The 71,669-nt window shown below is 46.4% G+C and overlaps 1 protein-coding gene across 3 annotated transcripts; it reads left to right on the forward strand.

The window, feature by feature from the left end:
* Positions 1–14,764: 14,764 nt before the first annotated feature.
* Positions 14,765–51,593, forward strand: LOC123455506 (golgin subfamily A member 2-like). Of its 3 annotated transcripts, XM_045136286.1 has the most exons (19): positions 14,765–14,860; positions 18,803–18,992; positions 19,688–19,850; positions 24,707–24,795; positions 25,181–25,354; positions 28,496–28,983; positions 33,117–33,282; positions 35,579–35,677; positions 39,110–39,186; positions 41,131–41,266; positions 44,925–45,029; positions 45,787–45,842; positions 46,335–46,446; positions 48,692–48,961; positions 49,035–49,280; positions 49,385–49,487; positions 49,587–49,693; positions 49,731–49,878; positions 51,197–51,593. In XM_045136286.1, exons 12-19 carry the CDS (start codon positions 45,838–45,840, stop codon positions 51,241–51,243), a joined length of 1,038 nt encoding a protein of 345 aa, XP_044992221.1. In that variant the 5' UTR covers positions 14,765–14,860; positions 18,803–18,992; positions 19,688–19,850; positions 24,707–24,795; positions 25,181–25,354; positions 28,496–28,983; positions 33,117–33,282; positions 35,579–35,677; positions 39,110–39,186; positions 41,131–41,266; positions 44,925–45,029; positions 45,787–45,837; the 3' UTR covers positions 51,244–51,593. The 3 variants fall into 3 exon arrangements, with proteins under 3 accessions (XP_044992221.1, XP_044992226.1, XP_044992229.1); XM_045136291.1 differs by lacking the exons at positions 28,496–28,983; positions 35,579–35,677; XM_045136294.1 differs by lacking the exons at positions 14,765–14,860; positions 18,803–18,992; positions 19,688–19,850; ... (5 more) ...; positions 39,110–39,186; positions 41,131–41,266 and having other exon boundaries at positions 44,799–45,029.
* The last annotated feature ends 20,076 nt before the right edge of the window (positions 51,594–71,669 follow it).

Here is a 71,669-nt window from a genome sequence, read left to right on the forward strand (position 1 = left end):
ATTACAAAGATTTTGCACCGCAAAGGACACAGTGAAAAAAGCAAAGAGGCAACCTACAGAATGGGAAAACATCTTTGCCAGCTATATATCTGATAGAGGATTCATTTCTAGGATATACAAAGAACTCAAAAAGTTAAATAATAAGGAATCAAAAAAGCCAATCAAAAAATGGTCTATGGAGCTAAATAGAGAGTTCTCAAAGGAAGAAATAAGAATGGCATATGAGCATCTAAAGAAATGTTCTACGTCACTAGTCCTCAGGGAAATGCAGATTAAAACTACATTGAGATTCCATCTCACTCCTGTCAGATTGGCCACCATCATGAAAACAAATGATCATAAATGTTGGCAGGGATGTGGAAAAAAAGGAACCCTTCTGCACTGCTGGTGGGAATGCAATCTGGTCCAGCCATTGTGGAAAACAGTGTGGAGGTTCCTAAAACAGCTAGAGATTGATCTACCATATGACCCAGCTATAGCACTCCTAGGCATATATCCAAAGGACTCATCTGATTTCCTTAGAAGTACGTGCTCAACCATGTTTACTGCTGCTCAATTTATAATAGCTGGGAAATGGAACCAGCCTAGATGTCCCTCAACAGATGAGTGGATAATGAAGATGTGGCACATTTATACAATGGAGTTCTACTCAGCAGTAAAGAAAAATGAAGTTATGAAATTTGCAGAAAAATGGATGGACCTGGAAAGTATTATACTAAGTGAGGTAACCCAGGCCCAGAAAGTCAAGCACCACATGTTCTCTCTCATATGTGGATCCTAGCTACAGATGACTGGGCTTCTGCGTGAGAATGAAAATACTTAGTAGCAGAGGCCAGTAAGGTAAAAAGGAGACATAAAGGGTAGAGAAAGGAAGGGAGGAGGATACTTAATAGGTTGATATTGTATATATGTAATTACAATGATTGTAATGGGGAGGTAATATGATGGAGAATGGAATTTCAAATGACAAAGTGTGGGGGGGGAGGGAGGGAATTACCATGGGATATATTTTATAATCATGGAAAATGTTAATAAAAATTTAAAAAGAAAAAATAAATGAAGAAATTTAAAAAAAGGACCAAATTTTAAGGTAATTCAGAAGAAGTAATCCTCAAAGAGGGATTCCAAAAAAAAAAAAAAACAAAAACTGAACCTACTTTCAATACCATCACCATAAGGATAAAAAGGGGAAAATGGTACGTGTTCAAAGTTTTAGATAAAACATACATCTTTACCAAAGCAGAAAAATCACAGAGAATGATCTATATCTAGCAAAGCCAAGCCATTTTAAGTGAAAACACCACAGTATAATATACAGAAATAATGCATTTCACTGCATAAAGACATGTAAAATATTTGCAACAAATATGATGGCAGTTATTATGGAAATTGTTTTTAAAAAATTAAAAAGGTTAATATAATATAAAAATAAGAAAAACACTAAGAACAAATGTTCTCAGGAAATACATTAAACATTTGAAGAATCATCTGTTTTATAATGACAAAATACATTATAAATACAGTGAAAAACTTAAAAAAATCCAGAAAAACAGCCAAGATTTATTATAATTAGAGTATCTAGTGTTGATAAATGAGTGTTGATAAAAAATATTTCTTATATTTTATGGAGGTTCGACTCCATAAAACAAGTGACTTATACTTGATCATATCCTTGGTAAATTACTGCTTATTTATAAATATAGCCACAGAAAATAAAGACAAATATATGCATTTGTCTGGATAAGGCCCTGCTCAGTCTCCACCAGGGTTCACTCCTTCTCCACCTACTGAGGTCCAAAGAGGACATAAGTCAGCAGAGGACACACAGCGCCCCGTAATCCACAATGGGTGGTCTTCTCAGTCATGTGACAGTGAGATGGGGGCAGTCAGAGAATGGCACAGCTGGTGGTGCAGCACCCTGCTTCAGGGATGGACACCTGTGCGATGTGCCACGGGATGACAGTGTGTCTAAGGTGTGACCAACCAACATCTCAGCTCAAATAGTGTGTGACTGTCATACCTGCCCTTTGGTGGACTCAGTTCCCACTCCTCCCAGGCTGGATGCTGGATGCCGTGTCTCTGCAGCTCAGCTAAGGGCTAGGGATGAGCATGGCACTCCTAGGATAAAGTTCAACAGTCTTAGGGTCCCTCAGAGCCCCCTAGCACACACCCACACCCTCCCATCTCCCAGCCGCTAACCACTAATGGGGAGTCAGGCCTCTCTTCTGGCTGCACAGCGCAAGCACCTCTACCACTACTGTGCAGGACGCCTAGACTTAACAGCCCTCAGTTCAACCACGGAGACAGAGAGCCAGAAACCCAAGACAGCCCAAGTTCCATTCCGCAGCCTCCACGTAAAAATGTTGGGTGTGGACACACATTGATAACTCCAGTACTGTGAGGCACAGGCATAATGAGAGACGGCCTTACAGAAACACAGATGAGCAATGAAGGCCACACAACGTTCTCCTCTTTCCTTTCTAAACATGAGAAAGGACCATGCACACCCGCACAAACACATACATGTGCTACATCTCACACACATTTGCACACAGCTACACACAAAGCAAGCTAAGCCTCACACATGCTGTATTTCGATTCTGTAGTGATTTCTTAATGAAAATACTTTATGCATATATATATATATATACATATTTATATACATATATACAAATATATATGTTTTTATTATTAATTATTTGAGTCAGAGAGAGGGAGAGATAGAGAGAGAATAAGTACGCCAGGACTTCTAGCCCTGCAATCAACTACAAATGCATGTGTGACATTGTGGATCCAGCTTATGTGGGATTTGTAGAATCGTGCCTTAGGCTTTGCAGGCAACCACATTAAAAAGAAAGCCACTCACCAGCTTCCAATCTGTACTGTTTTTCAAATGCCTATATTTGACTAAATATATCAATTTGAGGCTAGGAGTAAAGACAGAATGAATATTAAGGAAATAAAAATTGTGTGGTTTTCTTAGCTTTTTTCAAAAGACGTTTTCTGAAGTTGGAAATTACACTCCTTAAGTATACAGATATACTCTGCTCTATCCATAACAATCTGTAAAATAGCAATAAAATATATAAAACTACAAAAATGCTTTTAAGAATAATTTGATTTATTTATTTGCAAGGAGAGAGAGGAGAGAAAGAGAGAGGGAGAGAATAGAAATGCCAGGGATTCCAGCCACTGCAAAAGAACTCCAGACATGCATCACTGTGGCTTTACGTGTGTACTGGGGAATCAAAACTGGATTCTTAAGCGTACGTTTGACCTTACGCACTTGTGTCTCCTTGGGCATGTGGGTTATGTGGGATCTGAGGAGTCAAACATGGGTACTTAGGCTATACAGGCAAGTGCCTTAACCTCTAGGCCATCTCTCCAGCCCTCAAATAACTTTTATTTTGTAAGTCTGAGAGGGTTATGTGAGCCCAGAAGACTTCACATTCTGTTAGGATGCGAACAATGATCTTGATCATCTCTGTTTAAGACCACAGACCCTCAGGGTAACATTCCCACAAGATCTCCAGGCAGTATGTGGACAGTTTGAGGTGCAAAAGGAATCCAAGATACCAGAGTGAATTGGCAGCAGGTATGAAGAATTACTAGCCCTAACACCTGTGACTTCAAAAACTGACCTAAGGGCTGGAGAGATGGCTTAGTGGTGAGGCGCTTGCCTGTGAAGCACAAGAACTCATGTTTGAATCTCCAGGTCCCACGTAGTGAAGACACAGTGTCGCACAAAGGGTGCATGCGTCTGGACCTCCTTTGCACTGGCTGAAGACCCCATGCTCCCATCTTGCTCTTTCTGGCTCTCTCTCCCTCTGTCTTGCTCTCAAAATAAATGAATAACAACTGACCTGAGCTAGCTAGCCAAGGTAAGGAGGAAGAGATGCCACTTGGCAGATTACATTTCACTTCCAATCTACACAGACTAAAATCCAAAGGCACTGCCAAGTGCTTCCTCGCTGTCTCAGCAAAGGAGGAGACTGTGTGACAACAAAGAGCCCAGGGCACAGGAATGTGGGCTCCACAGTCAGCAGAGTGCTTTGCAAGTAACTGATACTCAATTCGTGTCAGGTGATCATGCCAATGAAATCTCCACCATGTTGGCCCATGTAGAGAATCTAAAGATACGTGTGTTCTTGACATCAAAATCCTGAAATCCAACTATGTAAAATATGACTTCTTTCCTGACAGGAAGCAAGTTAAGGATACCTGACTGCTGTTATGGACCAAATTTTACAGTGATTATGTAGAAACACCTTACAGAGTAAGTTGAATGCTTCCATTTGAAACACAGAAAACCATGCTCAGACGCCATTATTTACTTATGAACACAGCCCAAGAAGCCAGAACCAAACAATCCAGGCCGGCAAAGCCCAGCTCTTCAAAGAATAATGCCAAACATTCAACCACCTTAAAGTGCTACAGGAGGAGATGGACACTAGGGTCCTCTTGTGCCAATAATTATTGCAGGTCTCCAGGCAAAAGTCTGTGGGGCAAATCGTCCACCTGCAAGGCTGGAGATATAGTGATGGACGCAGCAGGACATGAACCAGATTCCTGGGCTTTCAGTTGGTTTGGTTGGTCGCTTATCAGAAACCTTTTGAGTCTGGGAATTTGCTAATAAAGACGTTTCCCTTCCTTGATCCCTAAAATGACTACAGAATGGTCCCCTTGGATATTAAGGGGAGTGCATGCAGAATGACAGCAGGAAAGGACAGACAAAGCTCTGATTTCCTTCCGTGAGCCCAGCAGAGACTCTGGCCCTAGCAGACAACTTATCTGGGTGTCCCCACTTCGTGGTCAGCGCTGAGGGTGGACAGCAACCGCTATGGGTGCCCTGCGTTTCTAGAGGCCTGCGTGGGCTCCACAGAACCCTGAGACCGAGAAGAGAGTCTGTGGCTTTAAGAAACTCCCAGTGATGAGGTGTTGAGGGCCTCTGCAGCTTTGGCCCCCAACACCTCATCACTGAAGCAGACCAAAAATGAACCCAACATGGCTCAGAGAAATGTTGCGGAAGAAGGGGCGGAAAGAACGTCACAGCCACATGTTGGGTCATGATATGCAGAGACATTTATCATACCAATAACTGTGGGCTAACTCCACAATGCACGAGCCATATACTCAACAAGGAGGGGCCAATGGGGAGGGGGTAGGTCACGGATGCCCATAATAATGGTACCAAGCTGCCTGTATTTGCTGAATACAAAACTAATAAAAAAAATAAATAAATAAGAAGAAACTCCCAGTGGAGGATGCACAGGGGGGTCAAGGTCAGCATCCTCCCCCTCCTTCCCTTCCTTCCCCCTTCTCCTCCCTCTCTTACTCACACCGTCTCACGTGGCCCCCGGCCGGCAGAAGGCGTCAGGCTTCTGAGGCGTCCGACTCCTCCGGCGGCAGCAGGTTCGAGGCCCGGGTCCAGAGTCGCCGCGGTTCCCCCCGCGAGCCCGGCCCGAGAGGACGCAGCGCCGCGCCGCCGCGCACCTGGCCGCAGCCCGCGAGCCCCGCGCCCGTCCCCCCGCCCCACCTGCGCTCGCCTCGCCCGTTGGCCGCCCACGCCGCCCCGCCCCGGACTCACCTCCAGCCCGCGTGCGGAGGGACTCGGCGCCCCCTAGCGGAGCGGCGCGCGCCCGCCCAGGGCTGCCGGGGAAGGCTGCGGGGCGCGCGGGCGGGGCAGCTGCTGGGGGACCGCCTGGGGGCGCCTGGGCCGCGGGCACTGCGGGGACACATGGCGGCTCTTTCCGGGCACCTCTGCCTATCCTGGTCTCCAGCCCCGGGGCCAATTACGTTCATTCTCCCAGGCATATCTTTTCCACTCTGCTCCTGTCACTTCCAAAGTCAGCCTTGCGCCCTGAGCTCTGTGGCTTCATTTGTCCCTAGCACCTCCGTGCGCATTCCGCTCCTTTTCACAGTCTAAGATGCTAAAAGTTAAATATCTCCAAGTGCAGGCATTTCTTCGTTTTGGGTGGTTCTCCGACCTACACTTAGATACTGGAATAGAGCCCATCTCTAAGCGTAAAACAAGTATTTGTCAAAAGCATTCGATCATGCCAAGGTTAAGGAATCCCCAATATTTGTTCACTTGTTCTTCTACCCAGTGATGTCAATAAAATGCATTCACCTGATTGACTTTAGCCAAACTTGAACACCTCCTGTGTTGTTGTGCTGCCCATTCAGCATTTTTTTTCAACTAGAGGTATTGTTGATGCACAGTAAGTTACACATGTTTGACGTACAATGAAACAATCACTGTAATCAACATAATGATCATATCTACCATTCCCCAAACTTTTCTCATGCCTATCCTGGACCTTAGCACAATAATTGCTCTCCTGCTACTACACAGATTTCTCACTTTTGTTAGGGTTTTATATACTATATGCATTGTCTTTTTGTAGGGGAGGGTCATTTTACTCTGCATAACTCCATTGAGATTCATCTGTGTTGTTGCAAATGGTAATAGTGCATATCTTTCCTGTGGAGAAGTATTTCATTGTGTGGCTGTGCCAAGTCTGCCATCAAGACTGCTCCCAACTATTAAAACTAGAGGAAAGAAAATGAATATCCACGCACAGACTACACAAGAGTGTTTAGAGCAACATTGCTTGCAAGATGACCCAGAAGACGTCAGCAGGTAAGTGATCATTAATCATGACATACACTGAACATCTCTGTTAGATGACAACACTACGGAATGCTGACACCAGAGGTGCTGAAGAAGCACTTGATTCAGAGAGAAGCCGCAGAACTAAGGAGCTTTCAGTGTTCAAAGTAACTCTGACCACCTACTCACAAGTGTTTTCTCTTCCAGCTAGAAGTTATGCCTGTCTAGTGAAACTAATACCCTTGGGCTGTCTTAGAAATCTGAGACTTCTCTGCCATAATGTTTAACTGAACCTTTGGAATTTTCTTGATGACAACTAGAAGAAACTGCTGGCATACTACTTCAGTGCAAGGGTTTCCTGTTGTGTTTTTGATGGCCAGATTATAAATGTTTACATAAAATAATAGCATTTAAGTTCCTCTCTTTTTCTTTTTTAATTAATTAGTTTTGGATTCAGCTAATACAGTCAGTTTGGTACCATTATTAGGTTCATCCGTGACCTACGCTTTCCCCTTGGCCCACCCTTGTTGAGATATATGGGTCATGCATTGAGGACTTAGTCCACAGTTATGGTAAGATAAATGTTTCTGCATATCATGACCCAACATGTAGCTCTGATATTCCTTCCGCCCCCTCTTCCGCAAAATTTCCCTGAGCCATGTTGGGTTCATTTTTGATCTGCTTCAGTGATGAGGTGTTGGGCCCTCTGGGTCTTTGGCTCTCTGATTTGGTAAGAGTTGATTTTTCTCTGTGTTGATCTCCTTCCCCCTTGTGCTGGTATCTGGTTCACCAGGAAAACAGCACCCTTTCTTATTTTGCCAATTTTTCTTCATTTCAGCCAGGGCCCTTTTGAGGTATGATGGGGTGGTTCTCTCCTCAGGATCTACATGTATCTGAAAAAGAGAAGCAGATTCTCCAATGGAGAGTAAGTTAGCACCAGGAAAAATGAGATAACCCTTACTTTTTAATAGAGAATTTAATAGGTGTAGGCCCTTTTGTAGCCCACAATTGATGGTAGCTTGATAATGGAGAGTGAGCTGAGGTTTGGATATGGTTCTGACTTGTTTCCCATCTCTAGTTATGGGTCCCGTACCACTGTGGGGATCAGTTAGCCAAATCAAAAGCAGTTAGTTCCCCATCATGGCTGTGTGCCACAATTGAACTTGTGTGGGCATCACAACAGGTTATATGCTGCTAAGTAGGTTAGACCATGAGTTGCTTGGACAGATATTGGTCATTTACCCCTGGTTGCCCATGTAGCACCTTCTGGCATAGACACACTGACTGTCTGTAGACTGACTCTCTTCTAACTTCCAGCCATGCCATTCAATTCTATGTGTCAACCACATAAGGTGTCTTCAGCAGTAGGGTCTTGCCACCAACCTTTGATGGGTCATCATGTACTTGGACAGAATTGTATCTTTCTTTTAGGAAACCTTGTAGGTCTCTCTGATCAAAAGCTCATTGTGGATTCACATGCTGGTACTGAGAGTTACAGGTCAGTGCCCACTAAGAAAAGAAGGAAAAAGATAACTAATATAAAAGAGTTAGAGAGAAGTGGGGAGGAGGGAGGGAGAGGAAGAGAGAGAGAGAGGGAAGGAAGCTGTAGAGAAGATTAAGGTTAGTCTTCATCATACCCTCTCCAGTGTCTTGTGGTTCAGGTGTTCCCTCTAAGGGCCTAGTGAAGGTGCAGCCATTTGGTCTGCCTTTTAGGAAGTAGAATTTATGGTACCATTGCCGTTTGGGTCTAGATTTGTGTTTCCCGCCCCTCCGTTGCTCCCTACACCTCGCCACCCATCCTATTGTCTAGTCCACGTGATGCTTGCTGGGTATGTAAGGTATCTTGGTTCGATTCAAGTTAGGTACTGTAGCTGTAGTCAGCTTTTTCAGGAGGCTCCATATTGCTTTCCAAAGTGGTTGTACCATCTTACATTCCCACCAACAGTGGATGAGTGTCATAGTTCTCCACATCCTTGCCAGCATTTATGTTCATTTGATTTTTGATGTTTGCTATCCTAATTGGGGTAAGGTGGAATCTCATAGTTGTTTGGAGTTGCATTTCCCTGATGAATAGGGATGATGAACATTTTCTTAATGTGTGTTTGAGATTTATATTTCTTCCTCGGCAAACTGCCTGTTTAGCTCTTTGCCCGATTTTGTGAGTGGGATGTTTGACTTCTTACTGTTTAGATTTTTGAGGTCTTTGTAGATTCTAGAGATTAGGCCTCTGTCAGTTGGATAACCCACAAATATTTTCTCCCATTCTGTGGGTAATCTATTGGCTTTGCTTATTGTATGCTTATCTGTAAAGAAGATCTTCAGCTTCATGTGATCCCATTGTTTGAGTGGCTCTTTAAGATCATGAGCTACTGGGGTTTTGTTCAGGAAGACTTTTTCCATTCCTATATCATGGAACATACTTCCTAAATTTTCTTCCAGTAGTATTCTAGTTTCTGGTCTTATATTGAGGTCTTTAATCCATCTGGGGTTGAGTGTAGTGCATGGAAAAATGTGTGGATCAAGTTTTGGTTTCCTGCATATGGTTATCCAGCTTGTCCAGCACTATTTGTTGAAGATGCTGTCTTTTTTCCAGCCTATATTGTCTGGGCCTTTGTCGAATATCAAGTAGCTATGGTTGTTCGACCCAATGTCTGGGTTCTAAAGTATATTCCATTAGTCTATACTCTTGTTTTATGCTAGTACCATGCTGTTTTTATTACTATGGCTTTGTAATATAGCTTTAAATCAGGTATGGTGAAGCCTCCAGAGGTATAACTTTTGCTGAGGATATGTTTGGATATGCGAGGCCTAATTCCTTTCCATACGAAATTTGAGATCATGTTTACTATCTCTGAAGAACACTGTAGGGATTTAAACTGGAATTGCATAAATCTGTATATTGCTTTTGGTAGGATTGCCATCTTCACAATGTTAATTCTGCCTATCCAGGAGCATGGGAGGTCTTTCCATTTTTTCACATAGTCCTCAATTTCTTTTTTGAGTGTTTTTTTTTTTTATGTTTTTTGTTGTATAGATCTTTCATTTCCTTGGTTAACATTTTTCCAAGGTATTTTTTGTTGTTGTTGCTATTGAAAATAGGACTATATCCTTTTTTTCTTTCTCTGTATCTTTGTCATTTGAATGTAGAAAGCCTACTGATTTTTGTGCATTGATTTGTATACTTTGCTATAAGAGTTAATCACCTTCAGGAGTTTTGAGATGGAGTCGCTCTGGTCTCTTACGTATACAATCATGATTGTGGAGGAATCTGGAAGAGTCTGGGCTCTAGGCCAGAGAAGTAGGGCTGGATGAATGGTTCTGGTGGGAGCTCAGAAGTCCAGGGTGCTGATAGAAATGCAGACCGTGGGCCTAGGGAGTTGTCACAGTGGATAAAATGTTTGCCCCATAAGTATAAGGACCAGACTTCAGATTTCCAGTGTCCACGCAAGTGCCAGGAGGACAGTCTGCCTGTAATCTCAGCAGTCTGGAGGCAGAGACTGGTGTCTGGGGAAGCTGACTTGCTGAATTAGTCCAGCTGGTAAGCTCTGGGCTTAAGTGACATATTCTGCCTTAGTAAATAATGTGGAGAATTATCAAAACAACTGACTGGTCAACATCGGGCCTCTACATGTACACGTACACCCCACAAAAGGTCACTCACAGGTATATGAACATGCATACCATACACACACAGCACACCACACACACACATACACAAAAGGAAAGGAAGTGTAAAGGCTGTGTTCATGAGGTTTCAGATGGGAATATGACACTGATCAAGAATTAGACCAGAAGGCTGGAGTGATGGCTTAGTAGTTAAGCACTTCCTTATGAAGACTAACGGCCCCGGTTTGAGGCTCAATTCCGCAGTACCCTCGTAAGCCAGATGCACAAGGTGATGCTTGCATCTGGAGTTCATAAGCGGTGGCTGGAGCCCTGATGCTCCCTTTCTCTCCCCCCTACTCCCCTTTCTCTCTCTCTCTCTCTCTCTCTCTCTCTCTCTATCTCTATCTCTATCTCTATCTCTATCTCTATCTCTATCTCTATCTCTATCTCTCTCTCTGTGTTGCTCTCAAATAAGTAAAAATAAACAACATTTTAAAAAGAATTAGACCAGAGACCATTCATGTTTCATTATACGAAAAATAAATAAACTAGCATATTTTAAAAAAAAGTCTACGTGTGTTCTTAAATGTTGTGGGAGGTTGGGCTTACAGTTAAACACTAATTAAAATAGGATGGCATTCAGGCTGTGGCGTAGTTGTTACTGGGCCTTTTTAGCCAGCTTGACGGTGACGATTGAGAACAGTTAATTATGCTACCCAACCCTAACACCATTAATTACTGGAAGGGCTAGGGTTCTCCATGAACTAACTCCGTGGAGGTCCTTGTAGCTCTTCCTCCTGAGAGCACCGTGGAGAGAGCCACAGCACTTGTGCTTGAGGATGGAGACTGATGGCGTCCAAGCCAAGAACTATTTAAAAATTTATTAATTTTCTTTCAAAGTAGTACTTCATAACCACATGTTTAAGAAGTATAGTATGAGGGCTACAGAGATGGCTCCGAGGTTAGGGCGCTTGCCTGCGAAGCCTATGGACCCAGGTTTGATGCCCCAGAACCCATGTTGCAGTCCGGTTCGCATTGCTGGTAGAAATCACCCAACCAAGAGTAGCTTCTGGGAAAAAGATTTATTTTGGTTTACATGCTCGAGGGGAAGCTCCGCAATGGCAGGGAAAAATGATGGCATGAACAGAGGGTGGACATCACCCCCTGGCCAACGTAAGATGGACCACAGCAACAGGAGGGTGTGCCAAAACCTGACATGGGGAAACTGCCTATAAAGCCCATAAGCCCACCCCCAACAATACACTCCCTCCCGGAGGCATTAATTCCCAAATATCCATCAGCTGGGAACCTAGAATTCAGAACACCTAAGTTTATGGGGACAACCTGAATCAAATCACCACATTTCGACCATCCAGCTAGGCTTCTCACAGTCCTGGAAAACTTCATTATGGCCAGCAGCTCTCCTTGGCAGCCATGTCATGGTCCTGGCATCTCCACTGGGTCTCCACTGAAAGCCAGGGTTCATCCTCATGGCCCCATGGGGTCTCTATGCAGGCAACCAGCAAACCTGCTTCACACTGCCCATGGCCATTTCCAAAACATAAGACCATGTTGGAAATTGAATGACCCTCTTTCCAGCATTTCTTATACTCCACGATACCAGGTAGGGTGCCAATTTGTTAATCTAGGGGGGGAATAAAACACACTTTGATGAACAGGACTTCTTGAGCACTTGGGCCCCTTCTAAAGAGCCGACGTTCTTCTTGTTGCCCCAGCGCAGGTCAGCTAGACCAGTCTCAAAGGTTGTAATCTCTGAGTTGCAGCTGAACCGGCAAGAGTTCACCCAAAGATTTTTCTTTCTGTGCCATATGCCTCTGCTCACACCAGTTCATTTCTACGCAAAGCAACCCTGCATAACTTTTCAGGACATGGGCATAAGAGCAAGCTTCTCACACAAACTGCTAGTTCAGTCCAGGCAAAGCTCTTTCACACCCTCATAAGCCAAACCTCACAGTGCATAGTTCTTACTGCATTCAGGTCTTGCAGCTCCGACCAGAATGGTCCATCAAGCTGTACTTACAGCACTGCAAGGCATCTGTTAGGCCAAGGTTTCAACTCCTTCCACTTTCCTCTTGAAAATCAGCTCCAAAAGGCCAAAGCCACATAGTCAGGTGTCTAGCAGCAACCCACTGCTTGGTACCACTTTACTGTTGCAGACTGGTTTGCATTGCTGGTAGAAATCACCCAACCAAGAGCAGCTTCTGGGAAAAAGAGATTTATTTTGGCTTACAGGCTTGAGGGGAAGTTCCACAATGGCAGGGAAAAGCGATGGCCTGAGCAGAGGGTGGACATCACCCGCTGGCCAACGTAAGGTGGACCACAGCAACAGGAGGGTGTGCCAAACACTCACGTGGGGAAACTGGCTATAAAACAAATAAGCCCACCCCCAACAATACACTCCCTGCAGGAAGCATTAATTCCCAAATATCCATCAGCTGGGAACCTAGCATTCAGAACACCTAAGTTTATGGGGGACACCTGAATCAAACCACCACAACCCATGTGAGCCAGATACACATCGTGGCACCAATCCAGTAGGATATCTGATACTTGTCCATGAGCAATGATAAAATCAAGGTAGCGGGCAAACCCATCACCTCAAATAGTTTCCATTTCTTCCATCAAACGCTGTACCCCTGAGCTATGCCTCCTGTTTCCATTTCTCAATTCTGGGAAGATTCAACATTTTCTCTCCTACCTACTACTACTACAGGATATTTTACCTGCAGTCACCCCACTGGGCCATAGACCCTTACACCTCCTCTCTTACTGAATCTTGTTCTCTCCAATCTTAAAATACATTTCCAAGGTGAGGGAGGGAAATGAAGGCCTGAGGTGATGCTGAGGCCCAAGGAAAGTGTCAAGTCCAGCAGCCTGGTCTCATTCCTCTCTTCCCCGTCTTTGATTTCTGGCCCAGCTGCAAACATCAGAGTGAGGCTCAACAGTAAGAACATTGTTGAGTTGGGGGAACAGTGGAAATACTGCCCCAAAACTACATCATACAAATTTCCACATTGGGCCAGAAAACAAAGCCCAGAAACTTGGGGTTGAAAGCCAGAAAACTCTTAATGCTGAGGTTATGATAGTGAGATTTTCTACATGGAATTATTTTCTGTTTTCTATTTTTTGCAATAGAAATGTGGTTAGAACAAAACATCATGCTTGACAGATTAATTCTCTATGTAGTTATACTCATGCATTTTTTTAAGTTTAGTGATTTTCTTATATTATAGACATAACTTAAGAGAAGGAAGGCAGAGCTCTTGCCCAGAGACTAGAGGGGTGCCTGGAGTGGAAACGCCCTCAGGTATTTTGGTCATTGTTTTGGTTTTTGGAGGTAGGGTCTCACTCTAGCCCAGGCTGAGCTGGAATTCACTAGGTAATGTCAGGGTGGCTTCAAACTCAAGGTGATCCTCCTCTCTCTGCCTTCTGAGTGCTGAGATTAAAGACTTGCACCACTGTAAATTTCATGTAAATTTTTTAAAGTGGGGGACAACCAAAGTTACAGATGTTCCAAGACCTAGAACTCAGAAAACTACGCAAACAGTGTATCTGACCTATTAAGCTCAAGTCAGAAATAGCTTGAGTAAAGGAAAGATAACTGAGACTACAAAGCAAGAAATGTATGGACATTTCCTCGTTGAAAACCTCTGCTTTTCGGGTGGAGACATGGCTCAGCCATTTAGGGGCTTGCTAGTAAAACCTAACTACTAGGTTCAATTCCCCAGGACCCATGTAAAGACAGATGCACAAGGTAGCGCGTGCATCTGGAGTCCCTCTGCAGTGGCTGGAGGCCCTGAGGTGCCCGGCCTCTCTCTCTCTCTCCCTCTGCTTGCACATGTATATGTTAAAACCTATGATATTTTCTTCCCCTGACTGTTCATTTCCAGTGCTCAGCCTGGCTCTCAGGTCTCCGGCGGCCTCTCTGACCAGGGAAGGAAGCCCCCACAGCCCCAGGACGTTCACTGTCAACAGGAAGGAGGCGGCTCGGCAGGAGGCCAGGGTTAGGGTCCTTCCTCCCCGGAGCCCCGCTGCTCAGGTGACCCCGTCCCGGGCAGCAGCCGGGCCCCGCCCGTGGCGTTGCCTGGGAACCCGCGGGCGTGGGCGTCCGGGCTCCGGGCTTCCGGGCCGCGCGGGCGCTGGCGGGGCCGCAAGCGGCGGGAGGAGCGCTTTGGGTCTCGGGCGCACGGCGGCTGTGTGGGCAGCGTGCCCGTCGTGGAGCCGCTCCTCTCCTCTCCTCGGCGCCGCTTCCCGGGACCCCGGCCGTGGGGACGGTGCGTGCGGTCCGGTCCCTCGCTCGGCAGCCGCGGACGACCCGAGGAGAGCCGGGGTTCCGCCCGAAGTCCCCGCACGACTCGCGCCCTGGCCGGGGAGAGCCGCCTCCCGCGCAGCTGCGGCTTCACCGCGGCCCCTGCCGACTGCTCCGCGCCGTCCGTCCCGCCGGGTCGTTTCCGGGGCGGCCGCCGGCACGTGCTGCGGCCGGTGCTGTCCGCGCGCCCGGGGCGCTTGGGGACGAGCGGACACCGGGCCTGCGCGCCGCCCCTGGAGCGTGGCCCCGGGCAGCGGCAAAGTGACCCGGTTCCCGGCGGTGAAGTCTGCGGTGGGATCTCTCAGGCTAAGGTAGGCTCCCCCTACTTCGGCCCCCGTTTCTTAGCTCCCTCCCCCCTCTGCCCCGTCTCCAATTTTTCCTTGCGAAGCGGGTTTTCCCGCCCGGAACCTGATGGAATATACATGTGTGTGTATATATATCTATGGCGTTGACAGTACTTTAGTTTAAAAAGTAGTTAGTATTGGGTCTTACAAAGTGTGGGCAGAAAATTAACATCTATTTTGCAAACGTAGAGAACTTCATGTGAAATGTAAGTTACTCAGAAATAGTCAGATTTAACCCCGGGTCTATTTCTCATGCTTCAAGCGGTTCTGACTTTTCTGCTTGAAAACTGGGTTCCATCTGTATGTGTTTTGAAGCCTGCTTTTCCTCCTGGACTTCATGGCCACGTTCCGGGGCTGCACCTGCCTAACTCTTCGCAGCTGTACACGTGGTCTGCTCCTCTCCTATGCGCTGCACAGACCAAAGCGGCCTTAGAAGAAACCCCCAAACCTTCCCCTCTTTTCTGAAGTTCTATAGTGCTCCTTTAAGTAGAATTTTGGTTCCTAACTTGAGCCCTAAGTAATTCTCTCTGTAGAATCTGCAATCCTCAAAGTAGAAAAAAACCCAAAGCAACCAATTTTCTCTCATTCTCCTTCCTTCTCCCTATAAGGAATATATTACTCGTACCATCTGCTGTACGTTATGTTGTTTTTTTTTAAAATTTTTAAAATTTTTATTAGCATTTTCCATGATTATTAAAAAAAAAAAAAATCCCACGGTAATTCCCTCCCTCCCCACGCCCTACACTTTCCCTTTTGAAATTCCATTCTCCATCATATTACCTCCCCATCACAATCATTGTACTTACATATATACAATATCAACCTATTAAGTACCCTCCTCCTTTCCTTTCCCTTCCCTTTATGTCTCCTTTTTAACTTACTGGCCTCTGTTACTAAGTATTTTCCTTCTCACGCAGAAGCCCAATCATCTCTAGCTAGTATCCACATGTGAGAGAGAACATGTGGCGATTGGCTTTCTGGGCCTGGGTTACCTCACTTAGTATAATCCTTTCCAGGTCCATCCATTTTTCTGCAAATTTCATAACTTCATTTTTCTTTACCGCTGAGTAGAACTCCATTGTATAAATGTGCCACATCTTCATTATCCACTCATCAGTTGAGGGACATCTAGGCTGGTTCCATTTCCCAGCTATTATAAATTGAGCAGCAATAAACATGGTTGAGCACATATTTCTAAGGAAATGAGTTGAGTCCTTTGGATATATGCCTAGGAGTGCTGTAACTGGGTCATATGGTACATCAATCTTTAGCTGTTTTAGGAACCTCCACACTGATTTCCACAATGGCTGGATCAGATTGCATTCCCCCCAGCAGTGTAGAAAGGTTCCTCTTTTTCCACATCCCCGCCAACATTTATGATCATTTGTTTTCATGATGGTGGCCAATCTGACAGGAGTGAGATGGAATCTCAATGTAGTTTTAATCTGCATTTCCCTGATGGCTAGTGACGTGGAACATTTTTTTAGATGCTTATATGCCATTCTTATTTCTTCCTTTGAGAATGCTCTATTTAGCTCCATAGCCCATTTTTTGATTGGCTTGTTTGATTCCTTATTATTTAACTTTTTGGGTTCTTTGTATATCCTAGATATTAATCCTCTATCAGATATATAGCTGACGAAGATATTTTTTCCATTCTGTAGGTTGCCTCTTTGCTTTTTTCACTGTGTCCTATGTAGCGCAAAATCTTTGTAATTTCATGAGGTCTCAGTGATTAATCTGTGGTTTTATTGCCTGAGCAATTGGGGTTGTATTTAGAAAGACTTTGCCAAGACCAACATGTTGAAGGGTTTCCCCTACTTGTTCCTCTAGCAGTTTCAGGTCTAATGTTAAGGTCTTTAATCCATTTGGACTTAATTCTTGTGCATGGAGAGAGAGAGAAGAATCTATTTTCATCCTTCTACAGATATATATCCAGTTTTCCCAAAACCATTAGCTGAAGAGGCTGTCTTTTCTCCAATGAGTATTTTGGGCATTTTTATCGAATATCAGGTGGCTATAGCTACTTGGGCTTGCATGTGGGTCCTCTATTCTGTTCCACTGATCTACATGTCTGTTTTTGTGCCAGTACCGGGCTGTTTTTGTTACTATGGCTCTGTAGTATAGGTTAAAATCAGGTATGGTGATACCACCAGCCTTATTTTTGTTGCTCAGTATTATTTTAGATATTCGAGGTTTTTTGTGATTCCGAATGAATATTTGGATTGTTTTTCTATTTTCATGAAGAATGCCTTTGGAATTTTGACAGGGATTGCATTAAATGTGTAGATTGCTTTTGGTAAGATTGCCATATTCACAATATTGATTCTTCCAATCCAGGAACAGGGGATGTTTTTGCACTTTCTAGTGTCTTCTGCAATTTCACGCTTGAGTGTTTTAAAGTTTTCATTGTAGAGATTCTTTTCTTCCTTGGTTAGGTTTATTCCAAGGTACTTTATTTATTTATTTATTTATTTATTTTATTATTTTTTTTGATGCAATTGTGAATGGGAGTGATTCTCTGATTTCATCCTCTATGTGATTGTTGTTAGCATATATGAAGGCTACTGATTTCTGTGTATTTCTTTTGTATCCTGCTACATGGTTGTAGGTTTTGATCAGCTCTAACAGTTTGCTAGTAGAGTTTTTAGGGTCCTTTCTGTATAGAATCATGTCATCTGCAAATAATGATAACTTGGTCTCTTCCTTTCCAATTTGTATCCCTTTTATGTGTGTCTCTTCCCTTATTGCTATGGCTAGGACTTCCAGAACTATATTAAATAATTAAAGTGGGGACAGTGAACACCCTTGTCTCGTTCCTGATTTTAGTGGAAAAGCTTGCAGTTTTTCCCCACTTAGTAATATGTTGGCTGTAGGCTTGTCATAAATAGCTTTTATTATATTGAGATATGTTCCTTCTATTCCCAGTCTCTGTAGGACTTTTATCATGAAGGGATGTTGGATTTTGTCAAATGCTTTCTCTGTGTCCAATGAGATGATCATGTGATTTTTGTCCTTTAACCCGTTTATGTAATGTATTACATTTATAGATTTGCGTATGTTGAACCATCCCTGCATCTCTGGGATAAGGCCTACTTGGTCAGGGTGAATGATCTTTTTGATATACTCTTGTGTTTTCTTTGCCAATATTTTGTTGAGATTTTTTGCATCTATGTTCATGAGGGAGATAGGTCTGTAATTTTCTTTCTTTTGTTTTTTTTTTTTTCTATCTTTGCCTAGTTTTGGTATCAGGGGGGTGCTGGCGTTATAGAAGGAGTTTGTTAGAATTCCTTCTTTTTCTATTAACTGGAAAAGCTTAAGAAGCAATGGTGTTAGCTCTTTCTTAAAGGTCTTGTAAAATTCAGCAATGAATCCATCCGGGCCTGGGCTTTTTTTAAGCTGTTCCTATAAGGAATATACTACTCATAACATCTGCTGTACGTTCTGTTGTTTTCTTGAGTGCATTTTGAGATTGGAAAAAATACTGTGTAGGTTTGATTGTATTTTTTAATTTATCGTTTAAATGGATATGTTCAAGAATGCATCTTATAAGGATGTCCATCTGTCACAAAAAATTCTTTGTAATTATCGCCTTTAAGGAGCACCTCACATTATATCCCAAGGGCATACCATTTTACTCCACCAATTTCCAATCACTGAAAAAAGTTTTCAATTTCTTATGGTTACAAAGAAGTGTGAGTTTACCATCACCTCGATCCTCATGTACAGCTCTTAAAACATGCCTTACTTATGTGGCTGTTTGCCTGTGCAGAATGTGCACGGGATGGAGTGTCTTCCTGGTGACAGGTTCCCATGGTCTTTCTCAGTCAGGCACAGCCAGCGTGAGGGGCTGTGGGCACTTGAAGCTCTGCTGATCTGTTCCGTACCTCCCGTCTCCCATGGCTTTAGGTACAGGTAGTCCAGTCCCTGGCAGCCTCCAGGAAGCAAGCTGCAGAAAATCCTGTGGTCCCCCCAAATGGCAGAACACCCATGAGGAAGAAGATGGACATTCCTGAAGGGGAAACAGTGACCCCTCGGCAAAGAAGTGGATGTGCCGCCTCCCCAACAACTGGCTCGCAGAAAACCCTGTTCTCCACAGGTAGGTCTTGCCACGGCACCACACTGCAGGTCCCCAGTGTTGACACTCAAAAAGATGGGTGCTGAGGAGAAATGGAGTCTCAGGGACTTCCTTTAAGTGGTTTTATTTGTTGATTCAGTTGAGAGAGAGGGAAGGATAGAGAGAAAAAAGCTGTGTGTGTGTGTGTTTGTGTGAGAGAGCGAGAGAGAGATAGAGAGAGAGGGGGGGAAGGAGTGGGAGGGCACGCGCGTGAGAGAACAGCAAATGGGCACACTAGGTTTTAGCCACTACAAACAATTTGCAGATGCGTGTACCACCTCGGGCACCTGGCTTACAGGGGTCTTGGGGAATCAGATCTTGCTTCTTTGGCCTTGCAGGTAAGTGTCTCAACTACTAAGCCTTCTCCCCAGTCCTCAAGTATTTCCTTTAAAAAGGAAGGTAATCACACCTATGTGGAAAGGTTTGTTCCCTCGCCTCTTCCTCAATAGTATTTATGTATTAGAGAGAGAGAGGAAGTCAGAGAGACTGAGTATTGGCACGGTAGTGCTCTTGCCACTGCAGACGAACTGCAGACACATGGGTCTCTAGGTGCCTCTGGCTTTAAATGGGTACATGGGAGTCAAACCCAGGCCATCAGGCTTTCAAGCAAGTGCCTGTAACTGCTAAAGCACCTCTCCATTCCCCACAATAAACTTCGCTTGTTGGGCTCCTTCCAGCACAGGTGGTGCGGAGGGAAGGACCAGGCCTGCTGCTTCCTCCCTAGGGGTTGAGGGGATGATGAGCATCGGAGGACCCAGAAACCTCTCCTGGCCACCAGAGAAAAACCACACTGAGTCTCGGGAGACCTCTCCAAGCAGGAAATCAACTTTATTGTTACAGGTAGGTGTTTATGTAATGTTGAGAAAGAAGGCAGAGACTTTAGGGTGGGGTGAGATGGAAGAGCCAATAGCACACTGTGAACTTTGAGATGATTGGTTGTAAGTGCCCATGAGCAGGAGATTCTTAATTTCCTGTGCTGCAGTGGCAGGCCAGAGAACATTTGGCCCCCTGCTGAGTTCTAAGTGCCCACAGGCAGGAATTCTAAATTCCTGTGTGGAAATAGCAGGCCAGGGGCCAAGCCCCCTTCTGAGTCATAGCTGGGCAGAGGCAGTTAGGCTCAGGAAGTTCCACTAGGCCTCATGTCCTGGCCTCACAAGGCCCAACACTTCGCTGGATGCCCTGCCCAGATATTGGAAGGGACCTGCTTATGGAACTTGAATTTTTCACCGTATTAAGGGGCCACATCACCCCATAGGTAGAAGGCCTTATCTCAGTGGACAGAGGTCAGGAAAGCTTTCTGAAGAGGTACCCCCTGAGACCAGAGGCTGTGGGAGGAGAAGGATGGGTACAAGGCTCTGAGAACAACGTTCTTGGTCCACTGAGAAGCTGGAGGGCAGTGGGCCTGGAGAGAGAAAAAGGGTAGGAGGCAAGGCAGAGAGCGGCTTTGTCAGCCCCTCAGACTTGTGGACCTTGAGGTGATTTGCACAAGCTTGAGCAGAAGTGACCATGAGGACCAAGAAGAGGCAGGCCACTGTAGTCATTTATGCAGCGCTGGTGGAGGATGTGGGAGGGAGGGGAGTAGCTTTTGGTGTGTTTTGGCAGAACCCACCAGGCCCAGTGTTGGATTGCAGGGTCAGAAAGGCTCTCAGTAGTCGAGGTCTCTTGCTGGGTGGACAGAGGAGGTGCTGTTCTCTGAGATAGGGGCAGGAAGATCAAGCATGCCTCGCGAACTTCCCGGGGCAGAAGTTAAACTTGAGATTCCTAAGCATACCATTTCTGCTTGCTAAGCTCAGACTCCTCAACTGGGGGAAAAGCAATGAGGGGACAACCTATTTGTCTAGCTACTTGGAAGGAAGTAGCAGGAGCGAGGCTTCCCAAGGCTCCTCAAGAAGCACTAGCCATAAATCTCAGGGTATCCTGCCCCCCTGCCCACTCACCTACATACAGTTGGACATAACGGCTGCCCACCCACACGCCCATACAAGCTTTTGTCCCGTGCCTCATGTTCTAAGACATAGGCAGCTTGGGCCTGTCCAAGCTCCTCCTTGGTCCCTAGAGGACAATATGGCAGCCTTGTGACTGTGGCTCCCACAGGGTTCCTGACACACATTTCATGTGATTGCTTTTCATCCATACTGGGTATTTCTAACATCTGTGTTGCCTGAGGGTCCCCTGCTCCCCACTTCTCAGCCTAAGGCCACTTATCCAGATACTGGCAAGGTAAGGAGTTGCAGGTGCCCTCAGGACAGAATTTCAGGGAAGGCACTTGTGGATGATGACTTGCTGGGACAGACATAGTCTGTCCTTGACACACAACCAGAGCGCAGCTCTAGGCCCTGAGCTGGAACAGAGATGTGTCTGTAGCCTGCCAGCATTGTCAGCGGCGGCAGGTACCCAGACAAAACCCCAGCTGTTGCCTCCAGCAGCCCAAGGACTTCCTTATCTTTTAGGGCCCTTGTCTCAGGTAAAACCCATGATTCTCAGCTTCGCCACAGGGAGTTCAGGAGGCCCCAGTATGAAGCTGATTTGCGAACACAGAAAGATGCGTGAGAATGGGTAAAGCACAGCTGAGAGCGTGGGGTGGGCCCCTCGGGGGAGTCACGACTGAGAGCCTCGCTTTAGCCACAGTCACCCTTGTGTTGGCTCTCAAGTTGCATCTCAAAGGGTTGCTAAAAAACCTTTTGCTTTTCTGTTCTACTTTCTCCATATGGTAAATGAGATCATAGGGTGGTTCTCCAAGTGCCTTGAATGGGGTTATAACCTGTGGTTTAGGACATCTCTTTTTCACTAAAAGGTGTTTCTGGTTAGAAGCCTAGAAAATTGTACTTTTTCAGATGAGAAAGGAAAAGGCCTTAAACAAATGTCATTCATTGTGCTGGAAATCCTGTTCTCAGCTGGACAGAGGCCTCAACCAGATTTCCTGTGGGAGGGACTCCTTTCCCTGCATGTGTCTCCATGGCATCCTCTATTTTTTCCATGCTGCCTGCTAATGGCTGGGGTGAGGAGCTGCTCATACAGCTTCGCAGAGGTCATTGGTGCCCTGCACTGAGAAGTGCCTCCTTCCCTCTGCTTCCTCCGTTCACTTTCTCCCATCAGTTGGAACTCAGTGATGGGGTCACCAGCTCGCCTTCCTCAGTCCCCAGTTCTCCCCACTGGGTCTGCATGAGAACTCACAAGAAGATGGCAGGAAAACACTGCTTACGTGGTGACTGGGAATGGCCCAGGCCTTCAAGGTTTAGGTTGTGTCTCCTCATAGATGGATATTATGGACTTTATTCTAGAGCTCATGTCACACTTCTCCCTAGTCTCCCTGCTGAGACACCATGCTGGGACATCTCAGCTCTTTGTACCTGGCTTCAAGCTGTATTCTATTTGGTGTCATGAGGATGGCCCGGAGAGTCGCATATCTGCTTCGGACAGTGGCGACTCCATGCCCCTTCCCTTTGCTGGGGAAAGGTTCCCGGCTGCCTCATGGGATGGGCTGCAGGATGAACCTAACGGCAGTGCTTTGGGCTCCTCCGTTTCCCTTATGGACAATGGCTTGGGTACATCCACACTGTCCAGGGAAGGAGTTTCCAATTCCAGCTGAGAGGACCGTTGGCCTGAGTCTCCCTCCCAGGCAGTTTTCGTGGGGAGCCTGAGCACTATCTGGGGCCCTCTGGAATCAGGAAGGCTGGGCTATTGCTACTGCCTGTGCTACTGTGTGTGGAGTTGGGTGCTAGGGCCCACTCTTGATCTCTGTGGGTTTCCTCAGGGGAAAGGGAATAGCCAAGAGGGAGAAAATGCATGAGAATGAGGACATGATTGCGGCCCTAGAAGTGTAGCCCCCCATGTGCAATGTTGGTAAGCCTCCCTCCATTCTGCGGGAGGCAGGAGAGCCCCCAGACAGTGGTGTCTGCTGGAACTCCTCTAAGAAAGCGCCCATCACTCCCACTGGAGTCCTCTGGTCAGCTCCCCACCCACTCCAGCGGCCTGTTGTTGAGCACTCCCTCTGCTCAGGAAGCTAGGGACAGCCAGTGGCCAACCCAAAGTTGCCAATCTCTAAAAAAAAGCACCCATTTCCATACTTTACAGACCAAGTGGGGGTTTCCCTGCGAAACACAAAGCATACTGAGGCCTCGCTCCACCTTGCTTTCCAGATGACTTCAAGTCCCTGGGTATTCAAACCTGCCTCGTTGGGTACAGAACACCTATCCTAATGTACCTGTGGTGGGATCTTAGTGGTGATCCAAGATGTTCTGTGAAAAGAGCCTTCTGGGTTCAGGATTGGGACTCTCATAGATGTCAACAGATCTTAGCAGGGGCCATGAGACTCATACAGTCAGAAACTCCATCCTGATTAAGTGACCTTGGGGAAGCCAGGGCATGTCATGGTGTCAGCAGTAGTGATGCTCCCATCCTGTGAGGTTGATGTACAGTCATAGTGCAGTGCAGGCTCGGACCGTACGTGCTCAGTCATAAATAGTAATGTTTAGACTGCTGTGTAACAGGTGTGCTCAGTTGACAGCCCAGGGCTCAACTGCGTGGTTTAGAAGTAAGTTTTACTGGAACATGGACATGCTCATTTCTTTACACACCGTCTGTGGCCTCTTAAGACACTGCACCCGAGTGAGTGGTTGCAATAGAGACCATATATCCACAAGATTGATTTTCTCCAGAGCAGTTTATGGGAAAAGTTTGCTACACATAGCTTTAGACAAGGTATTTTTTTTAAGGTAGGGTTTTGCCTTATCCCAGTCTGACCTAGAATTCACTATGTAGTGTCAGGGTGGTTTCAAACCCAGGATGATCTCCTTCCTCTGCCTCTGTAGTGCTGGGATTAGAGGCTTTCACCACCATGCCTTGCCCCTTTCCACATTTCCTTTTGTATTTTATGTTTTGGTTTTTGAGGTATGGTCTTACTCTAGCCCAGGCTGGCCTGGCATTCACTATGTCACATCAGGATGTCCTTGAACTCACAGCAGTTCTCCTATGTCTGCCTCCCCTGTAATGGGACTAAAGGCGTGCGCCACCATGCCCAGCATTTTCACATTTTCCTTGAAGTTCGCCACACCCCGTGAGCCAATGGTATTGCGTCAGTTCCTCTTTTGTTACTACGACGGAACACCTGGCAGAATAAGTGAACGGAAGGCAGACTTATTTTGGCTCCTGGTGTCAGAGGATTGCATTCCATCATGGAGGAGGTATGGCTGCGTGTGTGGAGTGGGAGCCTGTGGCAGAGACTCCTACATTCCTGAAGTAGAGAGTAGGGGGAAGCAGGAGCAGAGCCATGACCTTCCACGTTCTCCCCTAGTCACCTAATTCTGCTGCCTTCTCAAGTGCTGCACAGCCTCTCACAGTGATGCCACCAGCTGAGGAACACACGTTCAGAGTGTGCGCCTGTCCGCCACATTCCTGATTCAAACCGTAGCAGCTGTCATTGTCCTCAGGGACTGGGGAAAGACTCAGTGTGAAGCACACTCACAGAGATGTGATCCTCCTGTGAGGTCCTTCTCTTGGAGTGCTAGGGACTCTGAGGAGGGAGATACCAGTCCCTGACCTGAATGGCACCTCTGGTGGCTCCGCACTAAAATTTCATCATAGTAGAGTCCATCTCCTGAGAAGGAGCTGTGTCCCTTCACAATAGGCTGCCCCTCTTTCTAACTCCTGCTTCCTTCTAGAAGAGTGGATAACCTGTTTGTTTTCTGCCCTTGGAGACGCGTACCACATGGACTGCATGGACTTGATCCTCTTCCTGTATGAAAAGACCTGGCAGGAGTGCCTGCTGCATGTGCGAGAATGCAAGGTGGGCACCTCTCTCTGCAGTCGTGGGAGGTGGGACCACGGGCTGGGACCTGATGTTCTCCTCCCAAGTCTCCGCTTCCACTAAACCCTTTTCCAGGAACGCTGTATGCAGTGGTGCATGAGTATGTAACTGTAGGGGTGAGGTTGGCCCCTGGGCTATGAAATGGCATTCAGGAGAAGGAAGAAGGCCCAGACTGAGATAAGTGAGGTGGTGCGGCCCCGTGACGGGACACCTAGGAGCACTGGGGTACCCAGAGCCAACCTTGAAAAATGGTTGCCATGTGGTTACTTCTGTCCTTGGAGACAAGGAGCTCTCATGGGGGGGCCCTCCTCATGGCCGGGCCAGTTGTCCTTCAAGGACCCTTCTCTTGGTTCTTCCACGGTAGAACTCCTTTGAGGCTTTGGCTAAGCAGACAAAGTGGCAGAGCTTCGACCTCTTCACATACTTCCCGTGGTCTGTGCAGCTGTGGGAAGAGCACCAGCGCGCACTGTCGATGCAAGAGGGGGAGCTGGAGAAGAGGAAGGGACACCAACGGCAGAAGACCCACCTGGAGAGCCCGGTGAGCCAAACACTGAGGAACCCAACAGGGAATGAGGAATGGGCCAAACTCCACCTGCAGGCTACCTCAGGGAGCTCAGGCAGGGTTCAGATGAAGACAGACAGACAGAACCAAAGAGCTAAAGGAACAAAACAGCATAAGCAAAACTGAACTCAAAAGTCGTCCCAAATGTAACATACTCTGTTTAAAACATAAAGAGATGAGAAAACTGAAACCTCCTTGGTCATGGAGTTAGATGGGAGTAGCAAAGCTTTGGCACCAGGTTGCCGCTTGTTCGAGTGTTGGAATCAAACCTGTCAGTAAGAGAGGGCACAAGAAACAGAAGGACAGAATAGGGAACATTGTGGATGGTAAAATCAGGAGATAAAGGCTGGAGAGATGGCTTGGCAGTTAAGCCTGTGATGCCTAAGTACCCAGGTTTGATTCCCCCATACCCATTTAAGCCAGATGCACATGGTGGTACATGTGTCTGGAGTTGGCTTGCATAGCTGGAGGTCCTGGTGTTTCCATTTTCGTTATATATCTGTCTCTTCCCACACACTTCCTCTTTTAAATAAATAAATAAAATGTAGGAAAAATTAAAAATCAAGAAGTCATTAAAGAAGGTTTTCATAAGTTGTGGTATGCTGCCATACACACAACGAAAGTGCCTTTTGTGCATAATGTTCCAAGAGAGGAATGTGACAAGTGTCTTGGGATTTATACCTGATGGTCAAGGTGTATTGATGCCTGGAGCGAATTCCAGAGTTACAGATGTCCACTGGGAGGCAAAGTTCACTAAGAACAGGTCTCCCTTTTAGGAGTAGTTTCTCGGGGGGTACAGCTGGTTAGACCCCCAATACAGTAGGTAAGCTCCCTTCCGGCAAGGCAGGATGGCGATGGCAGGTGGCTTCACATCTGCAAAGCCTGTGCCAGCCTGAGCTCTTCCAGTCCACTGCCAACTCTTCAGTTGATACGACTGTTGAATTCCAGTAGTGGAGGTCTGTAACTCACATAGGTGGTCTGACCAGGTGCAATGTAACTTTCCAGAGGACACAGGGAATAGATCCAAGTTCTCACATATGGGATCTGATAGGATATCAGTCACATTTTCTTAGTTTCTTTTTTTTTTAATATTTTTTCTTTTATTAGAGATGGAGAGAGAGAGAGAATGGGTGGACCAGGGCCGCCAACCACTACAAAGGACCTCCTCCATACTCATGACTGCCTTATGCATCTGGCTTGCATGGATACTGGGAATTTAACCTGGGTCCTTAGGCTTTGCAGGCAAGTGCCTTAACTGCTAATCCATCTTTCTAGCCCCAATCTCATTATCAAAAGGAAGAAGGGGGCTGAAGAGATGGCGGCTTAGCGGTTAAGTGCTTGCCTGTGAAGCTTAAAGACCGTGGTTCGAGGCTCAATTCCCCAAGACCCACGTTAGCCAGATGCACAAGTGGGCGCACACATCTGGAGTTCATTTGCTGTGGCTGGAGGCTCTCGCGTGCCCATTCTCTCTCTCTTTCTCTCTCTCTCTCTGCCTCTTACACTCTCTATCTCTGTTATATAAATAAATAAACAAAAGAAAATTTAAATAAAGAGGAAGAAGGGATATCATCCTGGAGGAGTAAAATGTTCAGGAAAGAACATTCCAGGAACAGAAAACTTGGATGTGTGTGCTGGAAAGAATAAGGTCGTTTATCGACTTGGTGTCCTTTTTTATGAGGAGAGGGAGAATTGGCACCCCAGGGCCTGTAGGCACTGTGGTCACGTTCCAGACATGTGTGCCACCTTGTGTGCTTGTGCCACCGTGTACATCTAGCCTCAGTGGGTTTGGGGGAGTTTGGGCATCCTTAGGCTTCTCAAGCAAGTGCCTTAACTGTTAAGCCATCTCTCCAACCCATTGGTAGGTATCCTTTTTGTAGAAAGCAAGTACCAGGACTGCCTAGCTGTCTGTATGTCAGTGCTAGACATAAGATCCCTGCACGTCAAGCTCTGAGATTCCACCTGTGCTCCTCTTGGTGGGTTTTTTCCCTGAGGAGGTAGGGAGACTGCCCGAACCAGTAGATCTATCTTGATAAGCTCCTGGACCAAATGAGGCAACAAAGTCATGAAGAAGCACTGAGGCTACAGCTGGAAAAGACCACAGCTTTTTGGTAGAACATGAAGTGAAGGTAGGCTGAGCAGAACCCCAAAGACAAGGAGGGAAACCTGGGTTCATGCTCAAGGTTACACTAGCCTGCACAGTTTGCCCAGCAAGCTTCAGCTAAAAACTCTGGTTCCAGTTTTGGAGAACATTGTGATCCTTTGCTGCTTTGCTTTGGACAGACACAGAATTTTCCAGAGATAATTTTGCAGAGTTTATAGGGTGAGTTTCAAAGCAATAAAAAGTCAAGAACTATGAACAATTTGAACAGGTGGTGCACACCTTTAATCCCAGCACTTGGGAGGAAGCGGTAGGAGGATTGCTGTATGTTGGAGGCTACCCTGAGACTACATAATGAATTCCAGGTCAGTCTGAGCTACAGTGAGACCCTCCCTCAGAAAACAGAAACAAACACAAAAAAATTTTGGAACAAATGTGGTCTTGGTTAAATGAAGGAACCATCAGCTCCTGCAAATATATATTCCCCTCATTTCTGCCCAACAATTCTTTATATGGGTATACACATTCAAACACGTGGATAATTACACTAATATAATGTTTCTAAAATAGGGGACAGATTTTACAGTGCAAATTATTGTGTAATTGGAACAATATTTCACTTCAGTGACCATGTAGAATTAACATAGATACATGATTTTACTTTATTTATGTTTTTCTGGTTTGTGAGGGAGGGTCGCACTGTAGCCCAGGCTGGCCTGGAATTCACTATGGAGTATCCAGTATTAAAGGGGAGAGGAGGCCCTTTTACCTAAAGAGACACAGTGCCTTAGGACTGTCCTGGCATTCAGTAGAAAGTCATTGATGGTCCTTTAGGGACTTCTGTTTTTCCTCGTAGTTTTGTCTGGGGATGTGATTTTCAGATTCAGGCAACCAGGTCACTTTTTTACAATTGAAGTCCACGTCTCCTTGGTGTTCCTTTGTACATAGGTGGGTTGGAGACCCAATCCAAGCAACCTGGTCATTGCCTGTCCTTTTGCTTTTATATTGGTCACCAACAGAAGCCAAAGAAGAGCATATCCTAAAAAGATTGCAGATACCGAAGAAAAGGAAAGAGGCTCAACTGGAAATGAACAGAGCTGAAGGAAGCTTAAGTCAAGAGTCAGGTTCTGATAGGCCAGCTGAAGAGAGAGAAGAAAAAGGTCAAGAAACAGACTCCTCCATAGCCTAAGCGGGGTTGAGCCATCCGGACCTGTTCCCGTGGTTTGTTGAGATGAAGGAGTCCAGAGAAGATGGTGTGCAAGAACCAGAAGAAACGCAGGGAGAAAGAGAGAATGCCTTAGAACCATACCGCGTCCTGGAAATTGTGAGGATTATAAAAGGGCAAGAAGAGAAAGAGGAGGAGAAAAATGAGAAGAAAGAAGAGAAGGAAGAAAAACAGGAGGAGGAAGAAGAAGGGCAAGAGAAGGAGGAAGAAATAAAAGAGGAGGAAGAGCAGAGAGAAGAGGAGGACAAGAAGGAAGATCAAGAGAATTTATACAAGGATCAAGTAAGGCCACAAGTAGCACATTGTTTCTTTTGTTTATTGTGGATGTGTCCCTCATATAAGTTTGGTTCTACAATGGCTCACTCTCCATAGAGTTGTTTAGACGGGTCCATTCTCTCTCCCTCTATCTGTCTTTCTCTCTGTGTCTGTCGCTCTCAAATACATAAATAAAATTAAAAAGAAAAGGCAGACAGGAATGTACTGTTTTATTTAGTTAGGAAGGATGCACTTCTCTTTATAGCAATGAGGCTGTTTTTAAATAAATTGTTTATCAGAGACAGACAGGGAGAGAATGGGTGCACTAGAGCTTCCAGCCTCTATAATCGAACTCCAGATGCATGCGTCCCCTTGTGCATCTGGCTCACGTAGGTCCTGAGGAATCGAACTTAGGTCCTTAGCCTTCACAGGCAAGTACCTTAATCGCTAAGCCATCTCTCCAGCCCAGCAATAAGTTTGAATTTTGCCTTCCTGTTCGTATATCCCTGTAGCCTACTCCGGAGTTAACCATCAACTACATGACTTTCATTGCCTCCCCTTTTACCACACAGATCACCTCAGCCTCTTCTGCTTCACCTCAGCCTGCTCACCCCTTGTCTCCTCCTGTTCTCTGTGTGTAACATGAACTTAATGAGTAAAGCTCCCCTTCAAGGGTTTCCAAGTGACTCATCAGTAAAGTTTGTCCACAAAACCATTACTTAAATTCTATGTGGACAGAATGGCACAGGGCCTTTTTCTTGTATGAGACTTCTCTTTGAGCAAGGATCCCAAACTCAATGCCCTGCACATGTATAAGAGAAAGTGTTCTGAAGACATGTGTAAAATAATGACAAGCGTGTAGTCACTACTCAATCCCAGCCAAGGACACTGTGTAGCAACCCAGCTCAGAAGTCATATACCTTCTGAAGTTTTACGAGAAATTAGGGGCTGGGGATGTAGCTCAGTTGGTAGAGGGCTTCTTAGCATGCACAAAGCCCTGGATTGACCCAGCAACCCACAAGGCAGGCATGGTGAATATGCCAGGAATCCCTGCTCTCAATAGGTAGAAGCAAGAAGTTCAGAAGTTCAAAGTCATCCTCAGCTACATAGTGAGCTTGAGACCCAACTGAACCATGTAACACTGGGTCTCGAAATTAAAAATGAATGAAATAAACCAACAATTAAAAAAAATCAGAAGCCACTATGGTGATTTAGCACCGTGATTCACTCCTTGCCTAGTGTGCAAGTGACTGTGGGTTCATTCCCTCAAATAAAAATAAGTAAAGAAGGAGCAAAGGACTGCTGAAGGAGAGACGGAGCTGCCCAGGGCAAGGAAAGGCGCTCTCCGGGGAAGCTACCATGTGGTCACCTAAGTTGAGTGGCATTTTCTTCCTCATGGTTTGGAGGGATACAGTTTATTATGACAGGAGATGCATGGCTGAGTCAGCAGGTCATAATGGGACTGCAGTCAAGATGCAGAAATGATGCATGACTGAGCGCAAGTGGATTCCTCCTTTTCCAGTCTTCATTCCCTCCAATCCCCAGCTCTTGGAATAGCACTGACCACCGTCAGGGTGGGTCTCTCCCCCTCAACTCAGCCTCTCTGGAAACACCCTTACAGACAAGCCCAGTGGTGTGTCTCCTGGGTGACTCTAAGTCCAGTCAAGTTGACAGTAATGATTAACCATCACAGCACACTGTGGACAGTGTCCATTTCTATCCATGAGTCATGATGGGCACCAGTCATGGCAGTGTTGGCAAGGCATGCACCTTTAAATATTGTTAATTTCTTTTCTTTTTTAGTAGTGGGTTTGGGGGAGGTAGAGTCTCACTCCAGCCCAGGCTGACCTGGAATTCACTATGTAGTCTCAGGCTGGCCTCAGACTCACAGCAATCCTGCTACCTCTGCCTTTCCAATGCTGAGATTAAAGGCATGTACCACCATGCAGGGCAAGTATTATTACTTGCTGTCTATAATATTCTTTTAAGGAGAATTTGTAAGGTTCTAAAGAATTATAATCATTATTATTATTGTTTATTTGTTGTTGTTTTCAAGGTCAGTTTATTATTGCAGCCCAAGCTGACATGGAAGTTACTCTGTAGTCCCAAGCTGGCCTTGAACTCATAGTGATCCTCTTACTTATGCTTCCAGAATGTTAGAATTAAAGGCGTATGCCACCATGCCTGGGTAAGAATCAGAATCATAATTAACACGTCAGGAATGTCTGTCCTCCATATGTCTATTTGATGCTCACATATTTTAGCTCCATTCTTCCTGATTTGTTCACATCATCTTTTGGTGACTGTGCTTTATCTCCTGATGCATCTATTCCTTGAGGTTTGAATTTTACTTATTACAATGTCTCTGTGTTGCTCTCTGCCGCGGACTAACTCTCGGGGAGATCAGGACCGAGGGAGAACAAGGGCGAAGGCTCAAGGAGAACTCGGGATTCGGCGAGGAAATGACAGACAGACACACTCTAGGTAGAATATGCTGCTGCAATTTACTGAAGGTTTCATGAAGATTTTATACAGATTACACAGGGAAACTTAGCAAGCCAACAAGTGATTTCAGAAATCATTAATCTAAACAATCTTAAGTATTGTTCTATTGTAAGCATACATGTAGTGTTGATCAGGCAGGAACTGTACCCATTTTTTAAGAAGGATGCCTTGTATCATTGACCACAACATTATACAAACAGAAACTAGGTGTAAGGTGAATAACAGGTTACTTATTTCTTATACCCCAAGGACTGTATAAACACCAAGGCTTACGTTTCCTTGTTAAGCGTTCCCATAAATGGAAGAGAATGCCGTAGCCTCCTTTTTACTTCATAATTCACCCATCTATTACCGAATTCATCATATCCTCCCTCATAGGGGAGTGGAACTAAGTAGATTCCAGCTCTAGGAGTCCACCATCTGCCCTTGATCAAGTACTGAACATATCCCCCAGGAAGTTTCCTGGTGGGAATGCCTAAGTTTTGTAACTCCTTTTCTGCAGAACTGTCATGTTTCTTATGAACACTACCGATCAACATTTCTACTTTCATATTCTCAGGCTCAGTATCGTTCTCAAACATCATAAGCTGTTTTTACTTTACACCATCTAAAAACTGTTCTAGAGTTAATTTTTTATTCCTAGTAGAGTTATACATTCTCTCCATTGCCCTAATCATAGGAGGGGCACATTCAATGCTTAGATTGTTTCTTGTACTCTGATTGCGTGCATGATTACTAATAAGTGTTGAATTAGCTGTTCTTAGACAAACAGCTAGAAGAAAGCAGGAAAGAAACAGCATTGGCGCCAGCAATTAGGTCGTCGTGACTTCATGGGCAGCAGGAACCTTTACAGTAACTGACTGCCAAGGGGTCACCGGGGGCATCCCTCCGAGGAGTGCTGGCCCTCTGTCCTCAGCTCTCTTCCAGTGCAGAAGCATTTCTGCTTGCTACACAGGCGAGGTCGCCGTGGACGTAGCAGCTCTCAAATAAATAAAAATAATCACAATGTAAAAAAAAAAGAAGATATATGGCCCATCATGGTGAGAAGTTCCTGCATTAAGACCAAGACAGTTAGTCTCATTGAACAATCAGGAAGCAGAACTTACTTTCATTTCATTATCTTGCACTTACTTATTTTATAATTTGAGTATACAATGTATTAGTTACCTTATCAGTGCTGGTAGAAAATACCGAACAAAAATTAGTTTAGGGCTGAAGGATGTCTTAGTGCTTAAAGCACTTGCCTGCAAAGTCTAAGGACTTTGATTGGACTCCCCGGTGCCCATGTCAGGCAGATGTACACGGCAGGGCATCATCTGGAGTTTGTTTGCATTGGCTAGATCCCTTAGCATGCCCATTGTCTCTGTCTTCCTCTCTCTAGTGAAAAAATAAAATAAAATATTTTTAAAAAATTTATATATTTCAAAAACAGTTGAGTGCAAGAGAGATACCTTAGCAGTTAAGGTGCCTGCCTGCGATGCTTAAGAATCCCGGTTCAATTCCCCAGGTCCCATGTAAGCCAGATGCACATGGAGGCCCATGCTTCTGGAGTTCGTCCGCAGTGGCTAGAGGCCTTGGTGTGCCCATTCTAATTAGTGCTATTAGTCTTCCCTTGAAGTGTATGAGGTGAACGTTGTTTTTAACCCCCATTGCAGGGATGAAGAACCTGAAGTAGACAGTCATTCCATGGCGTAATCAGAACTCACCTCCCTTAAATGGTGGAACCACAGGGAGAGTCCAGATGTGGAACCATACATCGTGACCACGGATAGGCCATCTGTACCCAAAAGAAGAACAGGTGTGGGAGCAATGTGAGGGCATGTAAGTCATCTGAGGAGAGGGAGGGCTAGGGAAGGGAGAGGAAGTTTAGCAACACTGAGGACATGGGCCACGACATAAAATTACCCTGCTTACAGTCTCATTTCTAAGGCCAGCACAGACACGTTTCCTGAGCCATGCACACAGGTTGTTGTATTTTTCATAATAAGTATGACTGTTATTGATTACCACTATAGATGACCCTGAAAAGGTGGAACAAATTACAAAACAGAGACGATGATCAATGCTTCCACAACACCCTCAGAATTCCAATTAGATTTTGACCTAAGGGACTGGGAGGCGGCTCGGTGAGTGACACCATTTCGTTGTGCAAGCATGGTTTTGTCTCTCTCTCTGTGTTTGCAAATAAATAAATAGCATTTTTAAAAAGACATTGGGGGCAGGAGCGATGGGTCAGTGGTTAAGGCTTTGCCTGTGAAGCCTAAGGACTCCTGTTTAACTGTCTCGGTCCCATGTAAGCCAGATGCACACACTGACACAAGCACACAAGGTCGCACATGTGCACAAGGGCACGCGCGTCTGGAGTTTGACTGCAGTAGCTGGAGGCCCTGGTGTGGCAATTCTCTCTCTTGCTCTCATTCTCTTTTGCTCTCTTACATTAAAATTTTTTTCTTTATTTTTTCTTTATTTATTTGAGAGTGACAGAGAAAGAGGCAGATGAGAGAGAGAGGATGGGTGCGCCAGGGCTTCCAGCCACTGCAAACGAACTCCAGAGGCGTGCGCCCCTTGTGCATCTGGCTAACGTGGGACCTGGGGAACTGAGCCTCGAACCGGGGTCCTTAGACTTCACAGGCAAGCGCTTAACCACTAAGCCATTTCTCCAGCCCAAGGCCATTCTTTTTGGCTTGCATCAAAAAAAAAGATTTTGTCATATACTGGAATTGTGTTTTTAAAAGATATATTTGGGGATAGAAAAAAGGTAGACACACAGAGAGAAATGGAGAGAAAGAGTGAGTATAGGTGTGCCAGAGCCTCCTGCCAGTATAGACAAACTCTAAGGCATGCACCACTTTGTGCATCACTCTTTATGGGGTGCTGGGGAATAGAACCCAGGCCAACAAGTTTTGCACTGAAGCTCCTTTAACTGCTGAGCCATCTGTCCAGTTCCTCATGGTCAAAGTCCGTGTGTGAGAACATGAGGATACACCCACACTGGTCTTCACTACTTTGGCAGAGTTGTAAAGTGTAGACTCATTAAAGAAGCATCAGACGCGCCTTCGGGAGGCCTTTCCTGCCGTGGACTTGCCACCACTGTTCCTTTCAGAGAGATACTGGTGGAGTTCCCCTCTTGTCATGATGCCTGCCCAGTGTCTGGGACACTGCCTGTGTCCTCGGGTGTAGCCAGAACTCTGCACCAGAGCAGGGATGTGCCAAGGTTCATTTTGCAGTCTGGTGACTTTTACAGACCTAACCGTAGACTGGGTGCCAGTCTCATTTAAGCTATGTCTATCCCATAGGAAAATACAGCTTTTATTTACTTACATACTTTTATGCAGAGGAAGGGAGAGAATGACAGAGACAGAGAAAATGAGTAAGTCAGGGCCTGCGGCACTGAAGATGAAGCCAGATGCATGTGCCCTTTGTGTATCTGCCTTTACATGGGTATGGGGGAATTGAACCCGGGATGTTAGGATTTACAGGCATGTCACTTAAGCACTGCACCATCTCTTCAGCCCAAAAATACAGGTCTGAAACTTATTTTGATCTAGATTTTGATACAACTATGTATTCTCCCCAACCGTTTCTTTTCGTAATATTTAACAAGTTTTTTTTTGACATGTTTTACTGACATTTCCCTTGATCGCAAAACATTATTCATGAACCAGGGAGACAGCGTAGAGGTTAAAGGTGATTGTTTTCAGGGTCTCTACGTTCAGCTTCAATGCCAAAGCCCCTACTGAAAGCTGCGCCAACATGTACTTGCAATGGCAAGAGACCTGGGAAGTCTACATACACACACATGTAAATTAATAAGGCAGATTTTACATTTTTTATTTTGGAGAGAGAGACACACACACATACACTGAGAGAAGTGGCACTCCAGGGCCTCAGCCACTGCAGTCAAACTCCAGGTGCTAGTGCCACCTAGCGGGCATGTACAACCTTGCACTTACCTCACCTTGTGCACCTGGCTTATGTGGGATCTGATGAGTTGAACATGGGTCCTCAGGCTTCATAAGTAAGTGTCTTAACCACTAAGCCATCTCTCTAGCCCTAATAACAGATACATTATAAGTACAGGTTGTAAATATGAAATCCTGGGACTTTGATTTTGCAGGTGGCAAGATCCAATTTTCAAACTGATAGATTAAATGCATCTCTGCAGCAGCTTCCGAGCAAGATAGAATAGTGTCGAGACCGAACAGGAGAGAAAGCCGTGAGTGCCTATAGATTTCCCATGTGCAGTCAAGAATCATAAAGCTGAAGTAAACTGACATCTGGGTACCGGGTTTCTACAGCACGAGAGGCACGAGAGGGTGGGGCATCTGTGGGTCGCCCTACTTAACTTAGTAAAAAGAAGAGATACCTCCCCACCAGCCGCAGGCAAGCACACAGAGGTCAGCAAGGGTGAGGGCTCAAGACTGGCTTCTGGGACCCCATTCCCCCTGCAGCGTCACCAGGCGTCCCTCACTGGACTCAGAACTCGGAGCCTGATGAATGATAGAAACAGGGCTCTGTCCTCCCAGTAACCACCTCTGTCTGACATGTCACTTGCTGCTGTTTTGACCATAGCACCTAACCTCTTGCCCCATATCTAAGTCATGGAAAGTCAGAGGAGACGTTGGTAGGAACATGGTTCTGAGGGTCCCTAGATTTCTGATTAGCAGATGTCTGGGTGTCTGCATGCTTGTTTTCCACCCTGAGTGCACGTCTCAGTCCCCTTTCACATGCACCCTGGCCAAGGTGCCTGCAGAAGCAGAGACCCAGAGCCCCTGAGATGCTCCCTCCTCCCCTTCTCTGCCTTTTCTCTCCCACGTCAGTCCAGGGGTGCAGAGTTGTGTCTCCACTGAGGAAAATATCCTTTCCTCTGTGTACTGCTTATGGTTTTTTTAAAATGTATTTCTTTATTAACAGAGATAGTGAGACAGAGACAGGAATTCATAGAGAGAGGAAAAGCATGGTTCTGCCAGATCCCGTTGCCACTGCAAACCCAGCCCAGATGCATGTGCCACCTTGTGCATCTGGCTTTGTGTCGTATCAAAACTAGGCCATCAGGCTTTGCAAGCAAGCACCTTTAACCACTGAGCCATCTCTCCAGCCCTGTACTGCTTATTCTTATATAGTGCACATGATTCTGGGGAAAATTTCAAATATCCACAGAGCATGAAGTACACACTAAATGTCCCCATTTTCTCATGTTCTGGTGACACTTAGTCCCCCTGTGTACATCCATGTGGGCTTCTGTCCTTCCTTTGAACACATTGCCCTACAGAGCTGGTACCTAGACCAAAGATGGTTTCTATATTCTGCCTATGACTTCGCTGGATTGCCTTATGAGCCCACCACCTGTTTTCAAGAGACAGTCTGGTTATCCTTATGGTTGACCTTGAAGGGGCCCTTTGGGACAAACTCTTGCCTCTCCACAGTAGAAGCATTTTACCTTCTTATTTCCTATCCATATACCACATGGTTTCCTGCTGTCGGGGTGTTCGGTAGGTGCCAGGCATGTAACTAGCCTACCTGCAGGGCACAAAGGGCATGAGGTGGGGCATGTCCCCTTGCTAGGTGGATGGCGAAGACTGGTTTATGGTTTGTAGAGCAGTGACTAGACTACAGCAATGATGCTTGGATAAGGATGTTGAGGATGCATTCCTGCATGCTTGTGGCCTGCTCCTCTAAGCATACACCTGTCAGGTGTTGCCTCGGGAATATCCAGTCAGCCTGTTCTACAACTGTACAGAAAGAGAGCTTTCAATGCCCCCACCAGTGGCATGTCACCAGCCACAGAGTAGCTATCAGAAAGAGCCAAGCACAGTCCCCGCCGTGTTCTGAAGGCTTTCCTGCAAGAGAGGGAGGGACCATGGTGAAACCAGGAGGCATCTTTCAGTGGATGAGTCCCTGTTGCTGCCCTTCTGGTGACGCCACCTGCTTCCTTGGGCTTCTTTGCTCTGTGTTTCCAGTAGATGGTGACCATAGATGACCTTCTTGCCTTTGTCAGAACTTGGAAAGAAAAAGTGAGCCAGAGGATTCGGTACCTCAACTGCCCCATGGACACAGTGCCCCTGAATGCAGAGAAACAAAGACCAATGAAACAAGAGGAGCAAAGGCTCCTGTCTCAGAGCTGGTGTTAGCAGGATGTTCACCACCATCAAGTACACTTAGCAAATCTAAGGGCATGTAGGGAAATGCGGAACTTCTGATGGAAGGAACACAGAAGCCTCTGGGCCTTGGTCAGAGGCTATTGCAGGAGGCGCTGTAAGCTGAGAGAAAGACATTTTATGTGGTTGTTTAAGTTGTCTGGCTTTGGTTAGTTGGCCTTACATTGGATATAGTGACAGAAATTAGGGTAGCTGTGATGGTTTGATTCAGGATCCCCCATAAACTTAGGTGTTCTGAATACTAGGATCCCAGATGATGGCAATTTGGAGAGAATGTATTGTTGGGTGCGGGCTTATGGGCCTTACAACCAGCTCCCTGTTGACAGTGTTTGGCACACTCTCTTGTTGCTATTGTCCACCTTATGTTGGCCGGGGGTTGATATCCACTTCTGCTCATGCCATCATTTTTCCCTGCCATCATGGAGCTTCCCCATCCACCGCGTAAGCCAAAATAAACACTTTCCCACAAGCTGCTCTTGGTCCGGTGTTTTGTGTCAGCAATGTGAACCTACCGGCAACAGTAGCTATCACTTGTTACTCAGTGCTGACCCTTTGGAGCCTCTGGTTGCAGTAGGTACTGTTTACCTTTCGGGACTACTGTGTGAGACAGCAGTGTGAGAGCCTGCTAGGGCAGCCTGTGGCAGGCTGGCTTCTGGCCATTGATCTTGGGCAAACCTACTGTTGTGTACACAGCAGTGCAGGTTGTGGGACAGAGATCTAGTTTTTAATGTGATCCAACCGTCTATTTGATATTTATTTCTAGAAGAGGTTATACAATGAAAGACTATGTCCCTAGTGCTGCCAGATAAAAGAGAGGGTGTCCAGCCAAATCTAAACTTCATATCAGCAGCACTGGAATATGTATATAATAATGTTACTCATTGTGTATAGATCATTTGCATCTAATGGAATAATGAGTGTGTCTGTGTGTGTTACACACGCATGGGTTTTCAAGTACACATGTGTGTGTGTTTGCGGGGGTGGGCTTGATTACCTCCATGCGACTGAGAGAGATCCTAGCTCTGGCCTGTATGGCTAGGTGTCAGTGTTTTACTCACTGAGCCATCTTTCTTCCCCTGACATCATGTTTTATTGAAAACTTCTAGACTGAGATTTGGTGATAAACCTCAAGATAGGGCTGGAGCGATTGCTCAGCAATTAACGTCGCTGGTTTCTAAGGTCTAATGGCCTGGATTTCGTTCCCCAGTACCCATGTAAGGACATATGTACAGACTGACACATGCATCTTGGGTTCATTTCAGTGGCATGAGGCCCTGGCATGCCTTTTCACTCTCTCCTTGCAAATAAATAAAAATATTCTTAAAATGTCAAGATAATGTCCTTTGAAGACACAGGAAGTACCTCAAAGGGCGCATCCCCAGAACTGGGATAGGGATCCACAGGGCCACTCTGCACCTCTGATCCCCCAAGCAAGTCTCCTAGGCTGTAGACCCCCTGCTCCAGATTACCGAAGTGTCTTTGTCCCACAGGATCACACGGCACCCCAAGTACTGCTGAATGGAAAGAAAGTACCTGATGCTGGGGACCAGCCTCCTCCTCAGGCTGAGTAAGTGATCACACTTTTCCTCCTTCCCTCCATGAAACCCATTTCAGTCAAGGCAGCTATACACCCCACCCAGCTAAGCAAATAAGGAATAAAGAGAGGAGGGGACATTAGAGTTTAGGGGAATTTTGTCTCCGTCATTCCGTGTTTGTTCAGAGACATTTTTGCCAAAATTTCATATTCCAAGCTAAGCAAGTTATGGTTGCAGTCAAAGACAACTTGTGGTTTGGGATTATTTTTAATACCCAACCCAATTTCTTGTTTTTTATTGTCACTGTAGTGATGAAAACAATCTGTTCTATTCAGTAGAGCTTCATGTCAGGCAAACCAGCAAAGTTTCAAGTTCAGAAAATTAAAAGCTCTACAATGTAGCCTCACTTCTAATGAGGAAGCCTTCCACACAGCACTCCTTGGGAGCCTGGAACCCTGGGGTATCTTATTTCTAGAGCTAGGAAACCTTGCAGGAAAAGTTGGCTGATCCACACAGTGACTCAGGAAACGTCGCAACTTAACATGCCCTTTTTTCTGGGCATTGGTGATATTCCAACATCATGGAAATCCTGGCTCTTTTTTTTCTCTACTTCTGTCATTTTACCCCATGGGGAGGTTACCAATGCCATGACCAGGTTAATTGGGTATTTCTCATTGGTTGAGCTTAAGCTTTGTTTTTGCAGACTAGGGCGGTTGATTCTGAGCAGATCTCTGCTTTTCTTCTATAGGACACCCAGGTACTGAAGTTTCATCTATTACTTGCCAGTCAGTACTTTAAACATTGGGAGCCTGGCTAGAGAGCCGCAAGGAGGCTAACCAGCCAGGCAAAGTAATCAATTCACAACTCCACCAGATTAGGGCTGAGGGCCACTCAGGGAAGGAGAAGCAGACAATCGGGAAATTGGCATGGAGCTGGAATCGGAAATGACAAGAACCAATGTGAACAAGATGAGTTTGCAGCCAGGAGAGGAATCAGGGTCTGCAAGTACCCTGGACAGATAGGAGTAATGACTAGAAGTGACAGAGCCAAAGGAAGAGGCTCACGATACTCTGTCACTTGGCTCCATCTACGCTGCTTGTCTAGATGAGGCCCCTCACACGTCTATGCTGTGTGTGTTGCAGGGATTTTAAGAGCATCATCCAGACCCTCCTGTGGTAGACCAGTGACCAAATGATGACTGTCGGCCACTGCCCGTAGGCCTTTGCCACACTGGATGCCCAGCCCCACCTTCTCTGGGTTGGCACTCTGCAGAAATGATAAGAGAGATCCCACACTCTTGGACCTTCTCACAGTCTGTGGCCGGTTTGGGTTTCACTGTAGAAACCAAGTCCATTGATTGTGTCTTCATCTCTTTATTCTACTCATTTGCTTAACTAGACAGCAGACATTTCCTGTAGAGCATTGCATGTTAGGTACTAGTCCTGCCAGGTTGAGTAAGCGCAACCTGAGTAAGCGCAACCTCTGCCCCAAACGCACCCAGAAGCCATTAGGAGGCCGACAGGGAGATGGCAGCACACTGGTATCTGGGAGAGGTTGTGGGCGCAACCTGTGTAGTGCCCTACTTATGGGCCCTCCTCCAGCCAGGACAGAATGCACCCAGGACTTCTGACTGTGCCCCACAGGCTGGGTCCTGCAGGGCAGGCCTGTGGCTCATCCAGCTTTGTGTACACAGTGTGCACCCAGCTTCATGCTTTCTAGTACCCTGACAGCCCTATCCCATGTTGTTACCAAGGACTTTGTCTTAAAGTTTGCCATTCACTCCCTCCTTCAAAATAAAGGTCCACCAGTGGCCATGCGAGGTGAGCATAGGATGCAGAGGGGTGAACAAGGGCAGAGAGTATGCTCAGAGAAAGACTACAGAGTGTATAGATGAAGATGGGCGGTGGAGTCTGGAACCAGGACCAGAGTCATCCAGGGAGGTTACTCATCCAGTCATGACCACCTCTCTCTGACAGGAATTTCACCGGAAAGAGAAACACCCCATCACCAGGCCTGAATGCACGCATGAAACCTTTGACCAGTGTGCTGAGCACATCAGCAGCAACACCCTAGAGTATCAGCCAGGCAGATGACTACCACATCTCCTGCCTTGTGAGTATGTGCAACGGGAGTGGACAGGACTGGCTCTGATGGAACGTGACCTCAGCCCATCACATTGGGGTTCACCAGGAAGACAAAGGGGCCTTGTTTTCAAAAGTCAGCCGCTTAGAATTAAGTATAAACAGGATGGGGATGGAGAGATGGCTTAGTGGTTAAGGCACTTATCTATGAAGCCTAAGATCGCATGTTTGAATCTCCTGGTCCCATATAGCCAAACGCAGTGCTGCAAGCAAACAGTGTTGAACGTGGGCAAGAGAGGGTGCACACATTCTCTTTCTCTTGCTTTTTCTCAAAAATAATGAAGAAAAACAAACAGGACAGAGAGATGGCTGAATGACTAAGACATTTGTCTGCAAAGCCTAAGGATCCCGATTCAATTCCCCAGATGCAAGATGCGAGGTGGCTTAGAGCTGAGAGAGGATGGAGTGACGGGCTACTTTTGTAGTGGTGACAATTACGCATTTAAAGAAACTAAAATGCACTGCATGGTATACTACATGGGTGAACATTATTGAAAGCAAAATAAAAATAAACCTTCCTGAAATAACTGTGTAAAGAAATGGTTTTAGTGGTAAATCCTACCCCATTTCTTAAGAAAAGTGACCCTCTTAAAATTTATTCCCTATTACCATTGATAATTTTTACTTAATTCTTTAAAAATATTTTATTTATTTTGTTGGGGAGAGAGAGAGAATGTGCATTCCAGGGACTGTAGCCTCTGCAACAAACTCGTTCAACATGCGCCACCTTGCATCTGGCATCTGGGGAATTGGGAACTGATGAGAGGTATCACACACTCTAGGACTTTCCCACGGCCATTGGACCATAGAAGTTTGTGATTTAAAGAAAACTTCCCTATTTTGGTTTCAATTGAGGCTATGAGAAAGTGCCTCTGTATTTAGTAATTGAGGCTATTAATTTTCCCCTTGAGGAATCAGTGTGGAGTTAAACAGAAAGGTGAAAAGAACTCTGTGCTTAATCTTGTACCCAAAAAGAGGGCAGTGCTTCATGTTCACTGGGCTCCTAACTGGAGGTGGCACATGCTGTAATTCCAGCACTCAGAAACCTGAGGCAGGAGGATGGCAAATTCAAGGCTTCTGGGCTCCCTAGTAAAGACTCTTAAGCCAAAAATGCTACAAGATAAGAGGAGGCAACAGAACAGAACAGCAGTTACTGGTCCCCACAGGAAGAGCTGGGGACCATGGGAGCAGTGATGTCACCGGCGGCATTATGACCTCACAGCTGAGCTCACAGGCAGGCACCTTTCATAGTTACAGGGAGTCCCAGGAGGACAGGACCTGTGGCGACAGGGCTCTGAGATGGCCTCCTCTGGAGGCGATGTTGGCGCTCATTTTATAGTTAATATTCCCGAAGAGACATTTACGAATGTAGAGGAACAGGCCCCCGCGTGGCCTGAATCCCTTTGGAGTTGTTGTGGCGAAACCAACCGAGAAAGGAGCAGACCATGGATTTCCAGCCGAAATCCCATTCTTTCACTGACAAGAAGGCTGAACGTGGCCAGGAGTACTGGACTTCTCAGGTGCTGTGACTTGTCGGGCCATGGGTAGCACACGGGGGAGGGGCAGGCAGGACTGGAGGAAGCTTACAGGCAGTGCTTTGCTGTGCTGGCGGGTCAGCCATGCAGGGGGTCATGGGCCTCAGTTTCCTCCTTGGGAAAACCCCAGTGTACTTTAATGCCCTAAGATCTGTGTGTAGCCAGGCCCCTCTATTATGGAAGTGAGGCTTTGTGTTTGAAATTTTCTGTCCATCAGTGACTGTTCCCCATGCGAGCTCGCTACTCCAGGAACATAGGACTATGATTGCCGTCTCCTGAGTGGAGCTGATCTGAAGAGATGTCCAGAAATAATTTCTTATGGATAGGATGGTACATTAGGATGGGAGTGAGCACTGTTTAAAACTCTGTATGTCATTGTCAGATACCACAAATACCAAATTACCACAATTGTCACAATTGTCAGATAACTCACAAAACTTTTCTGTTAACTAAACTACTGTAACTGGGCTTGGTGGCCTGTTCCCAGAATCCCTCAACTATGAAATGGAGGCAAGAATCTCGAGTTGGAGGCCTGACTGAGCTACATATTACACAGAACTTGAGATAAGATAGAGATAGAAGGAGAGAGAAAAAATACCTCAAACTAAACAAAAACCAATACTGTGCTCAAAAAATACTTTTTACCCTCTGAGTGACCTGTGTTCAGTCCTAGAGAGTAGGAATGCAAGATGTTGGGAACGTCCCTGGCTAAGTGTGTCATGCTCCCCTGGCTCCTCACGTTTGATGACTTTCTGTCCACGATCTTACCCAGCAGAGGGCACTGCAGATGTCATCAGGACAACACATTAAAAATTCAAGGCTAATATCCACACCAAGTTTCAGGCCATGGGTATAGTAACCTGCAATGTCCAGCTCATCATTAGTTGGCTAAGGCAGGATGAAGGCACCTATTCAATGGAGGGAAGTCTGAGGTGTTCTGAGGCTGGGGTGGAGAGTGCAGAAAGTAGGAAGCCCTCTTCCTGAAGAACACTTCCTCCCCAGACCCGTCTCCGTGGGCAGTCTGCGATTCTGGCATTGCATGTGTTGAAAACACCTGAGCAAAAGTGGCTTATGAGAGGAAAGGGTTCATCTCAGCTCACAGACTGCAGTGGAAGCTTCACCATGGTGTGAAAAGCATAGCACAAGCAGGACACTGACTCACACTGTCACATATCAACAGGGAGATAGCAGAGTAACTAGGCGAGCTATGAACGCCCAGTAGGTCTGCACTAATAAACCCCAGGGTTCGTCCACACTGACCTCACTCCTCCAGCAAGGCTGTACCTTCCAAAGGCTCCACGCCCTTCTCAAACTGCCACCAGCTGAGGACCATGTATTTAAAAGCACATGAGGTACAGGGGCATTTTACATTGAAATCGTAAGTTTCCCATTCTCTGTCCATGTCTCTTGTCCATGTCTCTTGGAGTTTAGATCTCTCATCACGAGCTGTTCTAAGAGTTAGGCCTGAGACAAGAGAGTGACTCTGCTTGGCCAGTCAACAAATAGGTCCTTTGGCAAGAGGGAAAAGCATGCACGTGGCTGCACAGGATAAATCCTGGCATGGTGTTCCTAGGTACGCAGCCATGGGAACTCCAGGTAGTCCAGAGCCAAGGTCAGGCATTGCTGTCTGCCTTCCCAGGCTGATTCTGAATCAGCAAACACAGCCAGCGCTTGGGGACAGTGGGGCAGGAAGGCGAAGGAGAGGACACATAGTGATGTGGAGCATGGATGTGCTCCGTCACATCAGCAGGACCCTAGAGGAGGTTGCTTGGGGACACAAACTGGCTGGGTGCCTTCCTGACTTGGGCACTTGCTTGAAACTGTTGTGGAGGTCACAGGCCAGAAGAGGAGGAGCACGGTTCCTGGGTGTTAAGGAAAGAGGCTCTGCAGTCCTGCTGTGAGCTTGTGCGGTCCAACGCCCTGCAAGAGACCTGAGGCTGAGCGAGCCCTGTCCACTCTCCCAGCAGCTCCCAGCTGTGTGATGGTCCCTGCCCCAAAGCGGCTCTATCCTGCTTGTCCCTCCTCTGCTGTCTATGGCAGTGAAGCACCTCTCTGTCACGTAGTCCTCTAACCCTGTGCTCTGTTTTCTGACAGCCTCCCAGAGAGCACACTGCTCCTGCACCAGCCGCTGATGATCCTGCGTGTCCTGGTGGTGTTCCTTGTCCCGAGGGCGATCTCAGTAGTGTGGCCTCAGCTCAGGTTTGTGCCTTTTCCTCTTCCCCCCAGTCCTGTCTGCTCACCCCATCCTCTTCCTCTAAGGACTGAGTCTTGCTCCCCGTCCCCTCTCTGTCTGTCTGTTGGATTATTTCCAAGGCAGGGTCTCACTGTAACCCACGCTGATTTGGGATTTACTCTGTAGCATTGGGTGCTGGGATTAAAGACATTCAGCACCGTGCCTGGCGGTGTCCTCTCTCCATTCTCTCTTCTGCTGGCTTTGTCATCAGTCACACAATGGATGTGCCTGAAAGAGCAGTGGAGACGGGGGCAGGATGGTTGTAAGTTCAAGGCCAGACTGGGTACATAATAAATTCTATGTCTGGATTAAAAGGTGAGACACCGTCTCTATAAAACCAAACCAAACAATCAACAGCAGAGGACCGAGATTGTTAACCCGTGGCCTGGCGTGTGCAAGGACTTCAGTTTGATCCCAAGTCTACAGAAAATCATGATGCAGGCTGGGCATGGTGGTTCAGTTCGTTACTCCCAGTTACTGGGGAGGCTGAGACAAGAGGATTGTTTGAGGCCAGGAGTGTGAGAACAGCCACGGCAAGATAGGAAAACCCCCATCTGAAAACAAAACACACAAGAAATGTGGCCATGGGCTCGAGATGCCAGGGAAAATGTCCAGTATGATGGCAGGTGCAGGAGTGTCACCTGGACAGTTACTGGACGGCCACTGGTGCATCCGCTCGCTCCTGTGCTTGCTCGGTCTTGAGTGAGATTTCTGTCCTTGCAGTGTCCTGAGGTCAGTAGAGAGAGAGAGGCCCTCAAGCTGGAGCTGGACAAGATGAAGTAAGGAGGGATGGGAGGGGGAAGTCTGGGGGATTTCTTTATGGGGATGGCGGGAAGCCCAGGGGACAGCTTTGGCCATGTGTAGAGCCAAGTTGTAGTCCCAGCCGTGCATGTGACTCATGGGTGGTCTATGGTCACAAGTGTCCTCTCTGTGACCTGTCATTTGTGAACAGTTCTGTTGTACATTGGATCTTTCTTTCTTTTACTTTTCTTTCTTTTTTTTTTTGTTTTGTTTTGTTTTGTTTTCAAGGTAGTGTTTTACTCTAACCTAGGTTGACTTGGAAATTACCGTGTAGTCTCAGTATAGCCTTGAATTATTCCACTTCTGCCTCCTGGGTGCAAGGATTAAAGGCGTGTGCCACAATGCCCTGTCACCTTTGGATCTCCAGCTGCCAATGTCCAGCGGCGTGTGTGGCCAGGCTCACACTTCAGTCCCAAGAGTGGTTCTGAGTGTTCTTTGTTCCTTTCTTTCTGCTTTGTCTCTGGACACAGAAAAATTAACAACGAGCTGAACCAGGCCAAATGTGATCTGGAGAAGAAATGTGAAGATCTGACAGCTGAGAAAGCTGCTGTGGTATTTCAGGTGGAGGAGCTGCAGCAGCAGGTGAGGAGCGGGTCCTTGCCTCTGAGCCCCAGCTTGCGGCATCCTTGAGGGTAGCCTTGTGCTAAGAGCTGGCTGAATTGGATCCTCCTTCTGGTCTTGGCATAGAATTCTCCAGAAAGGATTTTTTTTTTAATGGAAACCTGACCACAAAATATCAATGATACATTTCATTTTAAATTAAAAAAATGTTTGAGCGAGACATGGAGAGAATTGTTGTGCCAGGACCTCCAGCCACTGGAATCAAACTCCAGATGGGTATGCCACCTTGTGCACATTTGCGATCTAGCACGCTTGCATGTACTTGTGCGTCTGGGTTACATGGGGACCTGGAGATTCAAACATGGGTCCACAGGCTATGCATGCAAGCACTTTTAAGGGCTAAAGCATCTCTCCAGCCCACAATTTCATTTATTTATTTATTTATTAGTTTATTAGTTTATTTGAGACAGAAAGAAGAGAAAGGGAAAGAGAAAGAAAGAAACTTGAGAGAGAGAAAGAGAATGGGTGCAACAAGGCCTCTGGACACTGCCAATGAACGCCAGATGCATGTGCACCTTGTGCATCTGGCCTCCATGGAAACCAGAGAATTGCACGTGGGTCAGTAAACTTCACAGGAACACGTTCTAAGTGCTGAAATTTTTCTCCAGCCCCACAATGTTTAATTTTAAAGGGCCATTACTGAAAGTTTTCATTGTGTATTCTGTATTTATCTTTTAATCAAATGAGGAACAAGGGACCATTTTGAAGACCTTAACTTAAAGGACTTTTGTGTTTGGTTGGTTTTTAGATGTAGAGACTCTCCCTAGCCCAGGCTGACCTGGAATTCACTATGTAGTCTCAAGGTGGCCTCGAACCCTACCTCTGCCTCCTGAGTGCTAGGATTGAAGGCATGTGCCACTACACCTGGCTTACAGGACTTTTAAAAAAAGAATTTTATTTTTATTTGAGAGAGAGAGATAGAGTGAGAGTGGAGAGGAGGAGTGGAAAATGGGTGAGCCATAGCAAACTAACCCTAGGTGCATGTGCATCTGACATATGTAGGTTCTGGGGAGTTGAATCTGGATTCTTAGGCTTCTCAGGTAAGTGCCTTATCAACAAAACCACATCTGCAGCTCTAGTTTGTATTTTTTGAGATGAGGTGTCAATGTAGCCCAGGGGGATTTGGAACTCATATGTAGCTGAGGCTGGCCTTGAATTTGTGGAAATCTTCTTACCTCATTTTTCCAAGTGTTGAGATTCTAGATATGACCCACTCTGTCTGGTGGAAAGGCCACCTTTTACACATTCCATTTATAAGTCCAGGCAGGCCATATAATTCCTCTCTATATAAACTTTTCTTACATGGTCATGGCCTTGAGTTGTAACTGAAGATAGTTTACGCCCTTTAACGGGATTCTGAATAATAACCTGGACTCTCCAAATTGCAACTGTTTCTTTTCCTCATGCAATTGCCTAGCCACTCGTTGCTGGCCAAGAAATGGGCCAGGAGATAGTTGGAGGTGCTGGATAGACAGTGTAGAGCCCACCACAGATCAGCTGTACCCTAGGGAACAAGTGACCCCAGAGTCCTGAATACCACCTGTGAATATTTCTCTGACTGTTAGAGGTGGGATCCCTGGCTCCTCCTTGACCCTGCAGAAGCCTGGAGTCTCCACTTTAGGGGTGAACTTAAAAATTTTTTTTTTGTTATTCATTTTTATTTTATTTGAGAGCGACACAGAGAGAGAGAGAATGGGCATGCCAGGGCTTACAGCCACTGCAAATGAACTCCAGACACATGCGCCCTTTGTGCATCTGGCTAATGTCGGTCCTAGGGAATCGAGCCTCAAACCGGGATCCTTAGGCTTCACAGGCAAGCGCTTAACCACTAAGCCATCACTCCAGCCCAGGGGTGAACTTTAATGACCCAAGGTTCCAGATGGATTCAGAACTGAGCTGCAGTAGTCACTGTTGAAATGCTTGACGTGATTATTGCAGTTAGTTCCCTGAACGTCAAGATTAGCAGCTTCCTCCTAGACCTGCTGAGGATTCAATGAGAAAACTTGTGGAAACTGTTGGATATTAGGAAACGGCACTGAAGCATGGGTTCGCTGCCTCTGCTCATCCCCAGGTGGGGTCTAAATGTCACAGAAGATGATGAGGTGTGAAGCTGAGTGCGGGAGACATGGGCTCTCTGAGCTCCCGTTTATCCACGGAGAGTCTGGAGGCGGCCAGCATCAGTCCTCACTCCCCCGTCTTCCTGCAGGTCCATCAGAAGAGCCAAGAGGTTCAGGATCTGCAGCAGCAGAGGGAGCAGTGCCTGGCCCTCAAGCACAGATATGCAGCGGCCTTTCAGCAGCTCCGGGTGGCCTGTCAGCAGCTCAAGTTTGAAAACTACACCCTGCACGAACAGTTTGCACCTCAGGGCCTGATTGGGGACCAGCTGAAGTATACGGTGGCCCAAACCAGGGTGGCAGCTGACATTGCAGAGACTGATCTTGTTGTGACAGACACCCTATGTAGTGGAGACAGCATGGTGAGCTGTGCTCTCCCCTACCCCTCCTCCCTGCGTCCCCTTGTGCCCTCCTGACCTCATGCCCTTACTGCAGGTGGATCAGAAGAGCCAGGAGGCTCGTGATCTTGAGGAGCAGCTGCACCAGTGCCTGACCCACCTGCAGCGCTATGAAGGGTGCCACCCGCAGCTCCGGGCTGCCTATGATCGCCTCAGAGGTGAGCAGGAGGCGCTGCACAGGCAGTTGGTGCTGCAGAGCCAGCACGTGGTCCTGCTGCAGCACAGCGAGGCCCAGGCCAAGATGGAGGCCCAGAGAGCCCAGCAGGAACTGCAGGAGGCGCAGGTGAGACATTGGTGAGGCTGGGCGCAAGTGGGAGGCGGTGCCACTCCTGTGTAGGACCAGTTCAGGATTCCACTGACACTTGAAATTTCCTATTTTGGCCCCAGACTCAAATCACGATGCTCGAAGCATGCGTCCTGGAGCTGAAGGAGCTCATGGAGGACGTCTACCATAAGTGTGTGCTGCTCTCTGCAGAGTCCGACAGCACTGGTGAGCAGAGCCTGGCCCACGCCAGGGGGCTGCACGTGGGATGATGGGCCATAGATATTACATGGTCTGAGTCTGTTCATCTGCGTGCCATCCACACAGGAGATTACACTGCCATCACTCAGCACCAGAGGGCATCGATGAAGGCACATGCCATAGAAAAAGAGAATTGCATTAGTGTTCTGAAGCAGGAGGAGGAGGAGATGCAGGTAGGACCCTGAGACGTCTGAGCGCCTCTCTCTTCAGATCAAGTTGTCGGCGCGGCAGCAGCTCGGACCAAGACAGGAAAAGAAGGGTTGGTGGAAGTTCTTTGGATCCCTCCTGAATACTGCTAATCAGCCCACTCCAGGGCTCCCAGGAACCCAGGATGGCAGCACTTCTGACCAACATGGTAGTAAGTAGAGCCTCGGGTAGGAGTTAGCAGGGGATAGACATGCCCGCAGGAGTGCTGGCATGGGGTTGGACATACACAGGGCAGCGGTGGCATGACCCTCACAGCACTGTCCCCGTCCTTCCCACAGATCTTCAGGAGGTGGGGCCTGAACAAGGCAAGGCTGTGGAGGCCGCTCCTCATGAGAAACCCACTGCACAGCTATTGGTACAGCTGCTCTCTTGGATCCAGAGCCCTGGGAATGCCTGAGCTTGGGCAGCAAACCCTCATCCCGTTTCTACCATCACCATGAGAATGCAAACAGGATCATGCCCAAGTCCCCACCCCTCCTTCCTTAGACCCACTGACACTCTGGCTAAGATCATTTTGGCAGCATTTTAATGGTCCATAACCTTGGCAGGACAGTGTGTGGGGATCGTGCTGAGCTCAGCAGAGGTCCTGCCTGTGGTTCCACCTTTTTCACCTTTTTTCCTCCCCTCTTCTTTTTCTTTTTTGTTTGTTTTTATTGTGTTCTCCTTTCCTCCCTCCTACCATCTCTCCGAAAAGTTATGAGTTAACAGAAATTGTTTTCAGAACAAGAGAAATTCCTGACTTTTATAACCTTGTGGTGGAAGGGTCTGTGAGTAGACATAAGGCTGCTACAGGGTTGATGTGACTAGCGTACTGTTGTTAGGGGTAAGAGAAGGCACTGGATAGGAGAGAGTCAGAAATCAAAGCACCTTCTGCTCCTGCTGTCCCGCCCAGGCAGGAAGCTTTCTCTCAGTGCACCTAGGGTCAGAAGGGAAGGAACTGCACAGGGCCTGAGTAACGCCTATCATTCTTTTTTAAAATTAAGCCTTTTTATTGACAATATCCTTACGATAGACAGTATGCCATTATCTCCCTCCCTTTTCTCCTAGTTCCCCTGCACGGGGTCTCCTCTTCTTTCCAACCAGTGTCTCTCCTGTGTTGATGTCATCCGTTTCCCCTTCCTATTCTACAGTTGTTGTGAGCGTAGCTGCATCCGATGCCAAGGTTGCACGGTGTCTTGAAGACAGTAGTGAATGCACTCCTCTTCTTCCTTGGCCTCAGACATTCTCTCTTCCCCCTCCTTCACCAAGTCCCTGAGCCTTGGAGGGTGGGGTAGTGCTGAGAATAGACGCTTCTCTAACCAAAAGTGTGAATATATTGGATGGGCGTCCTTTGCTAGCAAGTGCCTTTAACTGCGGAGCCATGCAACCAGCTCCACTGTGTCTTCTTCTCTTTGCCCACCTTGTAGGAACAGCAGGAGGCCCTCGGCCAGCAGCCCACCCTGAGCCTGCTCACTCTTTCCTCCCCACAGGAACACCTGGAAGGCATGGGCCAGGAGAATCTGCCAGGCCAAATTGATACCGGCCAGAACCGCCTCAGCTCCTGTGACAAGCCCTGTATCCCTTTTTTCTACAAGGATTATGATATTATTATTATTTAAAAGCTTCCTGCAGGACAGCCCTAAACCTGGAGTGGGATCACAGGCCCAGCACTCTCCATCCACCTCTGGTCATCTCAGAGGACGATCACCATACTCATGGGCCTCTACACAAAACCAGGCAAGGCAGCGTGGATTGGGGCTGTTCAAGCTTTTACCTTCTGCAGCAGGGATGACCCCTGTAGGAAAGCATATTTTGGGGCATCTCTCTGATGTATCTTCCATGCTATCATTTCATTATCAATAAATAGACTTAATCATCCTGCTGGTCCTTGTGTGTTCCTGTCATTGAGTCCTGGGTTATGAGCAAAAGGGAGCTTTTTCTTGTGTAACCCAAGTGTCTGATGTGTGTGTCAGCCCTGTTTGTCACCCAGTCATGAATACAATGGTTATTACAGCTGCCCTGCACTTGCTATGAAGAAGATGCCAAGAAATGACTGTTTTCACATGGCTTTTGGTCCTTTGGATTGGGCAGCAAGGCCTCTATTGACTGCCCATCTCCCAGCTCCAGCCCATTCTTCTCTTGAAATGCATGTCTTTGGTAAAAAACATGTGACCTGTGAGATTTCTTTGTACCACAGGGATAGTCGCTGGGCGTGGTGGCGCGCGCCTTTAATCCCAGCACACGGGAGGCAGAGGTAGGAGGATCGCCATGAGTTCGAGTCCACCCTAAGACTCCATAGTAAATTCCAGGTCAGCCTAGGCTACAGTGAGACCGTACCTCGTATTTATTTTCACTCAGGAAGTGCCGCTATTTCCCCTGAGGTTTCCAATTCTTATACCATACTTAAGTTATTTAATGTCAACAGAATGAAAATAAATAGTTACTGTATTTGTTCTGTTTTTCCCTATTATCTTTGACCAAAACATTATTTTAAGCTGGACGTGGTGGTGCACGCATTTAATCCCAGCACTTCGGGGTCAGAGAGAGGTAGGAGCATCACCATGAATTGGAGGCCACTGGGCTAGGGTGAGACCCTATCTTGAAAAACAAAAAGATAAACAAAACAAAAAAATACATGGCTGGAGAGATGGCTTAGCGGTTGAGCGCTTGCCTCTGAAGCCTAAGGACCCCGGTTCGAGGCACAGTTCCCCAGGACCCACGTTAGGCAGATGAACAAGGGGGTGCATGCATCTGGATTTACTTTGCAGTGGCTGGAGGCCTTGGTATGCCCATTCTCTCTCTCTTACTCTCTGCCTCTTTCTCTCTGTCTGTTACTCTCAAATAAGCATGTAAGAATAACCAAAAAAACAAGTAAAAATCAACTGGTTCACTTACGACAGTAACTGTTTCCCCTGGTTGAGGGACAACAGATACTTCTTTGTCCCCCATCGTACCACTCATTTTCCTCAGCGAGCAGAACAAGAGGCTCTAGCACCACTTACGTGCAACTAGGATGTCGTCAATTGTGATCGCTGTAGCAGGAACGTCTCTGTGAAAGTGGCCAAGCTGGCGATGGGAAGGCAGCCATACTTCCTGATGAATTCCTGCAGGAAACAGGGTAAGGGCAAACTTCAGGAAGAAGAGCTCCCTGGCCAGGCTGGCTGAAAGAGGCAGGGTTGTTTCTGCGGAGAACTCACTGGAGAGCCGCCCTCAAAGTAGCCGTTGTGACAGATGTGTCATCCAGAATCTGATCCACAGAGTCCAGAGTCTCACTCAGCAGCTGACTCATCATAGAATCAAGAAAGTCTTGAGAAACTGCCATGGAGGGTCTGTAACACAGCTCTGAGTCCTTCCTTGCAAGTATAAGGCCCTGAGTGTGAAGACCCAGGACCTACACAAAAATGCCTAGAGTGGTGGCCTGTGCCTGCAGTCCCAGGGCGGGGGAAGGGGAGACAGGATGATCCCTAGGACTTGTTGGTCAGCCAGTTTACTGGTGAGATTCAGGAAAGAGGCCCTATGATTTCAAAGGAGGTGGCAGTACTCCCGGGAATGACCCCACGGTTGTCCTCTGTCCTCCACATGCATGGACATACATGTGCACCTGCACCCAATAGCTGTGCTCATGTGTTCATAAAAGGAGAGAAATGGACAAGGGGCATACAGCCAGTTTACCACTGAGAGATGAGAAATCTAAAATATGTTTACTTGATGTCAAGGTTTTAACCAGTAGACAAAATGAGTCTTGTGGCTAAGGCCTCACTCATTAACAGCTCACTGATTCTAATTAGTTATGGTTTAAAGGTTACAAAGACTGTCTTTAAGTCTCTCAATAAAATAAATATGTTCCTCGGTCAAGGTTTCAACCCCTGTCCTCTAACAACAGTTAGGATGTCTTCTCATGAATTGGAGTACAGTTAGGGTGACTGGACCCCTGAAGGTAAAAAGGCAGGGCAGTTTGCACTTGCTAGAATTCAAAAATTATCTCACTTCTTATCTCTTGCCTTAGACCTGTTTGTCCACAAACAACCAGGACCCCTCCTGGGAGGCAGGGCTTTCATAGCATTTAAACATTGTGGTTGGTCAAGTTCAGCGCCCTAGAACTTGGTGTCAGGGCTACTCTCTTCTTGAGACAGCCCCTAGCCCTAACCAACCAGCTGTCCCTCTGGTTCACCTGAGCTGGACAACAGCCCACCACTAGAGAGTTATAAGTACCTTTCCAAGGGGAGGGTGTGCTCTCTGTCCACTTGGGAACTTCCAGCTGTGGGTGAGTTTTTCCTCAGCTGGGCCTGGGCTGGCTTGACCTAGGCCCAGCTGGGTTGAGCCAAGGAGCACCCTAGCCCTTATTCTCCACATGGGTTCTTTATCCCTTCCGATTCCCCACATACCAGGAGCTCCTTTTACTTTCTTTTCTCTCTTTTCTTTCCACTTTTTTTTTCCCAGAACCTCCATGTAGGATTTCTAGCCATGTAGATGTCTTTTATTGGCTCTATACTTCCCTGAATATATATAAAAAATTTAAGGCTTATAATTTAGACCTCCAGACACCTGCCTGGAGGCAGCCACACTGGTCTGATCCTAGGGTCCAGCCCTAAGGTGTAGGGATGGATTTGGAATTTCAGTCTAAAGACAGGCCAAGTGCCCAAGCTTTGCCTGGAGCTCCTGAAGTGTGCTTGCTTGTGCTGGTCTGTTGGTGATGGCTTCTCTCTCTGTCTGCTTGGTCCAGTAAAAAGGAACCAACTTCTATCTTTATAGAATTTCCCCTAGATCTGTAAGCATCAAATTAATTTCCTTCCTCTGTTAACTGTATTGGTTTGAAAGTTCATACCCAAAGCGGAAGCTGACTGCTATAGAATAGGTTGTGAGGAGTGAGACTTCCTGAAATGATTCTAGGTGGATTTTGTTCTTTTTGAACTTGTTTGCTGGAGGAATGAGAAATTTATCACTTGCAACTAAAGATGTCTTCTGGAGTGGTAATCCGTGTTTTATGGACTATTCTGATGAGAGTTTGAAAATGCTAAGTGAAGAGAGAACTAGACTTGGAGGTTTGGCTTATGAACATTCTAAAGGGAAGGAAATATTGCAGAAAACCTTGTTGAAACTAGTCTACTGATACCAGCGTTGGCTGTGCTCTGCTGCCAAGCCCCAGAGAGTGTGATCAAGGTCAAATGTGTCATGGACTGATACGCTTGGCTAAAGATATGGGACTGAGCGATACAAGATTCAAAATTGGAAAAACTCAAGCAAATTTAAAATTACTGGCACACAGAGCTGCTATTATCAAAAACATTAGCAATCTAAAGGAAGATGCCCAACTCCATTATATTAAAACACCAGGGAGATGCCTGAGATAATCCCACCCCAGAAATACTGAATGGCAGGAATGCAAACTCTTTTGAAAGGAGATATTTGTAAGGAATAAACCCGCTCTACAAACCACCGATTTATTTTCGCTCTGAGATAAGGATATGGCTGTGTCCTGCACACCTGGTTATTGGTTTTGTAAGAATGAGAAATACATGGAAGGGTGAAGTGTACATGGTTCCAGTAGCTGTGAGACAGGTCATGATGACCCTGACGGGATGGGAAAGCCACTGGAAGATGGGCTGTAGTTTGCATGGAGATCTGAAGCTGTTTTGGATCTATCAGGACTGTGCAAGGGCTACCATGGAGACGGCTGGTTAGGGATGGAAGTTTTCTCTGGCTCCTCAGCCCAGCTAGAAGGGTGGAACTGGAATATCCGGACACATCTGGCTGATCACTGGGTATATCAAACTTGAGCTGCAGAAGTTTGATGTTTGCCTGATGGCTCTTGAGTTTGCATTGTTCCAGTCTCTCCTTGCTGTGCCTTACAGCAGTTGAAAATGTTTAATGTTGACTCTGTGCCTTTAGTGATGAAAATATATAATTTGTTTTGAGTTTATAAGACTCACAGCTAAGAGACTCTTCTAAATCTTAGATGAGACTTATGAGATTAGAACTATTTTAAGTCGGTAAAGTCTATGGGGGCCTTTGAATTTAGACTGAACACAATATGGATGGTAATAAATCTATTGGGGGCTGGGGTGGAATATGGTACATTGAATGCATGTCCTCCAATATATTCAGGAATATATCAAAGCTGGTAATTTAGATCTCTAGCCACTTGGCTGGAGGAAGTGTCACTGGGCTGATCCTAGGGTCTAGCCCTCACATGTGGGAGTGGATTTGGAATTCCAGTCTAAAGAGATACAATGTGTCTGAGCTTTGCCTGGGGTTCTTGAAGTGTGCTTATTTATGGAGCTGGTGGTGGCTTTTCTCTCTTGGCTTGGTCCTGTAAAATGGGGCCAACTTTTTCTGTCCTGGAATTCCCCCTGGTAACAAAGGAGGAACTAAGACAATACCATTGGCTCATGGAGTGTGATGAACTTCAAGGAAAATGTGAAAATGCTGGGCATGGTGGCGCACGCCTTTAGTCCCATTACAGGGGAGGCAGACATAGGAGAACAGCCGTGAGTTCAAGGACATCCTGAGATGACATAGTGAATGCGAGGTCAGCCTGGGCTAGAGTAAGACCCTACCTCAAAAACCAAAACATAAAATAGAAAAGGAAATGTGGAAATGGGCAAGGCATGGTGGTGAAAGCCTCTAATTCCAGCACTAGGGAGGCAGAGGAAGGAGAATCATCCTGGGTTTGAAACCACGCAGACACTACATAGTGAATTCTAGGTCAGTCTGGGATACAGCAAAACCCTACCTCAAAAAATAAGATTGTCTAAAGCTATGTGTAGCAAACTTTTCCCATAAACTGCTCTGGAGAAAATCAATCCTATGTATACACGGTCTCTATTGCAACCACTCACTCGGGTGCAGTGTCTTAAGAGGCCACAGACGGTGTGTAAAGAAATGAGCATGTCCATGTTCCAGTAACACTTACTTCTAAACCAGGCAGCTGGGCCCTGGGCTGTCAACAGAGCACACCTGTTACACAGCAGTCTACACATTACCATTTATGACTGAGCACGTATGGTCCGAGCCAGGACTGCACTATGACTGTACATCAACCTCACAAGATAGGGGCATCACTACTGCTGACACCATGACATGCCCTGGCTTCCCCAAGGTCACATAACCAGGATGGAGTATCTGACTGTACGACTCTCACAGGCCCTGATAAGATCTGAATGGAGGGAGGCTTACCAACATTGCACATGGGGGGCTACACTTCTAGGGCCGCAATCATGTCCTCATTCTCACGCATTTTCTCCCTCTTGGCTATTCCCTTTTCCCTGAGGAAACCCGCAGAGATCAAGAGTGAGCCCTAGCACCTAACTCCACCCATAGTAGCACAGGCACTGGCCATAGCCCAGCCTTCCTGATTCCAGAGGGCCCCAGATAGTGCTCAGGCTCCCCACAAAAACTGCCTGGGAGGGAGACTCAGGGCAATGGTCCCCGCAGGTGGAATTGGAAACTCCTTCCCTGGTCAGTGTGGATGTACCCAAGTCATTGTCCATAAGGGAAACGGAGGAGACCACAGCACTGCCATTAGGTTCATCCTGCAGCACATCCCATGAGGCAGCCGGGAACCTTTCTCCAGCAAGGGGAAGGCGCATGGAGTCTCCACTGTCTGAAGCAGATAAGGAACTCTCAGGGCCATCCTCATGACACCAAAGAGAATACAGATTGAAGCCAGGTACAAAGAGCTGAAGATGTTCCAGCAGGGAGACTAGGGTGGAGTGTGACATGAGCTCTAGAATAAAGTCCATAATATCCATCTATGAGGAGACACAAGCTAAACCTTGAAGGCCTGCGCCATTACCAGTCACCACATAAGCAGTGTTTTCCTGCCATCTTCTTGTGTGTCCTCATGCAGACCCAGTGGGGAGAACTGGGGACTGAGGAAGGCAAGCTGGTGACCCCATCACTGAGTTCCAACTGATGGGAGAAAGTGAACTGAGGAAGCAGAGGGAAGGAGGCACTTCTCAGTGCAGGGCACCAATGACCTCTGCGAAGCTGTATGAGCAGCTCCTCACCCCAGCCATTAGCAGGCAGCATGGAAAAAATAGAGGATGCCATGGAGACACATGCAGGGAAAGGAGTCCCTCCCACAGGAAATCTGGTTGAGGCCTCTGTCTACCTGAGAACAGGATTTCCAGCACAATGAATGACATTTGTTTAAAGCCTTTTCCTTTCTCATCTGAAAAAGTACAATTTTCTAGGCTTCTAACCAGAAACACCTTTTAGTGAAAAAGAGATGTCCTAAACCACAGGTTATAACCCCATTCAAGGCACTTGGAAAACCACCCTATGATCTCATTTACCATAAAGAGAAAGTAGAACAGAAAAGCAAAAGGTTTTTTAGCAACCCTTTGAGATGCAACTTGAGAGCCAACACAAGGGTGATTGTGCCTAAAGGGAGGCTCTCAGTCATGATTCCCACCAGGGGCCCACCCCACGCTCTCAGCTGTGCTTTACCCATTCTCACGCATCTTTCTGTGTTAGCAAATCAGCTTCATACTGGGGCCTCCTGAACTCCCTGTGGCGAAGCTGAGAATCATGGGTTTTACCTGAGACAAGGGCCCTAAAAGATAGGGAAGTCCTTGGGCTGCTGGAGGCAACAGCTGGGGTTTTGTCTGGGTACCTGCCGCCGCTGACAATGCTGGCAGGCTACAGACACATCTCTGTTCCAGGTCAGGGCCTAGAGCTGCGCTCTGGTTGTGTGTCTAGGACAGACTATGTCTGTCCCAGTAAGTCAGCATCCACAAGTGCCTTCCCTGAAATTCTGTCCTGAGGGTACCTGCAACTCCTGACCTTGCCAGTATCTGGATAAGTGGCCTTAGGCTGAGAAGTGGGGAGCAGGGGACCCTCAGGCGACACAGATGTTAGAAATACCCAGTATGGATGAAAAGCAATCAGATGAAATGTGTGTCAGGAACCCTGTGGGAGCCACAGTCACAAGGCTGCTATATGGTCCTCTAGGGGCCAAGGAGGAGCTTGGACAGGCCCAAGCTGCCTATGTCTTAGAACATGAAGCACGGGACTAAAGCTTGTATGGGCGTGTTGGTGGGCAGCCGTTATGTCCAACTGTATGTAGGTGAGTGGGCGGGGGGGGGGGGCAGGATACGCTGAGATTTATGGCTAGTGCTCCTTGAGGAGCCTTGGGAAGCCTGGCTCCTGCTACTTCCTTCCAAGTAGCTAGACAAATAGGTTGTCCCCTCATTGCTTTTCCCCCACTTGAAGAGTCTGAGCTTAGCAAGCAGAAATGATATGCTTAGGAATCTCAAGTTTAACTTCTGCCCTGGGAAGATCACGAGGCATGCCTGATCTTCCTGCCCCTATCTCAGAGAACAGCACCTCCTCTGTCCACCCAGCAAGAGACCTCGACTACTGAGAGCCTTTCTGACCCTGCAATCCAACACTGGGCCTGGTGGGTTCTGCCAAAACACACCAAAAGCTACTCCCCTCCCTCCCACATCCTCCACCAGCGCTGCATAAATGACTACAGTGGCCTGCCTTTTCTTGGTCCTCATGGTCACTTCTGCTCAAGCTTGTGCAAATCACCTCAAGGTCCACAAGTCTGAGGGGCTGACACAGCCTCTCTCTGCCTTGCCTCCTACCCTTTTTCTCTCTCCAGGCCCACTGCCCTCCAGCTTCTCAGTGGACCAAGAACGTTGTTCTCAGAGCCTTTCCCCCATCCTTCTCCTCCCACAGCCTCTGGTCTCAGGGGGTACCTCTTCAGAAAGCTTTCCTGACCTCTGTCCACTGAGTCAAGGCCTTCTACCCATGGGCCTGATATGGCCCCTTAATACGGTGAAGAATTCAAGTTCCATAAGCAGGTCCCTTCCACCATCTGGGCTGGGCACCCAGCAAAGATTGTTGTGGGGACTGGAGAGGTGCTTTAGCAGTTACAGGCACTTGCATGAAAGCCTGATGGCCTGGGTTTGACTCCCATGCACCCATTTAAAGCCAGAGGCACTGAGAGACCCGTGTGTCTGCAGTTCGTCTGCAGTGGCAAGAGCACTAGCGTGCTAATACTCAGTCTCTCTGACTTCCTCTCTCTCTCTAGTACATAAATATTATTGAGGAAGAGGCGAGGGAATCAACCTTTCCACATAGGTGTGATTATCTTCCTTTTTAAAGGAAATACTTGAGGACTGGAGAGAAGGCTTAGTAGTTGAGACAGTTACCTGCAAAGCCAAAGAAGCAAGGTCTGATTCCCCAAGACCCCTGTAAGCCAGGTGCCCAAAATGGTACACGCATCCGCAATTTGTTTGCAGTGGCTAAAGGACCTGGTGTGCCCATTTGCTGTTTTTTCTCTCCCTCCTCCCCTCTCCATCTCCCTCCCTCCCTCCCTCCCTCCCTCCCTCCCTCCCTCCCTCCCTCCCTCTCTCTCTCTCTCTCTCTCTCTCACACACACACACACACACACACACACACACGCAGCTTTTTTCTCTCTATCCTTCCCTCTCTCTCAACTGAATCAACAAATAAAACCACTTAAAGGAAGTCCCTGAGACTTCATTTCTCCTCAGCACCCATCTTTTTGAGTGTCAACACTGGGGACCTGCAGTGTGGTGCCGTGGCAAGACCTACCTGTGGAGAACAGGGTTTTCTGCGAGCCAGTTGTTGGGGAGGCGGCACATCCACTTCTTTGCCGAGGGGTCACTGTTTCCCCTTCAGGAATGTCCATCTTCTTCCTCATGGGTGTTCTGCCATTTGGGGGGACTACATGATTTTCTGCAGCTTGCTTCCTGGAGGCTGCCAGGGACTGGACTACCTGTACCTAAAGCCATGGGAGACGGGAGGTAGGGGACAGATAACCAGAGCTTCAAGTGCCCACAGCCCCTCAAGCTGGCTGTGCCTGACTGAGAAGGACCATGGGAACCTGTCACCAGGAAGTCACTCCTTCCCATGCAAATCCTGCACAGACATACAGGCACATCAAGTAAGGCATGTTTTAAGAGCTGTACATGAGGATCGAGGAGATGGTAAACTCACACTTCTTTGTAACCATAAGAAATTGAAAACTTTTTTCAGTGATTGGAAATTATGGTAGAGTAAAATGGTATGCCCTTGGGATATAATGTGAGGTGCTCCTTAAAGGCGATAATTACAAAGAATTTTTTGTGACAGATGGACATCCTTATAAGATACATTCTTGAACATACCCATTTAAACGATAAATTAAAAAATACAATCAAACCTACACAGTACTGTTTCCAATCTCAAAATGCACTCAGGAAAACAACAGAACGTACAGCAGATGTTATGAGTAGTATATTCCTTATAGGAACAGCTTAAAAAAAGCCCAGGCCCGGATGGATTCATTGCTGAATTTTACAAGACCTTTAAGAAAGAGCTAACACCATTGCTTCTTAAGCTTTTCCAGTTAATAGAAAAAGAAGGAATTCTAACAAACTCCTTCTATAACGCCAGCACCCCCCTGATACCAAAACTAGGCAAAGATAGAAAAAAAAAAAAACAAAAGAAAGAAAATTACAGACCTATCTCCCTCATGAACATAGATGCAAAAAATCTCAACAAAATATTGGCAAAGAAAACACAAGAGTATATCAAAAAGATCATTCACCCTGACCAAGTAGGCCTTATCCCAGAGATGCAGGGATGGTTCAACATACGCAAATCTATAAATGTAATACATTACATAAACGGGTTAAAGGACAAAAATCACATGATCATCTCATTGGACACAGAGAAAGCATTTGACAAAATCCAACATCCCTTCATGATAAAAGTCCTACAGAGACTGGGAATAGAAGGAACATATCTCAATATAATAAAAGCTATTTATGACAAGCCTACAGCCAACATATTACTAAGTGGGGAAAAACTGCAAGCTTTTCCACTAAAATCAGGAACGAGACAAGGGTGTCCACTGTCCCCACTTTAATTATTTAATATAGTTCTGGAAGTCCTAGCCATAGCAATAAGGGAAGAGACACACATAAAAGGGATACAAATTGGAAAGGAAGAGACCAAGTTATCATTATTTGCAGATGACATGATTCTATACAGAAAGGACCCTAAAAACTCTACTAGCAAACTGTTAGAGCTGATCAAAACCTACAACCATGTAGCAGGATACAAAAGAAATACACAGAAATCAGTAGCCTTCATATATGCTAACAACAATCACATAGAGGATGAAATCAGAGAATCACTCCCATTCACAATTGCATCAAAAAAATAATAAAATAAATAAATAAATAAATAAATAAAGTACCTTGGAATAAACCTAACCAAGGAAGAAAAGAATCTCTACAATGAAAACTTTAAAACACTCAAGCGTGAAATTGCAGAAGACACTAGAAAGTGCAAAAACATCCCCTGTTCCTGGATTGGAAGAATCAATATTGTGAATATGGCAATCTTACCAAAAGCAATCTACACATTTAATGCAATCCCTGTCAAAATTCCAAAGGCATTCTTCATGAAAATAGAAAAACAATCCAAATATTCATTCGGAATCACAAAAAACCTCGAATATCTAAAATAATACTGAGCAACAAAAATAAGGCTGGTGGTATCACCATACCTGATTTTAACCTATACTACAGAGCCATAGTAACAAAAACAGCCCGGTACTGGCACAAAAACAGACATGTAGATCAGTGGAACAGAATAGAGGACCCACATGCAAGCCCAAGTAGCTATAGCCACCTGATATTCGATAAAAATGCCCAAAATACTCATTGGAGAAAAGACAGCCTCTTCAGCTAATGGTTTTGGGAAAACTGGATATATATCTGTAGAAGGATGAAAATAGATTCTTCTCTCTCTCTCCATGCACAAGAATTAAGTCCAAATGGATTAAAGACCTTAACATTAGACCTGAAACTGCTAGAGGAACAAGTAGGGGAAACCCTTCAACATGTTGGTCTTGGCAAAGTCTTTCTAAATACAACCCCAATTGCTCAGGCAATAAAACCACAGATTAATCACTGAGACCTCATGAAATTACAAAGATTTTGCGCTACATAGGACACAGTGAAAAAAGCAAAGAGGCAACCTACAGAATGGAAAAAATATCTTCGTCAGCTATATATCTGATAGAGGATTAATATCTAGGATATACAAAGAACCCAAAAAGTTAAATAATAAGGAATCAAACAAGCCAATCAAAAAATGGGCTATGGAGCTAAATAGAGCATTCTCAAAGGAAGAAATAAGAATGGCATATAAGCATCTAAAAAAATGTTCCACGTCACTAGCCATCAGGGAAATGCAGATTAAAACTACATTGAGATTCCATCTCACTCCTGTCAGATTGGCCACCATCATGAAAACAAATGATCATAAATGTTGGCGGGGATGTGGAAAAAGAGGAACCTTTCTACACTGCTGGGGGGAATGCAATCTGATCCAGCCATTGTGGAAATCAGTGTGGAGGTTCCTAAAACAGCTAAAGATTGATGTACCATATGACCCAGTTACAGCACTCCTAGGCATATATCCAAAGGACTCAACTCATTTCCTTAGAAATACGTGCTCAACCATGTTTATTGCTGCTCAATTTATAATAGCTGGGAAATGGAACCAGCCTAGATGTCCCTCAACTGATGAGTGGATAATGAAGATGTGGCACATTTATACAATGGAGTTCTACTCAGCGGTAAAGAAAAATGAAGTTATGAAATTTGCAGAAAAATGGATGGACCTGGAAAGGATTATACTAAGTGAGGTAACCCAGGCCCAGAAAGCCAATCGCCACATGTTCTCTCTCACATGTGGATACTAGCTAGAGATGATTGGGCTTCTGCGTGAGAAGGAAAATACTTAGTAACAGAGGCCAGTAAGTTAAAAAGGAGACATAAAGGGAAGGGAAAGGAAAGGAGGAGGGTACTTAATAGGTTGATATTGTATATATGTAAGTACAATGATTGTGATGGGGAGGTAATATGATGGAGAATGGAATTTCAAAAGGGAAAGTGTAGGGCGTGGGGAGGGAGGGAATTACCGTGGGATTTTTTTTTTTTTTAATAATCATGGAAAATGCTAATAAAAATTTTAAAAATTTTAAAAAAAAACAACATAACGTACAGCAGATGGTACGAGTAATATATTCCTTATAGGGAGAAGGAAGGAGAATGAGAGAAAATTGGTTGCTTTGGGTTTTTTTCTACTTTGAGGATTGCAGATTCTACAGAGAGAATTACTTAGGGCTCAAGTTAGGAACCAAAATTCTACTTAAAGGAGCACTATAGAACTTCAGAAAAGAGGGGAAGGTTTGGGGGTTTCTTCCAAGGCCGCTTTGGTCTGTGCAGCGCATAGGAGAGGAGCAGACCACGTGTACAGCTGCGAAGAGTTAGGCAGGTGCAGCCCCGGAACGTGGCCATGAAGTCCAGGAGGAAAAGCAGGCTTCAAAACACATACAGATGGAACCCAGTTTTCAAGCAGAAAAGTCAGAACCGCTTGAAGCATGAGAAATAGACCCGGGGTTAAATCTGACTATTTCTGAGTAACTTACATTTCACATGAAGTTCTCTACGTTTGCAAAATAGATGTTAATTTTCTGCCCACACTTTGTAAGACCCAATACTAACTACTTTTTAAACTAAAGTACTGTCAACGCCATAGATATATATACACACACATGTATATTCCATCAGGTTCCGGGCGGGAAAACCCGCTTCGCAAGGAAAAATTGGAGACGGGGCAGAGGGGGGAGGGAGCTAAGAAACGGGGGCCGAAGTAGGGGGAGCCTACCTTAGCCTGAGAGATCCCACCGCAGACTTCACCGCCGGGAACCGGGTCACTTTGCCGCTGCCCGGGGCCACGCTCCAGGGGCGGCGCGCAGGCCCGGTGTCCGCTCGTCCCCAAGCGCCCCGGGCGCGCGGACAGCACCGGCCGCAGCACGTGCCGGCGGCCGCCCCGGAAACGACCCGGCGGGACGGACGGCGCGGAGCAGTCGGCAGGGGCCGCGGTGAAGCCGCAGCTGCGCGGGAGGCGGCTCTCCCCGGCCAGGGCGCGAGTCGTGCGGGGACTTCGGGCGGAACCCCGGCTCTCCTCGGGTCGTCCGCGGCTGCCGAGCGAGGGACCGGACCGCACGCACCGTCCCCACGGCCGGGGTCCCGGGAAGCGGCGCCGAGGAGAGGAGAGGAGCGGCTCCACGACGGGCACGCTGCCCACACAGCCACTGTGCGCCCGAGACCCAAAGCGCTCCTCCCGCCGCTTCCGGCCCCGCCAGCGCCCGCGCGGCCCGGAAGCCCGGAGCCCGGACGCCCACGCCCGCGGGTTCCCAGGCAACGCCACGGGCGGGGCCCGGCTGCTGCCCGGGACGGGGTCACCTGAGCAGCGGGGCTCCGGGGAGGAAGGACCCTAACCCTGGCCTCCTGCCGAGCCGCCTCCTTCCTGTTGACAGTGAACGTCCTGGGGCTGTGGGGGCTTCCTTCCCTGGTCAGAGAGGCCGCCGGAGACCTGAGAGCCAGGCTGAGCACTGGAAATGAACAGTCAGGGGAAGAAAATATCATAGGTTTTAATATATACATGTGCAAGCAGAGGGAGAGAGAGAGAGAGGCCGGGCACCTCAGGGCCTCCAGCCACTGCAGAGGGACTCCAGATGCACGCGCTACCTTGTGCATCTGTCTTTACATGGGTCCTGGGGAATTGAACCTAGTAGTTAGGTTTTACTAGCAAGCCCCTAAATGGCTGAGCCATGTCTCCACCCGAAAAGCAGAGGTTTTCAACGAGGAAATGTCCATACATTTCTTGCTTTGTAGTCTCAGTTATCTTTCCTTTACTCAAGCTATTTCTGACTTGAGCTTAATAGGTCAGATACACTGTTTGCGTAGTTTTCTGAGTTCTAGGTCTTGGAACATCTGTAACTTTGGTTGTCCCCCACTTTAAAGAATTTACATGAAATTTACAGTGGGGCAAGTCTTTAATCCCAGCACTCAGAAGGCAGAGAGAGGAGGATCACCTTCAGTTTGAAGCCACCCTGACATTACCTAGTGAATTCCAGCTCAGCCTGGGCTAGAGTGAGACCCTACCTCCAAAAACCAAAACAATGACAAAAATACCTGAGGGCGTTTCCACTCCAGGCACCCCTCTAGTCTCTGGGCAAGAGCTCTGCCTTCCTTCTCTTAAGTTATGTCTATAATCTAAGAAAATCACTAACCTTAAAACAATGCATGAGTATAACTACATAGAGAATTAATCTGTCAAGCATGATGTTTTGTTCTAACCACATTTCTATTGCAAAAAATAGAAAACAGAAAATAATTCCATGTAGAAAATCTCACTATCATAACCTCAGCATTAAGAGTTTTCTGGCTTTCAACCCCAAGTTTCTGGGCTTTGTTTTCTGGCCCAATGTGGAAATTTGTATGATGTAGTTTTGGGGCAGTATTTCCACTGTTCCCCCAACTCAACAATGTTCTTACTGTTGAGCCTCACTCTGATGTTTGCAGCTGGGCCAGAAATCAAAGACGGGGAAGAGAGGAATGAGACCAGGCTGCTGGACTTGACACTTTCCTTGGGCCTCAGCATCACCGCAGGTCTTCATTTCCCTCCCTCACCTTGGAAATGTCTTTTGAAATTGGAGAGAACAAGATTCAGGTAGAGAGGAGGTGTAAGGGTCTATGGCCCAGTGGGGTGACTGCAGGTAAAATATCCTGTAGTAGTAGTAGGTAGGAGAGAAAATGTTGAATCTTCCCAGAATTAAGAAATGGAAACAGGGGGCATAGCTCAGGGGTACAGCGTTTGATGGAAGAAATGGAAACTATTTGAGGTGATGGGATTGCCCGCTACCTTGATTTTATCATTGCTCATGGACAAGTATCAGATATCCTACTGGATTGGTGCCACGATGTGTATCTGGCTCACATGGGTTGTGGTGGTTTGATTCAGGTGTCCCCCATAAACTTAGGTGTTCTGAATGCTAGGTTCCCAGCTGATGGATATTTGGGAATTAATGCTTCCTGCAGGGAGTGTATTGTTGGGGGTGGGCTTATTTGTTTTATAGCCAGTTTCCCCACGTGAGTGTTTGGCACACCCTCCTGTTGCTGTGGTCCACCTTACGTTGGACAGCGGGTGATGTCCACCCTCTGCTCAGGCCATCGCTTTTCCCTGCCATTGTGGAACTTCCCCTCGAGCCTGTAAGCCAAAATAAATCTCTTTTTCCCAGAAGCTGCTCTTGGATGGGTGATTTCTACCAGCAATGCAAAGCAGTCTGCAACAGTAAAGTGGAACCAAGCAGTGGGTTGCTGCTAGACACCTGACTATGAGGCTTTGGCCTTTTGGAGCTGATTTTCAAGAGGAAAGTGGAAGGAGTTGAAACCTTGGCCTAACAGATTCCTTGCAGTGCTGCAAGTACAGCTTGATGGACTATTCTGGTCTGAGCTACAAGACCTGAATGCAGTAACAACTATGGACTATGAGGTTTGTTTGGCTTATGAGGGTATGAAAGAGCTTTGCCTGGACTGAACTAGCAGTTTGTGTGAGAAGCTTGCTCTTATGCCCATGTCCTGAAAAGTTATGCAGGGTTGCTTTGCGTAGAAATGAACTGGTGTGAGCAGAGGCATATGGCACAGAAAGAAAAATCTTTGGGTGAACTCTTGCCGGTTCAGCTGCAACTGAGAGATTACAACCTTTGAGACTGGGCTAGCTGACCTGCGCTGGGGCAACAAGAAGAACGTCGGCTCTTTAGAAGGGGCCCAAGTGCTCAAGAAGTCCTGTTCATCAAAGTGTGTTTTATTCCCCCCCTAGATTAACAAATTGGCACCCTACCTGGTATCGTGGAGTATAAGAAATGCTGGAAAGAGGGTCATTCAATTTCCAACATGGTCTTATGTTTTGGAAATGGCCATGGGCAGTGTGAAGCAGGTTTGCTGGTTGCCTGCATAGAGACCCCATGGGGCCATGAGGATGAACCCTGGCTTTCAGTGGAGACCCAGTGGAGATGCCAGGACCATGACATGGCTGCCAAGGAGAGCTGCTGGCCATAATGAAGTTTTCCAGGACTGTGAGAAGCCTAGCTGGATGGTCGAAATGTGGTGATTTGATTCAGGTTGTCCCCATAAACTTAGGTGTTCTGAATTCTAGGTTCCCAGCTGATGGATATTTGGGAATTAATGCCTCCGGGAGGGAGTGTATTGTTGGGGGTGGGCTTATGGGCTTTATAGGCAGTTTCCCCATGTCAGGTTTTGGCACACCCTCCTGTTGCTGTGGTCCACCTTACGTTGGCCAGGGGGTGATGTCCACCCTCTGTTCATGCCATCATTTTTCCCTGCCATTGCGGAGCTTCCCCTCGAGCATGTAAACCAAAATAAATCTTTTTCCCAGAAGCTACTCTTGGTTGGGTGATTTCTACCAGCAATGCGAACCGGACTGCAACATGGGTTCTGGGGCATCAAACCTGGGTCCATAGGCTTCGCAGGCAAGCGCCCTAACCTCGGAGCCATCTCTGTAGCCCTCATACTATACTTCTTAAACATGTGGTTATGAAGTACTACTTTGAAAGAAAATTAATAAATTTTTAAATAGTTCTTGGCTTGGACGCCATCAGTCTCCATCCTCAAGCACAAGTGCTGTGGCTCTCTCCACGGTGCTCTCAGGAGGAAGAGCTACAAGGACCTCCACGGAGTTAGTTCATGGAGAACCCTAGCCCTTCCAGTAATTAATGGTGTTAGGGTTGGGTAGCATAATTAACTGTTCTCAATCGTCACCGTCAAGCTGGCTAAAAAGGCCCAGTAACAACTACGCCACAGCCTGAATGCCATCCTATTTTAATTAGTGTTTAACTGTAAGCCCAACCTCCCACAACATTTAAGAACACACGTAGACTTTTTTTTAAAATATGCTAGTTTATTCATTTTTCGTATACTGAAACATGAATGGTCTCTGGTCTAATTCTTTTTAAAATGTTGTTTATTTTTACTTATTTGAGAGCAACACAGAGAGAGAGATAGAGATAGAGATAGAGATAGAGATAGAGATAGAGATAGAGATAGAGATAGAGAGAGAGAGAGAGAGAGAGAGAGAGAGAAAGGGGAGTAGGGGGGAGAGAAAGGGAGCATCAGGGCTCCAGCCACTGCATATGAACTCCAGATGCAAGCATCACCTTGTGCATCTGGCTTACGAGGGTACTGCGGAATTGAGCCTCAAACCGGGGCCGTTAGTCTTCATAAGGAAGTGCTTAACTACTAAGCCATCACTCCAGCCTTCTGGTCTAATTCTTGATCAGTGTCATATTCCCATCTGAAACCTCATGAACACAGCCTTTACACTTCCTTTGTGTATGTGTGTGTGTGTGGTGTGCTGTATGTGTATGGTTTGCATGTTCATATACCTGTGAGTGCCCTTTTGTGGGGTGTACGTGTACATATAGAGGCCCGAAGTTGACCAGTCAGTTGTTTTGATAATTCTCCACATTATTTACTAAGGCAGAGTATGTCACTTAAGCCCAGAGCTTACCAGCTGGACTAATTCAGCAAGTCAGCTTCCCCAGACACCAGTCTCTGCCTCCAGACTGCTGAGATTACAGGCAGACTGTCCTCCTGGCACTTGCGTGGACACTGGAAATCTGAAGTCTGGTCCTCATGCTTATGGGGCAAACATTTTATCCACTGTGACAACCCCCAGGCCCACGGTCTGCATTTCTATCAGCACCCTGGACTTCTGAGCTCCCACCAGAACCATTCATCCAGCCCTACTTCTCTGGCCTAGAGCCCAGACTCTTCCAGATTCCTCCACAATCATGATTGTATACGTAAGAGACCAGAGCGACTCCATCTCAAAACTCCTGAAGGTGATTAACTCTTATAGCAAAGTATACAAATCAATGCACAAAAATCAGTAGGCTTTCTACATTCAAATGACAAAGATACAGAGAAAGAAAAAAAGGATATAGTCCTATTTTCAATAGCAACAACAACAAAAAATACCTTGGAAAAATGTTAACCAAGGAAATGAAAGATCTATACAACAAAAAACATAAAAAAAAAAAACACTCAAAAAAGAAATTGAGGACTATGTGAAAAAATGGAAAGACCTCCCATGCTCCTGGATAGGCAGAATTAACATTGTGAAGATGGCAATCCTACCAAAAGCAATATACAGATTTATGCAATTCCAGTTTAAATCCCTACAGTGTTCTTCAGAGATAGTAAACATGATCTCAAATTTCGTATGGAAAGGAATTAGGCCTCGCATATCCAAACATATCCTCAGCAAAAGTTATACCTCTGGAGGCTTCACCATACCTGATTTAAAGCTATATTACAAAGCCATAGTAATAAAAACAGCATGGTACTAGCATAAAACAAGAGTATAGACTAATGGAATATACTTTAGAACCCAGACATTGGGTCGAACAACCATAGCTACTTGATATTCGACAAAGGCCCAGACAATATAGGCTGGAAAAAAGACAGCATCTTCAACAAATAGTGCTGGACAAGCTGGATAACCATATGCAGGAAACTGAAACTTCATCCACACATTTTGCCGTGCACTACACTCAACACCAGATGGACTAAAGACCTCAATATAAGACCAGAAACTCAAATACTACTGGAAGAAAATTTAGGAAGTATGTTCCATGATATAGGAATGGAAAAAGACTTCCTGAACAAAACCCCAGTAGCTCACGATCTTAAAAAGTCACTCAAACAATGGAATCACATGAAGTTGAAGATCTTCTTTACAGATAAGCATACAATAAGCAAAGCCAATAGATTACCCACAGAATGGGAGAAAATATTTGTGGGTTATCCAACTGACAGAGGCCTAATCTCTAGAATCTACAAAGACCTCAAAAATCTAAACAGTAAGAAGTCAAACATCCCACTCACAAAATCGGGCAAAGAGCTAAACAGGCAGTTTGCCGAGGAAGAAATATAAATCTCAAACACACATTAAGAAAATGTTCATCATCCCTATTCATCAGGGAAATGCAACTCCAAACAACTATGAGATTCCACCTTACCCCAATTAGGATAGCAAACATCAAAAATCAAATGAACATAAATGCTGGCAAGGATGTGGAGAACTATGACACTCATCCACTGTTGGTGGGAATGTAAGATGGTACAACCACTTTGGAAAGCAATATGGAGCCTCCTGAAAAAGCTGACTACAGCTACAGTACCTAACTTGAATCGAACCAAGATACCTTACATACCCAGCAAGCATCACGTGGACTAGACAATAGGATGGGTGGCGAGGTGTAGGGAGCAACGGAGGGGCGGGAAACACAAATCTAGACCCAAACGGCAATGGTACCATAAATTCTACTTCCTAAAAGGCAGACCAAATGGCTGCACCTTCACTAGGCCCTTAGAGGGAACACCTGAACCACAAGACACTGGAGAGGGTATGATGAAGACTAACCTTAATCTTCTCTACAGCTTCCTTCCCTCTCTCTCTCTCTTCCTCTCCCTCCCTCCTCCCCACTTCTCTCTAACTCTTTTATATTAGTTATCTTTTTCCTTCTTTTCTTAGTGGGCACTGACCTGTAACTCTCAGTACCAGCATGTGAATCCACAATGAGCTTTTGATCAGAGAGACCTACAAGGTTTCCTAAAAGAAAGATACAATTCTGTCCAAGTACATGATGACCCATCAAAGGTTGGTGGCAAGACCCTACTGCTGAAGACACCTTATGTGGTTGACACATAGAATTGAATGGCATGGCTGGAAGTTAGAAGAGAGTCAGTCTACAGACAGTCAGTGTGTCTATGCCAGAAGGTGCTACATGGGCAACCAGGGGTAAATGACCAATATCTGTCCAAGCAACTCATGGTCTAACCTACTTAGCAGCATATAACCTGTTGTGATGCCCACACAAGTTCAATTGTGGCACACAGCCATGATGGGGAACTAACTGCTTTTGATTTGGCTAACTGATCCCCACAGTGGTACGGGACCCATAACTAGAGATGGGAAACAAGTCAGAACCATATCCAAACCTCAGCTCACTCTCCATTATCAAGCTACCATCAATTGTGGGCTACAAAAGGGCCTACA

Source organism: Jaculus jaculus, chromosome 1 (genome assembly GCF_020740685.1).
Source record: "Jaculus jaculus isolate mJacJac1 chromosome 1, mJacJac1.mat.Y.cur, whole genome shotgun sequence".
Taxonomy (NCBI): Eukaryota; Metazoa; Chordata; class Mammalia; order Rodentia; family Dipodidae; genus Jaculus; species Jaculus jaculus.

Excerpts from the sequence above, each read along its gene's own strand:
- LOC123455506 (XM_045136286.1), top strand. Across the intron at positions 49,488-49,586 it reads TGCAGAGTCCGACAGCACTG|GAGATTACACTGCCATCACT; the intron begins GTGAGCAGAGCC and ends CCATCCACACAG. Across the intron at positions 49,694-49,730 it reads AGGAGGAGGAGGAGATGCAG|ATCAAGTTGTCGGCGCGGCA; the intron begins GTAGGACCCTGA and ends CTCTCTCTTCAG.